Here is a 72,089-nt window from a genome sequence, read left to right as displayed (position 1 = left end):
AATAACTGAGGGTATTTTTACCAACTAGCCTCGCCATCATAATCCCAGCATGAAAACATTCCAAAATGGAGCCGATTAAAGCATGGACTGTAACCTTATCTTCAGACCACAATGCAAGATGGAGGATGGAGAGCTGTAAACAGTTGCCTTATTCAGAATAAAACATCCGCCTACCTGTACTTTATACTGCCTATTTAAAAAAAAAAATATATATATATCATGTGAAACACTACACTTATCCACCTTTTTCCTATGCCCCATGATGTTTTGCACAAATTATGGGAGTAAATTCTATTTACACTGTAAAAAATCTGCAAAAGTTTTGCTGGGTACAATAAGGTGACATTATTTTACTCACCCTTCAACCATCGATCATTAAAAAGAAATTTACTTTCAACATACCATGAAAAACTCCTAAAGATGCTCCTTCTATCTGCAGCAATAATACGGACGTGTTAAATATCATAATAGATGTCTATATTTTGTTACAATTACATTTTACAGCATCTGTGTTAAAACAAAGCTGGAAAGAGACATGAGATTTGAGAAGAAAAAATTTGAGATTCTTAGTGCATTCCAGAGAATTATTCATGGTTTATATTGTAAATTAAATCGGGAGAGCAGACCACAAATGCACAGTAGGCTATATGCTGTCTTTTTTTCATTTTCTTACAGCGGAATACAAAGAATACATGAAAATAATCATGCATTGGGCTAAAAAGAGCTATTTCACAGATATTGTTGTTATAGCACATCACATTAATATATGAAACAATTCTATTCTACTGACTTCTGAAAATGGAAAATGAATGAAAATTTACAGCCCATTCAGTCAAAAGGATGGATAAGGATCATTTGTAGTGCAATATTATGATCTGAAATGATTTGTTGCAGTCTTTTTAAATGGAACTTCCCCAAACCAGAGGTGCCTCCCATAAATTTAAAATCCAGTGGGCTCATTAAGAAAAAGGTGGATACGGCCATAACCATTTCAAAAAAGTAGTATGCTACACTATTTTGTAATACAACCTGTGATAGTGATAGGTACTTAATCAAGGTTTTTTAAATTTATTTTTTCTTTTAAAAATCTGTTGACCCCATTTAGTCTGTACATGAATCACAACATTTTGATTCAGATTAAAACCCTAAACATAAAGTTTTTGAGAGGGAAAACAGCAAAGTTTGTACAGTCTGAAACTGTAAGTTTGTACTTTGTACAAATTAAATATTAAAGATCAGATCAAAGACAAACGCAAGTGAGTTTCTGTGAGACATCTGGTGTTTGTGACTACACAGATTACTAAGAGAAAAACATGATGATTTTTTTTTTTTTGTTTTAGAAATGACAGCTGTCTGGAATATCTGAAATATCACTGAGCTGTGATGTGTGCTAGCACCATTTTGGCACAAAAAAAAATGATGAAAAATATAGACTAATCGATATAGCTGATTTTCCCCCCAGCAATGTCACTGCAATGGAAATCTGGTGGAAACAGATGAGCTAAATTGGTCCAGTAGCATGTCGATATTTATAACCAATGATGGGAGAGATGATTCTTATCCACCTGCTATATTTGTGAGTGTTCGGTATACCTTGCAGGAATGAGAAATCATTCTGACGCAATGCACTGTAAAGACAGCCTTCAACCTGCAACCTGGAACAGTAGAAGATCTATCTGCTGGACACCATGGGAGCTGGATTTGACAGCTCTCAAAAACATTCACTATCACACATCATTCTTTTGCCCTAAAAATAACTAAACCACTCTAACTAGGTAACAAAGAGAAAATACACCAGTTTCACTGTTACTGAGTTATTTGTCCCATTGGATTTCCCACAGAAAATCACTTACGTTTGTCTGCCACGAGATGAAAAAAAGAAAGAAAAGAAAAGCAAGCTGCACTCCAAAGACAGAATGCATTATACTATAAAATTATGTTATCAAAATCCATTCACTTCTGTGAGAAAAGCTAGGTTTCTCTAATAACAATTGCAAAATGTGCACGTGTTCACATGAACCCAGACTCAGACTTTAACATCAACCAAACTCTGATGTCAAACACACTGGGGTCAGTACCAAAAACTGTAGTGTAAAAGTGTCCACTCTTAACTGTTTTGTTCTGCATGTTCAGTATTAATGGAGAACTTTGTGATTTTAATTGCTTGCTTGACTGATTGTGTTTCAGAGGTTCGACCCAATGCTCTTTTCACACACCACACCTGCTGCTATTTTGAGCTGTGCGCAAATGCACATACTCACAGCTCTGTCCCTGCAGCCAGGAATATATTCTGAATGCCAAGCAATTACCTTTAGAGTATGTCATCAGACTGAGCATGAATCAGACTGATCAGGTTCTTGAATTCAACTTACTGTTTCTCACACAAAGTCTTCTGAAGTCATAAGAGAATCTTGCGTAATATTGACCACTTTTATGATGCATCATTATTGAAACTTGACTATTGAAATCACATAGAAAAATAAATAAATAAATAAATAAAATAAAACACAATTACTCCCCTAAAATTTTATCATTTACTGTCATCATTTAAACTCTCTTTAAGAGAGTTTATCATATAAACTCTCTTTAAACTTATGTTGTTCCAAACATGTGCTTACTCACTTCTGTGGAACACAAAAGTTTTTAAAATTCTTTGAAATGTCTCCTTTTGTGTTTCACAGAAGAAGGTACATACAGCTCTGGAACAACATGCGTGTAAATGATAATAGAATTGAACTTTTTTGGATGATTTATTTCTTTGAAAAAGTACAACATGATGAAGTAAACCCTGCAAGGTGTATTTCCTAATTTGCTATTATCCTAATGGCATTGCTCAAAGCTTGGAGATAAACAATGAACCATTTTGAATTTTTTCAACCCTTGACCACAACAATGAACTTTAAATGTCACCACTCATGAATCTGTGTTAATAACTAAGCCCATTTCCATGTCAACATATCAATTTTAATTAAAACCATACAAGAGTAAAGGAAAAAAGTAATAAGCCTTGAATTAACACCACAGTCTTTGCATTAATTAATGCTAACAGCTACAGTGAACTCCATGCAATCCTGTCTAGAATAAAAGCTTGTGTTCTTGATAAAAACTTGGAGCTTTTCTTTCTCTTTCTTTCTTTCTTTCTTTCTTTCTTTCTTTCTTTCTTTCTTTAAGTTATACTACTCATTTCTGTTATTTATCTGTTAAGATACTATTTGATTTGTATGCTTCCTCCCCCACCCCTAGACACAATGACACATGCACACGCACACACACACACACACACACACACACACACACCCGCACACACACACATATGCATGCACACAGACAATGCAAATACATGAGCTAATCAGAATGCACTTGTAATCAGTATGTTTGTTTGTCCAAGTGATTCTGTATTTGGCACATGTAGATATTGTCACTTCCTTTACTTAGCCTATGTTTTTTATTTATATGTTATATGTTTGGTCCATGGGATTCTGTATTTGGCACATGTAAACATTGTCACATTCTTTATTTAGCTCTGAAAGCTGAGCGATTCGATTTGTACGTGTGTTAAAGGAGAAATAAAGGCTGTTTAAAAGTGAAGGGCCATTCAAAGCCCTCTTGTGGGGTAAAGTGAGGTGGAGGCCCCATTAAAGTGCTCAAAGAGAAAGCCTAGATGTGAGTGTTCTCTACATCTTCTCATCTTTCTCCAGCCTCTATGGACATGCTGATTGATGCCGGGTTGTTTTTCTACCAAGCTGTGCTGAAGCTCAAAGGGTTCAGTATTAAATCTGGAATCCTGTCACTTGGCCCCAAAACAAAAGCCTCAAATGGTCAGACACATTAGTTTTCAAAGCATAATAAATTCAACTTGAGTTCCAAGCTTCCTCTATGTCAAGGCTGACTTAATTAACTCAGTTCAGACGGTTTGTTTTGAAGTGTCTAATTAGGCCTCCATTTAGACACAGAGTAAATAAAACATTTACATTTCTAGGGTACATTTCAGAGACACTTTTAACCAAAGCAACTTACAAATAAGAATAAGAGAGAAACATAAGCATGGTGAATTGTTCACAATAAGATCAATAACATGAATGTTTAAAACTTTAAAGTATAACAACTTTAAAGTATATCTACAGTAGGCTACGTGTGAAATTGCATGCAGTATGTACTTAAGTATAAGTGAAGTGTTCGAGTTTCTCAAGTAAATTTGTTTTATAAGATGTCTTAGTGTTAACATTCAGATATACGATTTCCTAATAGAATTTGTCATAAAATATGATCATACCTGGTAACAGGTCCATGTAAGCTCAGGTAATAACATTTTAGCTTAGCATGATGCTAATGTTTATTGACAAATATTTCTGCTACTATAGGTCTACTTAAAAATACACGTTGCACAAAAGTCGTGCATAAAACAAACTTTTGCGATTGTATGCAGATTGTTTTATTGAATTTTGCAGAAAACACTATTTTTAGATGTCTTTACAATGATAAATATAATGCTAAACATCCCTTAAACACAACTGTATACAATTCCACTGCATAAAGAACATTGATAAACCATACAGTATATTGTCGTATTGTATTTAAAATATTCACGTCATCTAAGTATTTCTAACTGTTTATAATCAACCTGTAACATCAATTAAATTAAAATATTAAATATTAACATGAAACAAACAACAACAATGAAATTCTACATAATCCTTTCTGTAATTGTTACCAACAATTTAGTTAGCCTTTTTTAAATGCACTACTCAAATATGTATTTACATGTACTCCCAAACTTGAGGGCAACACAGACTAGTAAACCTTTGCAATCAAGTAAGGTATTGCAGTAAGAAGTAAGGTAGATCTCCTGAAGCATAAAGCAGAGAGGAAACCGTATGAACAGATGTTTCCAAAGAACCTTTGTGAGTGCTGAGTTGTCCCAGTTCTCTGACTTACCTAACCAGTGAGTAAGACCCCGTTTGTATGTGTTCATCTGGCTGTTTTGAGTGTGGTAATGCCTGAAGCTGAGGGTGAATGAGTTATGACTGCCGGTTGTACGCCTCCACAGTCAGTCAGCTTCAGGTCTAGCCTTGGGCAGGAACGTGGACATCCTGTCCTATCTGTCCTCAGACGCCTATGGGAACCAGACTGATATTTGAGAGAGAGAGGGAGGGGGGGGGGGGGGGGGGGTGCAGAGAGAGAGAATAATAATAATAATGACCTCTGACTATAACATAAAGCTAGTTTTTTTCTGTGTGTGTGTGTGTTCTTGTTTTTCCTTCTTTCTTTTTATGTGATTTTTTTTTTTCATTTTGAACAAAAAAAAAAGAAGAAATCTCAAACTTCACATGCATATTTTGTGAATGAATGAAATATCATATGAATGAATGAATGAATCACTGTATTCCAAGTCTCAAGGCAGTTTGGAAGTCAATGACATCAAATTCAAAATTTAATTTTTTCGATAAATAACTTAAATTTAAGTCTATTAATTATTCAAACTGTTGTATGGATTCAGAAAACTAAATCAATTTGTGTTTACTTTTTGGAGCTTGAAAGAATGTCAATGCCACTGTATGGTATAAAATGTGCTTTAAAAATAATAATTTGTTAAGAAATAATGGCATTTAAGTTTAAAATGAAAATAATGTGAATAAAGAATGACAAATTTTTAAGTGAACTATCCCTTTAAACCATAAATTAATGAAATGGCTGAAACAGCGTTACATTTTCCACATGACAGAAGCATCAAATTAGAAGCTGCGGCTAATGGCTATGGTTGTTATCTTTGAGTGATTGCCCCAGTTAAAAAGTAAGCCGGATTGTAAAAGTCGGAAAGATAGTCCAGCGCAAGAGCTCATTTCTGCCCAGGAAGGAGACCCAGTTTGTATCATGTCACCTAACAAGCTCTCTACTTAGTGTTCTGTCAGCAGGGAAGTTATGTTGACCGTCTTAACAGCACAAATGTGTTGGATTACACACCGAAGCGAAACTAATGACCTTGTCACTGCCATATCTGATATATATAAAAAAAAAGTATAAAGAAAAGTAAACTCTTGAAAGAAATGTGTTTTGACAGCAAAGCAATTTTTTCTTATTTTTCGCAAAATCTTTTGTAATCTACACTCTAAAAAAAAAGCAATGCTATATAGCTATAAAAGTAGTTATTTGGCTCGTAATCATAGGGGAACCACATTGGTGCTGTATAGCACCACATCTTGGTTCTTCAGCAGTTCTTCACCGGTTCTTTGGCATGACTGAGTAGCACCGCTACCATATACAGAACCTGTTAAGCCCCTTTAAAGGTTCTTTGGTGCGGTTTAGCACCATTTTTGTTGAAGAAATACAATGCAATATGGCACATCTTATGGTTCTACATAGCACCATTTGACAAAGGTGCTGCATGGCACCTTTAAAGATATGGTGCTATATAGCACCAAAAGTGGTTCCCCTATGATTACAAGCCAAGAACCACTTTTAATGCTATATAGCACCAATTTTTTTTAGAGTGTACCCTTATATCAAAAACAGGTGCCATATGGAGAAACATATGAACAGAGGTCTGAACTGCGAGTGTCTAAAGAGTAGCAACAGTCATTTCTGTTCATATAAAGCTGTAACTGCAATATGCTGAGACATCTGGTTGGACTGACTAGGGATGGGCTGATTTACAGTGGTATGGTGGAGCTTTTTGAAGTTCAAATGCCAGTATGTCTATTCAACATTCTCCAGAATTACAGTCATATATTTAATAAATCTGGCTTATTATTCAGTTGGTTTGTTTCTAGTTTTGTTGGTTTGTCTCTTTCATTCAAGTGCAAATGAAATAAAGCCATTGGCTTTTATTAAGCCATCTTATTAAGCCATTTTCCCCACATTGAAACTACTTTAAAACTAGTTTTTGCAATATAGTGTTATATTAAAAACAACAATGAAGCATTTTGCCATACTACACTGCTATTTGCTGTAAAAAGTAGCTTGCTACTGGAAAGACATGTTACATTTTCCTGTAGTGTGGCAATAAGTCAGCTGTTTTAAAAATAATGAATTTGGCAGCATCTCTATTTTTAGTAAGTAACTCTCTGGCACTGAGATTCATTATGAATGTGAGCTAGCCTTAAAGATTCTTTCTCAAAATCAATTTTGTCCATCCATGCAGATTTATTGTACACCTCGATAAAGCTCCATTAACATTACTGCTGTCTTCAGTCGATTTAATTGGAATACCATTTTCTAGTTAACTAACTATACCAAGAAAAGTCAATTACAAAACCAGTCTCACACTTGAATAAGCTTTTTGTAAAATTCCCTTTGCAGTTTGTCAGATGCATTAGATTTGAGTAAATGCATTTATAACTTCAGCTGTTTGGGGCCAATTAACTGAAGTTAATTATTTTTGTTTTGAAGTGAAATGTTGTCTGTGAATCTGAATTACTTTTAGTGTATCATCTGCAGTGAACAGGGAAAAGGTGGCTTGAAACTAAGCAGCAAAGCAACACAGCCATAATGCCAAATATTTTTTTTTCAGACAGAAAAATGGCAAAGAAACCAATAATTTTCATAATTGTCTTTGTTACGTTACGTGTAAATTCTGCATAATTACATGCATCTGATCAACTAAACCAAGTTATTCCTGTTCATAACTCTATAAGTACGTTTTTAATTTATTTTAGAGTACTTAAATGTATAATTGCACTATAACTAGAACACCTTAAAATAAAAGAGTAACTAATGTTTTTATAGAATGCACTAGATCAAATCACTTAAAATGTGATAGTATCACCAGAGGGATATGTTTGAGTAAGCTTTGATTGATAGGTCAATTTAACACTCCTTAAATAAGTGCTGAACTGAAATCACCCGGAACTGGCCCTGTGGTTACATCATTTAAATTGCATTAGATCAGGGGATAGAATCAGTGTGCTCGATAGCCTTTGCTATATGGCATGTGGTCTCAGACTTCAGATCGTTTTATAATAGCAATGTTGCTTAAGTGATCTACGTGACCTTCCCTGTGAGTACAAAATGATACTGAGTCAGATTATTCAAGCAGAAAACCGACCTTGAGGCCAACAGATGCTCAGATCTTTCATGATGTGTGTATGTGTGTGTGTGTGTGTGTGTAACATACAGTACTGCAGCCAAGGAGAACACATAAAAAAGAAAACAAAAAAGCAGAAAAGAGCAAAAGCTGTGCTTCCATATTAAAATGGACTTTCACAGAAATGTAAAAATTCTGTTAAAATTGTATCATTTCTAATCTCTTCTTAATGAACGTACACTGTAAAGAATAAAAAGCTGAGAAAGCCTTAAAAGTTTAAAGCAACCAGCTTAAGCAGATTTTTGAGTTTTCTCAACTTTTTGTTGTACAAACTGATAGGTCTGATATGTACAAATTTGAAATGAAGAAAAAAAAATAGATAAAAAAATAAGTAAGTTTGGTGAATAAATAATAGAGTTGTGTGTTCCGTGTTTTATTGTCAAGTGTTCATGAGATGGATTGCCTGAGGAAAGAAACTGTTTCTGTGTCTGGTCGTTCTGGTTCTCAGAGCTCTGTAGCGTCGACCAGACGGTAACAGTTCAAAGAGGGAGTGTGCTGAATGTGAGGGGTCCAGAGTGATTTTAAAATGTCTTGACACACCGTCTGGACCTGGTGCTTTCCTTCTTTTGTTCTTTCTGAAGACCTGGCACACGTCATCTTCACTGATTTGAATTGTAGGTGTGGGGGAGAGGGGGGTTGCTGGAGTTGTTAATGGTTGTGTGGAGAGGTGTTCAGGGCGGGTGTGGGGTGATTTTTCAAACCTACAGTAAAAGACATTCAGATTGTCTGCCAGTTGTTGATTCTCCAGAGCGCTGGGGGATGGTGACTTGTAACTGGTGATGTCTTTCATACCTTTCCAAACTGAAGCAGGATCACCGGAAGAGTGATCTGGAAGAAGAACTGGTGTGTCTTACCATATTATTTTAATGTATTATCTTAATTATGAACACACTGGTTTGTAGTGCAAACAGTTTTGTTATTCTTCTCGTTATTTCCCTACAACGGCTAATGAACCAATTCTCACACATTCACAGAAAATGGCTTATTTCCGCATTAAAAAATAAGGTGGATATAACGCACATTTTAAAATTGCATACCTGTTGCTGCAATAATAAAGGCCAATTTTAAAAGTTTGTAATTTTACTCTTGTTTTTTCTTCTGTAGTAAAGCAGTGATGCAATATTATTCTTGAATCAGAAATAAAAATTTTATTTATTTGCTTATTTGTTTATTTTTTTTAAATGCACGCACATTACCACGAAACCACAACAGTTATCATACAATTCTTGGCTATGGTCAAAAATTAGGTTACATCATTTTTATGTTAGGAAAATCACTGACATTCTGGACGGCAATAAAATCAGAGACTAGGTCCTAGAAACAGGTAAATTCCAAGGGCCTGGGAATACGATTTCACCCGAGGGGGGCCAACCCCAAATGTGTAATTTTTGCTTAGTTTGGTTGAATTGTATCATCGAAGGTCAATAGCAAAGACACTGATTAATAAAATGGGATTAAATACATGAATAATATTTGTCTTATTTAAAGTCCGGGTGAACCAGAAGTTGCTGCCAGCTTTATTTTAGTGTAGTGATGTATTTCCAGCAGAAACGGAATATTGAATAGAGGGCAGGGTTTTATTTTAGCGCTCCTCCTCTCTGTCTCTCACTCATAGAAACCTAACGGTCGGAGGGGTGTGTTTAAGGATATTCTGCCCAAACCGTCAAACTGACGTCATCGAAAAAGGAATGCCATTTCAGTGTGAAAGTGAATGCTCAGATTTTGATTAAAGATTACCAAGACAAATTTTGTTTTCAGTGGATTAACTTGCATGGATCAATTGTTAACATCAAGACTTGCAATGTGCGATAGTAAAGTAAATAAAGTCCATTTTGATTTCATGCCGACTTTAACATATTTAATTATTGCAAGTTTGTATAATATTCTGAGTTTGACTGTTTATATTCATTTGGAGAAATACTGAATCTATTTTTGTGCACGTTAGACAAGTAAATACATATTTATATTTAGTCTAGAACTACAGTAAGCATCGTGTTCACACAGCGCACACAATGCCCCCCCAGGTAGCCAAAACGGTTTGGTCCGATAATGGTCCAGATCCGGTAGGCTGGAAGAAATAACTCGGCCTGGACATGGGATGAATGACACCCCAGAATCGGCCCAAATACACTGGCCTGAGTCAGGCTGCCAAAACTGCCAGCATTGGGCCACAATCACGCCGACAAGAATTGAAACACTTAGCCAGTACTGGCCCGAGTCTGGGTACTGAAACTTAATTTTTTTCAAATAGAGTTTTTTGAGCAGCAAATGATAGAGATCTGCATTTTTTCTGTCAACGGCCGCATCTAAGGCGGCAATGCATCACATTACAGGCTAACGTTAAGCTTTCATCAACATACTGGTTATAACTTTTATTGTAGCTATACGGGCTGTAGTTGGTGATTTAATTGCTGTCCGAATCCAGGACATCTGTGTTTTTCTCTCACGGGGGTGAAAATCCCCGGCCAAATTACTTACTGTTTTTTGACAAACACCAAGGTCGTGTGGTAATTTAATTGACGTCCGAATCCACATCTCTGAGTTTACGAGAAGAAACCGATTCAAAATTCAGTGTTTAAACCCTTTTTGAACACTCCCGGACACCGTACGGTAACTGTTGTACTCCGGTGTAATTTGCATACATATTTATTTCTGAAATGCTGGAAAGTATTTAAAAGAACAATACTTCATAACTGCTCCACCACAGCGAGTGAGAGCAGAAAGAGAAGAAAAGCACGTAAACATTCGAAATGGGTCTTTATTAGAGCAGCGGCAGGTATGCAATACAATTTTAAAATGTGTATTATAAACGGATATATATCACGTATAATTATACACAACTATAGCGTGTATTTTCCTATTTTTAAACAGCAGATTTAAATAATCAATTATTAAATAGGATTACTCTTGATTTCTTTCAACATGGCAACACGAGAGCTGTCAGTCAAGACATGGAAAACTAACGTTACTTATTTGAAAAAGTAACTCAGATATTTCCTTCTAAATTAAAAAGTAATGCATTACTTTACTAGTTACTTAAAAAAGTAATCTGATTACATAACTTGCATTACTTGTAATGCGTTATCCCCAACACTGCCCATTATAACAATTCTGTCTAAATACGTCTTATAGGTCTTATTTAAACTGTGTTACACACAACACAAGTTTTCCAAATTCTGTAAAAATTTTTCCAAATTTCATAGTTTTCCAAATTCTGTAAAAATTACTGAAATATCCTCCATTTAAACTAACAAATTGTAAGCAGTAGAAGGTCCTGTGGCTGTGAGCTGAAATTCTGACTGTTAATATGAGAATATTAGACTCTGATGACAGAGCAATAGTCTGTTGGAGTCAGTGATTGTTGGTATTGCAGGGGTCCCACAGCACTGCCACCGTTTCACAGTTCAACAAACAATTCTGGATCTGATGCTAAATCACAGTGGCATGTGGGGAATAGAGAGCAGAACAAAAGATAGGAAAAGAAATGGACTTTATATTGAAGAATAAATTAGAATAAATTGGATTATTTATTTGTCCTTTCATGCCTTCCTTCCTTTTCTCTGCATTATTATTAATTTGTGTATTCCACACAAAATAAGTGTACATAGATGTGCAAAAATCTGATATTATAAGTTGATATTATAACCATTCTGTCTCTGCATTCTGTCCAGATTCTCAGTGGGGCTTTGGATGCTTCAGATGACTTTTTAGTAACCACTACTTTCTATTTTATGATGTTTTATAAAGCATGCTTCAGTGAAGGCATTATTATGAATAAATCATCAAAATTATTATTATTTTTATCACCAGTAGCAATAGTGAGAGAGGTGATGGGAAACAATAGAGACAAAGAACATTAAATGGTGCGAACATGACTCAAACTCACATGCATGAGCAACAAAGCACAATGTTTGGTTCCTGTTCATGAACTAGAACGTCTTGTTTCTTTGAATGACACAAAGGCCGAATCTTCAATCCATCAAAAGTCTTCTTTATACAGTACATCACAAGAACAACCACAGGACAGAGTATGTGCTATCAAGTCATATTTCATAAAAAATGTCTGCAATGTCATTTGAACGTGTGTATAAATGTCATAAATATAGAGACCATGAATATTCTACCTCATGGAATGACTTGATGAGAGAAATGAGAGTTATTTTGATTAAACACTAACTGTTAATTTAGTCTAAGCTATAAGGTTTATATTTCTCTTGTTGGAAAATATAAAAATATACTCTGCCAGGTGTTTTTCTGATTATAGAAAATATATAGAACAAGCGATCTTGATATGTACCTCTAAACAGGTCTACATAATTTTCATCAGAGCCCTTTATAAGAACCAATTTCAATGGGATTTTAATGTATAATTGAGCACATTCTCTATGATTTGGGGAAATGTTCATCTTCTGAGACGTAAATAAAAACAATTAGTCTCTAAAGCTACATACTTCAAACCATTAACAGGTAGTTATTTGCTCATGCACACTTGTTATCTGATCAAAGTCTAGCCATCATTAGACAGCAATGGTTACCATGGATAATAATTAGGATTCCCCCACCTCTGGTTTTGGAGAGAAACCATGTTTATACCTTCAATGATAAGTTATAGAATTAGAAATATAGAATATACAGTTATCAAATATTTTACAGACTTTTTCAAGATGTGAAGCTCTGTTGAATATTCAAGCTTAATGAGAAGACACAAACTGAGGTGTTAAATGAACATAGACAAGCTGTAACAACATGGTGTGAAAATATAATCATAATTCAAAGACAACAATAATAATTTAAAGACTATAAATTCTTATAGCACATGTGTGTGTCAAACTCATTTTCAAAGCTCTCACAAACACTCTTTTTTTGTGCATGTTGATGCTGTATAAGTGTCTGTGTGAAGGTGGTAAAATGTGAGGGTGAGAGCGCAAAACAAACCAAAGATTTCAAACAGATTACTCCAGTGATGAGGATCAGTTCATATTTGTGTTGTCATTAGGTTGCTGCATGTGTCACAGCACCATGACAACTGCTAAATTGCGATCTTAACTGAAGCATTCAAAACCTTTATACACAAACTCCCACATGTACAATCAAAAAAAAAAAAAAAATACACTGGTATTATGTCTTTGTCGTTTTTACATGAGCAGCATCAATAAAGCAGCAGCACTGCACTTAATTAACCCAAATACATGAGCGGAATTCACCGAAGTGAACTTAAAGACATGACTCACATGAAGTTAATTAAAGATTCAAGATTTCTCAGTGACCCATGCATGGAGGAGATGTGGGAGAAAACAAAATATTAATTAATTCTGATTCTGTGAAATTTTCTTACAAAGCTTAATTTATAGCTTAAGATTGAAAACTGGCCACTTTATTAAAAACAACTATTTACCTGCTTATTAATGCAAATAGCTAATCAGACAATCATGTGAACATAAAGAGGAAATCTGAGCGACTTATCATTATGAAAGGATTGTTTACTATTACTGTTTACTTCATTAAATCCAAAATTTGAAGATGTCCGTTCTTTGGGGTCTAAACTTCCCAGTGAATCAGCTGATTGAGTTCACAAATTTGAATTAAACTAGTTTTTGAGTGACTCACTTGAATGACTCGCTAGAAGGAAACATTATCAGTGAATATTGACGCAATATAAGTTGCATCTACTCCAGTTACAATGTTTTATTTACGTAGCCAAAATTAGAGTATGACACACGTATCGTTATTAAAACTGTAATTTTGCTCACTAAACCTGGTCTTGATATTTTAAGAGCCACAAAGATACAGTGAAAATGATACAGTATAATAATCTCAAAGTGCATGAGACAATAATTTTGGAAAACATTTTAACATTTAATCCTCCCAAGTGAAAAATAAGGACTTGGTTTCTTCACATTGGTTATCTAAATAAATGAAACTGCACAATTCCAGAATGGCAGCCAGGGCCATATATATTTAGCTAACCATTTAATAGAGCTGCAGCCTCCTTGTTGAACCTCTTCACAGCTTTGTGTTTCCCCATAGAAACAGAGCTTGTGTTTATGTAACTAGGCTGCTAAAATGAGCACTTTTGAGGAAGAACTTGTCACTGGATTTGCTATGGTGTAAAACCTTTGAAAGGTACTCTACTTATTACTCTGCAGGGTTATGTTTGTGCAAAAAGGTTGATACTTATTACTTTTAAATGAGGGGAATCTGTGACCTCAGTGTCTGAACTTAATTTGTCTGTTATTAATTTCAGCTTAGAGTCCTGCAGATGCATTTTTTGTAGGCCAAGTTAGCATCACCTTAGTTTCACCAACAAAAAAAAAAAAAGGATTTTTATTGGCTTTTGGATTAATGCAGAAATAGGCTCTGTGACCAAGAAAAAAATAGGATTCTTACCTGTTCTGTTCATGATGATATTTAAAGGGATAGTTCACTCAAAAATATAAATTCTGTCATTAATTAATTATTCATCCGTATGTCATTCCAGACCTTCGTTCATCTTCAGAACACAAATGAAGATATTTTTTATGAAATCTGAGTGATTTCTGACCCTGCACAGCAATGCATGTTCGAGGCCCAGAAAGGTAATAAAGACACTCTTAAAATAGTCCATGTGACATCAGTGGTTCAACTGTAATGTTATGAAGCTATGAGAATACTTTTTGTGTGCAAAGAAAACAAAAACAATGACTTTAATCGACAATTTCTTCTCTTCATGTCAGTCTTCGGCACATGTTCATGAGAGTACCACAACGCATGCATGTGATGCCGACATTCTGACATAGAATTCAGATGCGCTGTGGCTTGTTTACAAGCAGAGGAAGATGCACAATTTACATAAAACAGTCTTCATAAACATGTCTGAAGATTTTGACAGAGAGGATGACTTGCAATTTTTTGTCCAGCTTTACTTATTCGAACCAGAATATGCAGATGATGAAGTCAGCAGCATCACACGCATGCGTCATGGTATTCTTGTGAAAGTGCATCGAAGACTGACATGGAAGAGAAGAAATTGTTGAATAAAGTAATTATTTTTGTTTTCTTTGTACACAAAGTATTCTCGTAGCTTCAAAAAATTAAGGTTGAACCACTGATGTCACATGGACTATTTTAATGACGTCCTTGCTACCTTTCTGGGCCGTGAATGTGTCAGTTTCATTGCTGTCTATGGAGGGTCAGAAAGCTCTCGGATTTCATCAAAAATATCTTAATTTGTGTTCCAAAGATGACCAAAGGTCTTACAGGTTTGGAATGACATGAGGGTGAGCAATTAATGACAGAATTAATTTTTTGGGTGAACTAGCCCTTTTAAATACATTTGCCAGAAGTAAAAAACATTTTACCTGAAAGTTTGAGTCAGAATAGTTTGCAAGAGGGTGATTATAAACACAAACAAGATGTGAAAGTGAACTAGTATTTAACTGCTTGTTGTGATGTTTCATGTCAACAACCTATCCTTACAAAACTTTACGACAAATAAAACTAAAAAAACATGGTTACTATAGTTAACCACAAATTTACCATGGTTTTGCTACATTAGTTTATATAGTTTAACCATAGTATTTGTAGTCAAACTGTGGTTATTCAAATTGTAATATGCCCCCAATAAACTGATAAGCACGTTAATGGATATAATTTTTTGCGTAACATTTTACTCTGTTTGTGGTAAAGCACTTTACCGGATCAGTAAATTCCTGGTTTGTATTTTACCTGGACAATATCAAGTCCTATCAAGTCAGCTGCAAAGGTCTGCCTTGTATCCACTGGTGCCTCGGGGAATGTGGTCTTGGCCACTACTCTGTCCATAACAAATCACTCGGTTCTTCCGTCATCAGATTTCATTGCTTTCTGGCAACAGCCAGCTCTGCACCATATAATTCTCTGAGAACATATCAGCCCTTCTCTCTGAGACTTCAACATTGATATCTACTCATCACCTCAAGCTAAGCCTTAACAAGACTGAGCTGCCCTTCACTGCTGTCACAACCTCCATCTCGGTTAAAGGTCAGACAGGCACTGATTCCTAATGTAGAAAGAGTCTAGTTCAACATTACCACGCTAACTCACACTAGCTGCTCTGCCTGCATCTCCCACACAATCCAGATTGAGACGCGAACGCCAAGTAATGAAAGATAATTAATGCTGATTGATTTATCCCATGCATACATCCTATAGTTAGATGTTTATTGATTCCTGAAGTGAAATTCAGGACACAAAAGTCCCAGCATTCTAAATGAGAAATACAAGAGATTTTGAGGCAATCAGGAACACATCAAGAGCTATTACACACTATTGATGAAAGTGTCAAAAAGAAAGTTGAATGTGCTTTTAGCTTTGAAGTCGCAAAGGAATTGTTTCAAATTGATCATATTAATCTACCAGCTATAAAATGCCACTGCAGTACTAAGTCAAAACAAATGAATCTGTGTGCTTTCTACACTTTAAATTGCCACATGAAAAGTCTAATGTGAGTGAACGTGGATAGATGGAGAATTACATTATTGCATATCCATGATTAATACTTAAGAGCAATGCTGCAGGTTTAGAAAGATACATTTAAACAAATGTTTGACACTGATGTAATGTGAAAACATGAATACATTCAGTATTCGCATATGACAGCCACTCTAATTTGTTTAAAATCTTCTTACTCTCTATTATGTCTATAAAATTGTCGATCAATTATTTTCTGATTAAAATTAAAATATACATGTCAGGGTTATGGACCTGTTTTGTGTTTGTTTATGCCCTTATTTGGTCATTCCTTCCTCGTTCCTGTCCTCGTTGTCTCGTTATTAGTTCCACCTGTGTCTAGCAATTACCTCGTTGAGTTCATGCATTTAATCCCCATGTTCCCTGTCTCCAGCATCCAGTGTTAGATGTCAATTATCTGTGTGCTAAGTGTGTGTTTCCCTGTTTTGGATCATTAAAGACTGTTCTTTGTTAATTCTCCTTCGTCTCCACATTCCTTTGCTCCTACGCTCCTACACACAGAGATAGGCACAAATACATCAAAATGTATTTAAAATAAAAATACAAAATACTGTGTGGGAAATGTATTTAAATACAAATACAGTATTTTGTATTTTGAAAACACACAATACATTTGAAATTGGCCATCCAGTGAAGTAACACTATTAAAGGGGTCATATGAAGTTGTTAAAAATAACATTATTTTGTGTATTTGGTGTAATGCAACGTGTGTATGTGGTTTAAGGTTCAAAAAACACATTATCCACATACAGTAACACATTTTCCACATACTGTACATTATTGTTGCTACTCTATGCCCCGCCTTTCTGAAACAGTTCGGTACGGTTGCGGTACACATATAGTGTGATCGCTAACCGCACCAGAGCATGGAACAGTTAATTTACTATTTTTGTATATTGTTATCATTATGACAGCAAAAATCTTTACTACTACTTATACACACTTTTCAATTAATTTATCGTCTTATTGATGAACAGGTAATGTAGTTTTTGTGAGTAAAGCTGTAAATTCCATCATTAACCTCAGTTGCCTCTGTAATAATCCTGTGATATCTGTCTGTTAGCGAAAGGAAAATCGCGCTTGGGCTTTAATACAGGCAACTGTGCCTAGTGTGAGTATACCCTTAGAACAATTTTTTTTTATTATTTAGATCTTTATTATTAGCATTATAGTTGTCTTTGTTTACACACTCACACACACACACACACAGAAACTTGCTTATTACTCATTTATCCATGTTTCTTTATCGCTCTGATGTGTCAATAGCTCTTGCCCACTAAAAGCTCCACAGATATATTTGCATGATGATATACAAAAGTTATATCATCGCTGATATATATATTGTCATATCGCCATAGCAAGCAGTAATGATTAAAGTTTAATGAACACATTTGACTTGCTAGTTGATAAAACCAAAATCTGACCAAAAACAAACCCTAACAAGACTGACTAGTGCTAATGCTATGTTCCCCTTGCTAGTGCTCTTTTTTTATCCGCTGGGACAGGTATGCTTTTTTTTCCCCACAAAAGCAAGACCACCTTGTTTTAATGTTAAAGTCATACACATAGTAGTGCAATAACCATTTCAAGCATTTTGTATGGTTTATACACAGCAAAACAGCATGTATTTAACTGAAAATCCAGAATAATCAACAAGCTAACTGTAAAGATAGCACTGTGAATGATGATATAGTTATCAACAAATGGGATGCTACATTGTATTCAAAATTAAATACCTTAAATATTGACGATTTTGGTTTTAATAAGATTTTCCCAGAAAACCTGGCATCCTCCACGATTCCTATTCTTTCCAACAGCAAAGCACTTGAATGTGACATGCTTTTAATCAGGACTTCTGAAATTGGAAATAGGAAATGTTGATAGCAAACAAAGGCAGTATTATTCCTGATTTCCTTACGGGAATCCAGAACATTTCATTACCCAATTCTAGATGGAGTCATACAGCTGCAGCTCACATGCATGAAAGTGGTATGTTTGAATTAGTTGATACAGGAAATCAGTAGTCTAATAAAGAGGTTGATTGGCAAAAGAGGTTGATTTTATGTATTTTGAAAATACAAAAATATTAAGATTAAATGTATTTAAATACAAAATACATTTGATTTATTTTTTCAAAGATATTTAAATAATAAAAAATTGTATTTTGTATTTCAAATATGTATTTTCAATACATGTATTTGAAATACTGCCCATCCCTGTCTACACAGTAACTCAACCCGTGACAGAACACTGGACCTTAAAAATAGTAAGTGGCACCCTTTCTCCCTGTTTTGCTCCAGTGTTGGCTCCACACTGTTGGCGCATCCGCTGGAGTTCTCGGGCTCCTATCCTCTCCCCAGAGTCCGCTTCAAAAAGCTCTCCTTCGGGTCCTGCGTCTCCTTCATCTCCGCTGATCCAAGCCAGCTCCGCTCCTCCAGATCGCCCTCCAGTGCCTGCTCTGCCTGAGCTCCCTCCAGACTCCCTCTGGGTATTTAAAGACCAGATTTTCCCCAAGAAAATGGGGGGGGGGGGGGGGGGGCATATATCTGTTGCCATAGTGGCCGGGCCGAGGGCCAAGGCCATAGAGGCTGCTCCGCCATGGCCTCTTGAGCTCCCTGCTCCACCATGGCTCCCTGAGCTCCCTGCTACGCCATGGCTCCCTGAACTGCCTGTTCCGCCATAAGTCCCTGAACTGCCTGACCTGCCCTGGAGGCCTCCCTTGTCTCCGACCTGTTTCTGCTCTGCACCAGCCTCCAGGGCGCCTGCCCCCCCTCCATGGTGGAACTGTTCTGGCGCAGGACGTGCCTTCTGGGAGGCGGGAGTAATGTCATGGTTATGGACCTGATTTGTGTTTGTTTATGCCCTTATTTGGTCATTTCTGTTCCTGTCCTCGTTGTCTCGTTATTAGTTCTGTCTTCAGCATCCAGTGTAATGTAACAAAATGTAATGATGAAACAGCAACAATACTTGCAATTTTTAAGTCATAGGAAGCCAGGTTTTGCCAGCAGGGTCATTAGAACCAAATAGAACCATAACCAAAAACTTACTTACTTTTATAATAAATATATATTATTAAATACATAATTAATATATATATATATATATATATTATTAATTATTTTTAAAAGTATCTTATATTTAAAACAAATAGCTTACTTTAAAAAAAAAAAATGACTGACAGACTGTGTGATTTTTCATTCATAGATTTAAATGTCAATGAGAGATGAAGGAGTGAGAAACCAGTGATATTATGAGAAAAAGAAGTAAGAAATGCAGAGACCCAAAGGAAGAAGCTGGATCAGCAGATGGAGGGTTAAAAACAAGCCCCCGGGGTGGGCACATCAAAGCAAAGTCATGGCAGTGAGGTGCTAAAAGGGGTTTTGAAGCCAGACTCACAGCCATGCTTCCTAAATATACCATTCAGAGTTCCTCATCAAAGACCAGAGAGCAAATCTCTAGAAGCAGACATGATAACATCATTTACCTGGAGAATCATCTTCATACTCGAGCAGGCAAGCCTTTTAACTTAGACTGAAATATCGATATCATAAAGCACTGTGGGATATGAGATACAGGCGGTACACTTGTATCACAGCAGGATTTTGATATGCCTCCAACAACATGGAGCCAGAAATGGACTATTTCACTAAGGCATCTTGTTTAGCCTCTAATCTCAACATGAATTTATTTAGTAACAAACAAATCAGTTATTTTAATACAGGATGGAAAATTTTGTTGTACAATACAGCTATGTTATTAGTAGGCTTGTATATCATATAACAATTAAGAACAACATATTCATTCTGTCAGTCTTATTAGAAGCAGCATTTAAAGTGGAAAATCACTGATGGAGGATTGTTGAATTATTAAAAATAAATGCACAGCTGTGGCGGTAATACAAGTGTTTACTGTTTATAATTTGATTTATTTCTCCATATAATATTATTGGGTCTTATTTAAAAATTCTCGAGCTGGACATTCACCCCATTTCACTTTCCATAAATATTAAAAATAACTATCTAACTCTTTGAAGAAACTGTAATGCAGTCAAGAAACCTGGAACAACTTCACAGTCGTGTATGTATAGAAAATTCAAGTGTGTCTTAATCAGTTTCCAGATAGAGTGGTCAGTACACTTGCCATGAAATCAGTCATTTCTAGAGCTGTCCTATATATAAATAAAGCGACTTACAATTGGGGAATACATCAAGCGATTCATCTTAAAGAGGCAGACACAGGAAGTGCTCATAATACCAAGTTTCAGGCACTGTTCAAATAAGCACAAACTAGAAAGGGAAGGAATAAAAATAGATAGGGGTGGGTAGATCAATAACGTAAAATACAATAATATTTTTAAATTTCAAAGTCAAAGTTTATGCCGTCATGGCCAAAAATGTCAGCACCCTTGGTAAATTTGATCAAAGAAGGCTGTGAAAATGAATCTGCATTGTTAATTAAAAAAATTCACAAAAATCTATCTTTCATTGGATGATAATAATTTAAAATGGGGGGGGGGGGATATCATTATGAAATAAATATTTTTCTCTAATACACATTGGCCACAATTAACGGCACCCTTTTATTCAAGACTGTTTGAAACCTCCATTTGCCAGTTTACTCTCAGATGTATTTTAAAGATTCAATGCCACGAACTTTAAATATTTCACATACTTTTGAAAATCCAGCATTTAGTTGACCCTGATAAGCGTTCGTCGTCACAGTTGTAAACACGACGGTATTCTTCTTTCGTGAGGGGGTTTGGCACCACGGCATCTTTGTTTCCCGGCGGACCCAAAATAAACGTGACACTCGCGTCTCCAGGAAAGCCGGTTTAATTCAACCAGTCAGATGACGACTTTGACATTCCTGAAGTGTTTCCAGAAAAGTGTGCGATATGCATCAGACGTTTAGCCAACGTTCCGTGGGTGTGACGTCTGAGGCTGAGACTAGAGAACACCTGACAAGAGATCAGAGACCATTCCTTCATCCAGAATCACTCCAGACCCTAGATTCCCAGCTCCATATTGGTGCTTCTTCTCTTCAGTTCGCCTCACTCATTTCCTACAGGGTTCAGGTCAGAGGACTGGAATGGCTATAGCAGAAGCTTGGTTTTGTGGTCAGTGACCCATTTTTGTGTTGTTTTTGAGGTTTGTGTTTATGGTATTGTACGGTTGGAAGATCCAAACATGGCCTATAATTAGATTTCTAACAGAGTCAGTCACTTATTGATTTTTTATCTGTTGATATTTGATAGAATCCATGATGCCATGTGTCTAAACAAGATGTCCAGGACCTTCAGCAGAAATATAGGCCCACAACATCAAAAATACAGCAGTATATTTCATTGTACACACAGGGTACTTTTTTTTATCCCATCTGTTCACCAAACCCATCTTGAGTGTTTGCTGCTAAAAAGCAATTTTTTTAGTTTCATAGTGACCATAGAAGCCGGTCCCATTTGAAGTTCCAGTCGTGTCTGATAACTGAATATGCTGGAGTTTGTTTTTGGATTAGCTAGGAAACATTTTCTTGAAACCCTCCCAAACAACATGTGGTGATGTAGGGGTTGTTTGACAATTTTTTTTAAGGTTTTCTGACTCCGAGCCTTAACTATTTTTTGCAATTCTCCAGCTGTGGTTCTTGGAGAGTCTTTAGCCAATCAAATTCTCCTCCTCACCTTGCATTGGGACGATATAGATACAGGTTTCGTAACATTTTCTGTTGATTGGAAATTGGTGGAAATGATGATGGAAATGGGAATTTTCACTGCTCTAGCTCTTTTCTTAAAGCCACTCCACTAATTTGTGAAGCTCATTTATCTTTTGCTGCACATCAGAAATATATTCTTTGGTTTTTCTCATTGTGATGGATGATTAAGGGAATTTGGACTTTGTTTTCCCTCCTATTCATATTTCTGTGAAACAGAAAGCCATGGCAGGATAATTTCAAGTTCATAATCACCATGGGGTGCTCAAAATTGTGAATATGAATGGGAATATACAGGTCCTTCTCAAAAAATTAGCATATTGTGATAAAGTTCATTATTTTCTGTAATGTACTGATAAACATTAGACTTTCATATATTTTAGATTCATTACAACACAACTGAAGTAGTTCAAGCCTTTTATTGTTTTAATATTGATGATTTTGGCATACAGCTCATGAAAACCCAAAATTCCTATCTCAAAAAATTAGCATATTTCATCCGACCAATAAAAGAAAAGTGTTTTAATACAAAAAAAGTCAACCTTCAAATAATTATGTTCAGTTATGCACTCAATACTTGGTCGGGAATCCTTTTGCAGAAATGACTGCTTCAATGCGGCGTGGCATAACACTGCTGAGGTGTTATGGAGGCCCAGGATGCTTCGATAGCGGCCTTAAGCTCATCCAGAGTGTCGGGTCTTGCGTCTCTCAACTTTCTCTTCACAATATCCCACAGATTCTCTATGGGGTTCAGGTCAGGAGAGTTGGCAGGCCAATTGAGCACAGTAATACCATGGTCAGTAAACCATTTACCAGTGGTTTTGGCACTGTGAGCAGGTGCCAGGTCGTGCTGAAAAATGAAATCTTCATCTCCATAAAGCTTTTCAGCAGATGGAAGCATGAAGTGCTCCAAAATCTCCTGATAGCTAGCTGCATTGACCCTGCCCTTGATAAAACACAGTGGACCAACACCAGCATCACTGACTGTGGGTACTTGACACTGGACTTCAGGCATTTTGGCATTTCCCTCTCCCCAGTCTTCCTCCAGACTCTGGCACCTTGATTTCCGACTGACATGCAAAATTTGCTTTCATCCAAAATGGGCTACAGGTGCCGCATTCCCCAGGTCAAGCCACTTTTGAACCAGAAACAGCGGCAGAAGCGCCTGACCTGGGCTACAGAGAAGCAGGACCCTTTTCTATTCTAACATGACAGTGCCTCTTTGTATAAGGCATGGTTCAAAAAGACATGATTGATTCAAAGATCATGATTGTCCTAATCCCAGCTGAACCCCTCTGGTGTGACTTTATATGCAGCCATTGAGCCAAAAACTCATCACCAAACACTAATGACTTGTACATAAGGGTACTGTCATTTTAGACACATCAAAATGTGTTGCAACAGAGATGGAAATATGAATTTTAAATACATGAATTATGTTTCCATCTTTGTTGCCCCAGTTTTATTAGTGCCTTTTTCTGTTCTAAAGAACGGGGTGTCCAAACACAAGTCATTGGTGATGAGTTTTTGGCTCAAGGTCTGCATTTAAAATCACACCAGAGGTGCTCAGCTGAGATTAGGACTTGGCTTTCTGCAGACCAGTCAAGTTCTTCCACACTGACTGAATCAGTCATGTCTTTTTGGACCGTGCCTTATACACAGAGGCACTGTCATGTTAGAATAGAAAAGGGTCCTGTCCAAACTGTTGCTATAAAATAAGAAGCACACAATTCAGTAGAATATCATTATATGCTTTAACATTAAGATTTGTACTCATAGAAATTACTAAAGTAGTCAAACATGTTCATTACAAGGGGGTGACCCAATACTTTTTGGCAATATAGTGTGTGTGTGTGTGTGTATATATATATATATATACACACACACACACTATATATGTATGTATATATAAAATATTGTATTAATATTATTTAAATGAATCAATGCCTTTACCGTCACTTTTGATCAGTTTAATGTGCCCCCCCCCCACTGCAACTCACAGATCAATACAGACCATAATGAACTATACACAGTGTACAATGAAGCTCAATTGCAATGTACTGCACACATGAGAAAGAGTAAATAAACAGAATAAAAGCAAAATGATTACAATAGCAGCAATAGCAGCTAAATTCATTAATAATACATATTGACATGTTGTATTGCATTCAGCTTCAAATCCAGCATAAGCTGAAATGCCATTTGTTTCTATCCAGCATGGCAGTTTTTGTGTTTTAGAACTCCTTCCTTCACATCCTATGGCACACTACTGGCCAAAGTCTCAACCTTTAACAGCGGGTGTAAACAGCAATGAACCTGAGCAATATTGACAGCTTTATGTAATATATATTTGTTAGACATAATAAATGTCATTCTCATGCTTTTGTCACAGTGGGAGTCTCACAGGCGTGCATTTTAATGATACACCTTACACTACACAAACACAATACACAGGATAAACGCACGCAGCGGTGGATGATGACCTTGTTCACTCCATGTGCAATTAAAATTTTGATGAGGTTTTTGTTCTCATAGGAAATAGCGCTTTATCAGTGAGATCTAACTCTCACTCTCGTGGCTCATTTACTCTCTCATTAACGTTCAAGTGAGGAAACTTCATGTTCAAGAGTGTAATTGCGAAATAATTTGTGCAACAATGCACATGTGGCATTTTTTTAAAACCCAATAAATAAAAATAAATGAATAAATAAATAAAAACAGCATATTGTTGTCTCATGTGTCATGTGTCAGGAGGGGCATTCTACGTGGCATTGATTCAACAAGGTGCTGAAAGCATTCTTTAGAAATGTTGGCCCATATTGATAGGATAGCATCTTGCAGTTGATGGAGATATGTGGGATGCACATCCAGGGCACGAAGCTCCCGTTCCACCACATCCCAAAGATGCTCTATTGGGTTGAGATCTGGTGACTGTGGGGGCCATTTTAGTACAGTGAACTCATTGTCATTGTCAAGAAACCAATTTGAAATGATTCGAGCTTTGTGACATGGTGCATTATCCTGCTGGAAGTAGCCATCAGAGGATGGGTACATGGTGGTCATAAAGGGATGGACATGGTCAGAAACAATGCTCAGGTAGGCCGTGGCATTTAAACGATGCCCAATTGGCACTAAGGGGCCTAAAGTGTGCCAAGAAAACATCCCCCACACCATTACACCACCACCACCACCAGCCTGCACAGTGGTAACAAGGCATGATGGATCCATGTTCTCATTCTGTTTACGCCAAATTCTGACTCTACCATCTGAATGTCTCAACAGAAATCGAGACTCATCAGACCAGGCAACATTTTTCCAGTCTTCAACCGTCCAATTTTGGTGAGCTCGTGCAAATTGTAGCCTCTTTTTCCTATTTGTAGTGGAGATGAGTGGTACCCGGTGGGGTCTTCTGCTGTTGTAGCCCATCCGCCTCAAGGTTGTGCGTGTTGTGGCTTCACAAATGCTTTGCTGCATACCTCGGTTGTAACGAGTGGTTATTTCAGTCAAAGTTGCTCTTCTATCAGCTTGAATCAGTCGGCCCATTCTCCTCTGACCTCTAGCATCAACAAGGCATTTTCGCCCACAGGACTGCCGCATACTGGATGTTTTTCCCTTTTCACACCATTCTTTGTAAACCCTAGAAATGGTTGTGCGTGAAAATCCCAGTAACTTAGCAGATTGTGAAATACTCAGACCGGCCCGTCTGGCACCAACAACCATGCCACGCTCAAAATTGCTTAAATCACCTTTCTTTCCCATTCTGACATTCAGTTTGGAGTTCAGGAGATTGTCTTGACCAGGACCACACCCCTAAATGCATTGAAGCAACTGCCATGTGATTGGTTGATTAGATAATTGCATTAATGAGAAATTGAACAGGTGTTCCTAATAATCCTTTAGGTGAGTGTATATATATATATATATATATATAAAATTATAAAAAAAACTACTAACTAAAAGCACATAAAAAACACAAAACAACAACTTGCTGTTGTTTTAATTAATTAATTAATTTTTATTTATTTATTTATTGGGTTTAAAAAAAGTGTCACACGTGCATTGTTGCACAAATTATTTATATATATATAATATATGTATATACAATATATATATATATATATATATATATATATATATATATTTATTTATTTATTTATTTTTTTTTTTTTTTTAAGGTTTCAACTAAAAATTAGTAGTCCATGATTAACTGGCTTTAGAATGAATGTCCTAGACTCAATGCTGTTTAATCCTGAGGAATTTTCCCACCTTCAGCATGTGGAATTCTAGTGTGAGAAACAAGATTTTAATTGCAATAGAAAATATGGTCCCACTTTATATTAGGTGGTCTTAACTGCTATGTACTTACATTAGTAATAAGTACAATGTACTTATTGTGTTCGTATTATATTGCAAACGTATGTGCTGCTACTGAGAAGGGATACAGGTAAGGTTAGGGACAGGCTTGGTGGTATTGGTAGGTTTAAGTGTGGATTAAAGTGTAAGGGATCGGTCAACAGTGTAATTATAAATGTAATTACAGAAATTCATTACAGATGTAATTACATGCAGGCATTTTAAAAAATATAATTACAATCTAAATACATGTATGTACACAATAAGTTCATTGCAGCAAATTATTAATTTAAATGTAAGTATATCATAGTTAAGGCCATCTAATATAAAGTGGGACCGAAAATATTCCAAATAAAACCACATTTCATTGTTTGGTTTGTTCTAACTCCATTTTGGCCACTCTGTGTTTTAAAGAAGGTTTAAGTAGACTGTACATAGACAGCACAGTGCTGGATCACATAGGAAAGGGTTTTAATTATTTAGATGCTCTATGGAACCAGATAACAACCCCTCCATGGAATAATCATCCATTTACTAACATGTAAACAAGCCAATATTCCTGTTGCAATTATTCGCTGAATTAATTCAAAGCAAATACTTAGAGAAGAGTAAAATAGACTACCCACTGTGGTAGAATTGCAAAGAGAAAAAGGAAGAAGAAGAAAAAAACAGGGAATAGATGAAAAAATGGAAGAGATTGTTACTGGGTAAAAAGTGAAGAAAAAAAAACACTTAACACTAACATTTGAATGATAGAGTACATTTTATAAAATAATAATGCATGAATCATCATGTATTCAAAACAGCCATAAGTTGCACATTACATTTCTTAGGCTACGATTTTGTAATGTTCCCTCACCTGGAGATTTATGAAAGTGATATATATGAATTTTGGCAGCTCTCAATTTTGTTTATTTGCTGTCTGTATTTTTTTACACACTCCTCACATAAGAAATGAGAAAGAGTTGCGTAGACTGAGACTTGTTGGTTACAAGGGTTTATTTCTGGGTCATAATTTTGTTATTTCTAACAAACAAAAAAATTCTGGGTCATAACTAGTACTGGATGTCTGCACTCTTGATTCACATTAAAATATCAAAACCAACTATCCAACTTTTTTTTTTCAAAACCTTAACAAACAACAACAATAAACTCCTTATGGAAGTTTAATAAAAGGATGTAAAGGGAAGTTGTGGCCTAATGGTTAGAGAGTCAGACTCGTAATCCAAAGGTTGCGGGTTCGAGTCTCGGGCCGGCAGGGATTGTAGGTGTGGGGAGTGAATGTCCAGCGCTCTCTCCACCCTCAATACCATGACTGAGGTGCCCTTGAGCAAGGCACCGAACCCCCAACTGCTCCCCGGGCACCGCAGCATAAATGGCTGCCCACTGCTCCGGGTGTGTGTTCACGGTGTGTGTGTGTTCAAGATTCAAGATTCAAGAGTTTTATTTGTCACATACACAATTATACAGAGTATAACCAGCAGTGAAATGTAGGTCAGGTCCGCTCCAAGGACAGTGCAATTATAAAGTATACAAATATTAAGAGAAGAAAAGTAGAAAAAAATAAGATAAAATAAAAGAATAAAATAAAAAGATAAGATAAAAAAAATATAAATATATAAATATAAATGTGCAGTGCTGTGTGTGTGCACGTTGGATGGGTTAAATGCAGAGCACGAATTCCGAGTATGGGTCACCATAATTGGCAGTATGTATGTCACTAAAGTCATATTGTGACTTTAGGTGATAATGTATTTAACAGGGCTCTATGGATGTTTGGAGTGATACAGAAAATGCAAGCAAGTGATGTTCCTACCTCATGTCATGTCACAGTTACAGATAAACAGAGAAAGTCAACACACATGAATTTCAAAGATAAACTTGTGGGTAAATTTAACTTCAGGATCAGGCCTAGAGCGATGTTTACAGATATAAATACAACATGCACTTGTTCAAGTCTGATCATCACATATTTAAACATTGAGAGTTCCTGCATGCTACGAGTCTGTCAGGAGCTTCCAAAGGCTGCTGGCTTCCTGCTCGGTTCAACCTATCATCAAACCGTCACCTCGCTCACGACTCCTACTCATCAGCATCTCACAAATTTCCCCATCCATAAATCTCTCCGTCGTCACACATAAATAATGGAAGAATGCCACACTGAGCATCAGAACATCTGATTTAAGCCTAAGAGCCTAACTATTTCTAGAACTCTCATGCATGTCATTTTATCTTCTCTGATACATTTAGACTATTCATCTCCAAATTTTCAACCTTTCAATCTTATTATTAATGCTGAATTAGCATGGTAGCAGCACTCTTGACCATGTAACATTCTGCATTTATACTACCATAAAATAATAGTAAATAAATGCATGGTCTCCTTCAAACAGGCAAGTTTTCATAATATTTCTGTCTTTTTGATTTTTTTGGTAAAAACTCTGGTAACCATGGTTACATACTTTAAGCATTTGTCTTGTATATTCGACTACCCGTCTGGTTAGAATAATGCTAGAATAATGACACCATCATCTAACTCTGGGGACACAGATAATTGGTTATATATGGATCAATCTTACCATGTTTATGATTTATAAAAATGATAAGCATAATAAAAAGTAAAATTCACTTTTCAGAAGAATGACAGAAACCACTAATTATACAAACCAAAGGCTTTAGTACAAACCATGTATCATGTACTGTATATCAAATCTGCATATCGTATCAAAACTACATAACTGTTCATTTAAATCTATCATTCTTGATCTAATCCAAACCGAGTGTCATGAATCTGGCCTATGAACTTCTGTTAGCTCACCACCAGAGGTCACTCACTCACCACAGGGACTCTTGTGGGTTCACAACTGTTGCACGCCACCTCAGACTACAATTCCCATCATCCACTGCACAATGTTTAATTACTGTATCCCTTTTTCACAATGTTCACAATACTATTGTGAATCTGATTGGGTTGTGGGCTGTTATAACCCAGAATCTTGGCAAATTGTTTTTTTGCTGCTCTCTGCACATTGTGTCATATTAATTCAATATTAAATCTAATATTTCAGCCATTTACTCTCTTCCTTGAGGCCCACATGTTGTCTGGGATCTCCTCTCTCAGCATGCACAGGTAATTAGCTTACTGGCACCTGGGAATATCAGAAGTCAATTTCCTTTGATTGTCCTAAAGAGAGCCAATCAGTCACACGAGTCCACTCTGAAACTATCTTGTACTCAAGCTCATGAAGATCATCATCGGGAGACGCAGATCAGGGCTCAGGTGCAGAAAGCCAAAGAGGTCTTTTCCTTTAATCATGGAGCAGTGATGAGAGACACAAAGGGTATAATTAAAAAAGGATGAAATCGAAATGACAGCAGGGCCTTCATACAGGATATCTGTTATTCCACCTCACTAATTAACACGTCACGTCAGTTAAAAGCGAATCAACATCAGATAATGCTTAGCCTCGGATTTACATTGCCCGCTCACATTAACAATAAGCTTGTGTCCAATTATTACCGCATCCTCAACTGACCTCAGCTCATTATTTCCATTAAACCTGCTTTATGTTGTCATCGTGACTCTGATTAGCAGAGCCTGATTCTATTCTTCCAACAATAAGAAATCAAGGACAGCAAGCAACCAACCAACTGTACAGATAAACTTATTCAAATGCAAACATTTGAAAATAAATTCATTTGAATATGAGAAAAGAGGGAAAAGACTTGATATTTAGTGGCTGTAGTTTATAATACATTTATAATATTAGTCAGCCATAACCTTTTCAAAAGCAGCAACCTGTACTGGCATTGTGAAGTAAAGAAAGGAATATGATATAGATCAATAAATATAGCAGAATTTACCTTTATCAAAAGGCCTTTATGCATAAATATATATATTATTGTCTTACATTTGCATAGAAACTCACTGAACTTTATCTGCTCCACAATAATATTAATTCAAAACCAGATAAATGTTGTAACTAATTTTGCTACAGCTGGTGATGAAAAATACTTAACAATTCATTGGTTTTAACCAAAAACTATTAATAGGATTATCAGAAAAGCCTTCCCATTAAATTTAATTGCCAGCAATTTACAATAAGATCCAATCAGTTTCAATTAAGTATCATTAACTAACAAAATAAACAACTGTTTCACAATTTATTAATCTAGATTGTTGTTAATATACAATTCTTCATAATTCATTCATGTTAAATGATAATATGTACACCTTGATTAATAACGGCTTGCAACGTTAATTCCCACAATACATTTTTTGGTCACACTTTATATTAGGTGGCCTTAACTACTATGTACTTGCATCAAAAAATAAGTACAATGTATTTATTGTGGTCATATTGTATTGCAAAACACTTTTTCTGCTATTGGGGTGGGATATGGGTAAGGTTAGGGGCAGGTTTTTGTGGTACGGGTAGGTTTAAGGGTGGGTTAAGGTGTAAGGGATGGGTCAACAGTGTAATTATGGTGGTACCCTTATAACAATTGCTAATATTTACTTTTAAAAGTACTAATGTGTACCATTTGCCAGTACCTCTAAAAATGTCTCTTTTTAAGATGGAAATGCTTCAACTAAATTCTCTGTCACTAACACAGGATGTCAGTCAAAGCTCACAGGCTGTGAATCAGCCATTATACAATCACTCACCTCATATGATGACTGGATAAGGGCATAGTGAGCCAATCACTGGATCTGATGCTGAATAATAAGCCAATAATTTACCCTTATGATAACTGGTTGTGGTTTAATTGAACAGTCAGCAAATCGCTGGATACCACATGCTCTAGTCTAATGTATAACATGCAGCTTTGAGTAATGGGTGAGAAAATTACTTATTAGCTTGTTTTAATAAGGAGCAAACTGAACTATTTTTGCATGACTAGAGTGCTGACACCTGGTGGGATAAGTATTCTACCCAATAGCCATGCAACACAGGACTGTGGGGTCTTCTTGCCATACTGATTTCAAGAAAAATATAATCCTGTTTTTCAAATATTTATTCATATAGTCAAAAAGTTGCCCAAAAAAAGTGTGAGATAAAAACTTTCCGATCTTTACCTTGTGAAGAGCAAGCTTCTGTTTTTATGCATAGAACACTGGTCATCTCACGTTTTAAAAATCATTGATCATTGCTTCATCTATAAATAAATGACTTATTAGCCTACATGTCCATGAATGTTTCATAATTTTGAGTTCAAATTTTGTAACAATTTTTTTCACTTCACAAGATGTTAACTGATGGATTGGAGTTGTATGGATTGTTGTGATGTTTTTTATCAGCAGTTTGGACGCTCATTCTGATGGTACCCATTCTCTGCAGAGGATTCATTGGTGAGCAAGTGATGCAGTGCTACATTTCTCCAACAATCTCACCTGTTGAAAAACAAACTCATCTACATCTTGAATGGCCTGAGTATATGTTTATTTTGGGGTGAACTGTCCCTTTAATGAAATCTTTATAGGTGCTTATTTTGATATATATGTATTAGCTATTTGAAATAGTTCACCATAGGATATGTCAACCCCCACGCATAAGCACTCAAAAAGAATGCGTGACTCTTTCAGAGATCCGCGAGAGGAGGCAGATGAGGAGAGCGCGCGGTAGAATGTGACGTCACCAGTCGCACTTCTTTCCTACTTGTTGGGAAAGCGCGAGCGAGAGCGGACAGCGCGCGCACGGAGAAAGAATATTCCACACGGTAAGACCGCGCACCTTTCACCGCTAGCTGTTGCTTCTTTACTTTTAAAAGTAATGTTTGCAGTTTGAAAATGAATCGGCTGCAGTTTTAGGCGTGCAGTGTTTTTATCATATGTATTTTTGTTGTTAAAGAAATTAAACTGTTATATTCTAAGTTGTGTAAATAATTCGCAGATGTGCCAAGTTTCCAAGTCAGCGTGCATTCGGTTGAATAGTCTGTTTTCTGCAGGGTTGCCAATGTTTTGTATCATACTCAGATCTCGTGATGTGCAAAGAGACAGATGAAAGACATCGACCACCTTAGACTCGTGGAGAGATCTGCAAAAGCAAGAGCGCAGCTTTATAAAGTAAAGCACTTATCCCCGGAGGCTCAGCTATCACAGAATGGAGAACATCACGAGCCCCTTCATCCCAAGCCCAACATGCAACTACAGCGTGGACTTATACTATTACAACTCTCCAAACCGGAGCGATCTGAACTGTACGCCGCAGGCTGACTACTTCTTTTACGCAGATCTGTACGTGGTTCTCCCGGTCATTTACTCCGTGATATGTGCCGTAGGTCTGACGGGAAACACGGCGGTAATATATGTGATCCTCAAAGCACCCAAAATGAAGACGGTGACCAATATGTTCATCCTGAACTTGGCGATCGCCGACGACCTCTTCACTTTAGTGCTGCCCATCAACATAGCTGAGCATCTGTTACACTACTGGCCGTTCGGCGATGTGCTGTGCAAAATCATTTTAAGCATCGACCACTACAACATCTTCTCGAGCATCTACTTTCTGACGGTTATGAGTGTGGACCGGTACCTGGTGGTGCTGTCGACCGTGCGCTCCAAGCGCATGCCGTACCGCACATACCGGGCAGCCAAGATAGTGAGTCTGTGCGTGTGGCTGCTGGTGATCCTCATCGTCGTGCCGTTTACCGTGTTCGCGGGAGTCTACATAAGTCCCGACGACACCGAGAGGAAAAGCTGCGTGCTGAGTTTCCCCAGTCCTGAAAGTTTGTGGTTCAAAGCAAGCCGGATTTACACCCTCATACTGGGCTTTGCCATTCCGGTGTCTACGATTTGCATTCTTTACACCATGATGCTGTACAAATTAAGAAACATGCGCTTGAACACCAACGGCAAAGCGCTGGACAAAGCCAAGAAGAAGGTGACTATCATGGTGTTTATCGTACTGGCCGTGTGCCTGTTCTGCTGGACGCCCTTTCACCTCAGCACCATCGTGGCGCTGACCACAGACCTGCGGACCACACCGCTTCTCATCGGCATCTCGTACTTCATTACCAGCCTGAGCTACGCCAATTCCTGTCTGAACCCGTTCCTCTACGCCTTCCTGGACGACAGCTTCAGAAAAGCCTTCAAGAAGATGTTAGAATGTAGACCTGCTTGAATGTAAAGCGCTTTTAAGGGACGCATTCAGAGTCACAGTGCGCCATTCAGAATGGAATTCCGGTGGGATTCCAGGCTTCAATTGAATATGAATTTGAATTTGAATTGAAGTAGCAAACAGAATGCAACTAAGGCGTTTAGCAATTAAATCATTTTATTAAAAGGTATATGACTGCAGTAAGCTTAGTTTTGAATTGGAACAGCAAAGTAATGACGAATTTTAAATGGAAGTTTAGAAATAAATATATTTTAATACCAATTAAAATATATTTTATAAAAATATAAAAGATCATTTAAATTATTGTCATTCCAATTCAATATCCTGTAGTTTGTCATTGCATTTAAATTCACACTCATAAACTCTCAAAGCATCCCAACTTTAGAGTTACAAATTTTCCCCAACCATGATGGAAATACAGTCACGATCATAACTGATTATTAGCAGCTCATGTACACATTTTATTAATACAATCAGTGTCATTCCAGTTCAAATTCCAGTTCAATATCCTTTAGTTTTTTTTGCCTATTAAATTAAAACTCACAATCAGTTTTATATTTTATGCCTAACCCTGATGTTATGATGAATGTGTCCACTACTTCAGACTCCCACATCCCTGTGTGTATTTCCAATAATAAAGGAACATGTTTCCCTGACACTAAATTCTAATGTAAGAGTTTGTCTCCCTCTTGTGCTCTCTGTGATGAAATAATGAAGTATTTGGAAATGTGCTTCAACGCATGTTTGACTGACAGCAGTGCCCTGGAAATTTTGATTAGGAATTACAAAATGTGATATCATTGCTGACGTAGGATGACATCCTGTCTTTCTCAAACAGCAGGGATTTGTGTGTATATATTTGTATAGACCTGCTTTTGTCACTTGAAACGTCATCACTTCCTGTCCAGCAGTATTTCATCTTAATAGCAAATTTGAGACAGTTGTTTAAATGTGCATTCCCTTTTCTTTAAATGAATAACTATAAATGTAAAACATTTTTGTTTGTGTATATCCAGAGATGTAAGTCATGCAATCAACGCAGTGAAGCATACCGTTACATGGCTTTTTAATACATGTTGTAAATAAAATGGAATAAATCAGTTGTCTTTCATTTAGTCCGATGTAGATGTCAAAAACTAATATTGCCCAGGACAACAGCAACTGCCCAAAGTTTGAAATTAAGCATCATCTAACACTCTTTTCTACCTCAGAATGTTCCTGAATATGAGAAAGTATTATGTTTTTGTGTTTGTACCTTACTAGAACTGTCTTTTAAATTCACAAGGACCCTCGCTGTACATTATACAAATGATAGGCATATAAAGCTTTGTAATAATACTATTAATATTAATAATAATGTAGTCTAAGCTGCCAGGAGTCAAGCAGAACCTGATTTTACCTGATTTTACCCTTTGACAACATCTTTATTGACCCTGGAACAACATTGTGATTAACCAATCAGATTTGAAGAACCAGTTAATAGTTTTTGTGAAGTTTAGGTTTACAATCAGCGTTTGGTGCTTGTGCATCAGTGTCATTCATCTATCATTTCCTCTGATTTTAGGGACTACTCATGGTTAAGGTTAGGTTTAGGTATGTGTAGGGATATGGTCAAGACTAAATTTTGGGATTAAAATGTTGTCACAACACATCTAACTCAGCAAAATCAGGACGTGCAGGACTCAACCCCATAATTTAACAGCCTATATGCTGTATTAAGTTCTATTACAGATTCTTTCCTTATCTATAACAGTAACTGATTCTGAATTTGTTCGCGTTCACAGATTCACATCGAGTTTGAAGACATGAGCTGTAGAACTGATCAGACTGCAAACAAGTAAACGACAACATCCAAGTCTGGTTACTGCAATCTGCAATCAGTCACCCACACAATAAAATAATAATAATAATAATAATTCATTACATTTATATAGCGCTTTTCTGCTTTTTCTAAGCACTCAAAGCGCTCTACATTGTGAGGGGTGGTGTCTCCTCGTCCACCACCAGTGTGCAGCATCCACCTGGATGATGCGACGGCAGACATAGTGCGCCAGAACGCCCACCACACACCAGCTTACTGGTGAAGAGGAGACAGAGTGATGAAGCCAATCAGTGTAAGGGGATGATTAGGAGGCCATGATGGTCAGAGACCAATGGGAAATTTGGCCAGGATGCCGAGGTCACACCTCTACTCTTTTCGAAAGACATCCTGGGATTTTTAATGACCACAGAGAGTCAGGACCTCGGTTTAACGTCTCATCCGAAAGACGAAAAATAGAATAGGACGGCTGCAATCATACATTTTAAACTAAGTATATCGTTGTAAATTCTGAATCAAACAACGCATGCAATACCATGGCAGCCATGGTGTTACTAATGGTGTCATAAAAAGAAGAAATCATAGAAAGCCTAAATAAAACTATACATTTATAAATGTTATTACTGTCATGAGGCCGGGCTGCAGGTTTTCCCTTCTCCACCAGAGGTCGCCATCTCCCTTCCTCCCGGACACCACTCAGCTGATTACACACACTCGTCTCATTGCGCACACCTGTCACACTCATTGCACCCACAGCTGTTCCCTATCTTCACGGACTATATAGTTTTCCCTCTCCCACCACTCGGCCTGGTCGCATTATTTGCATTCTGCTCATGTTCTGACTTTGTGTTTCCGTGTACTGCTAGTGTTCATGTTTTGTATCTGTTTAGTGTGCTGTGTTGGCGGTTTTTGTTATTTTCTTATATTAAAGCACCTCACCCGCATTTGGACCCTGACCTCGTCTTTTCGCGGCGCTCCTCTCAGCGATCCGTGACAGAATGCGACCAGCCATTATGGGTCCAGCAGGGAGGTTGCTCAACATTCGCCAGGGAGTCCGGAGCATGGAGGAATACGCCAGGGAGTTTATTGAATTGGCTCGGCGATCGGAGACAGAGAAGACCTGTCTCATGGTCTTTTTCAGGGGTGGTCTAGCCGAGCCCTTCAAGTCCCTGGCGCCATTCTGGGATCCTGAAGAGTCGCTGGAGGCGTATATCAACCTGGTTCTGTGGATGAGCGGCTCAACCTTCAGGGTGGAGTTAGCTGCGGTGCCCGCTCACAAGGCTCCCGAGGCGGCGGTGCCCGCTCACGACCCCCTTGAGGCGGCGGTGCCCGCTCACGACCCTCCCGAGGCGGCGGTGCCCGCTCACGACCCTCCCGAGGCGGCGGTGCCCGCTCACGACCCCCCCGAGGCGGCGGTGCCCGCTCACGACCCTCCCGAGGCGGCGGTGCCCGCTCACGACCCTCCCGAGGTGGCGGTGCCCGCTCACGACCCTCAAGAGGCGACAGTGCCCGCTCACGACCCTCCCGAGGCGGCGGTGCCCGCTCACGATTCCCCCGAGGCGGCGGTGCCCGCTCACGACCCTCCCGAGGCGGCGGTGCCCGCTCACGACCCTCCCGAGGCGGCGGTGCCCGCTCACGACCTTCCCGAGGCGACGGTGCCCGCTCACGACCCTCCCGAGGCGGCGGTGCCCGCTCACAGTTCCTCCGAGGCGGCGGTGCCCGCTCGCAGTTCTTCCGGGGCGACGGTGCTCGCTCATGATCCTCCCAAGCTCCGTGCCCTGCCGGCTCCACCCAAGCTCCGTGCCCTGCCGGCTCCACCCAAGCTCCGTGCCCTGCCGGATCCACCCTGGCATCCTGCTCGGCCTCTGTCTCCAGGCCCTCTGCCTCTACACGGGCCTGGCCCGCCATCCCTCCCCCTGTTTCACCGTTCCACCTCCCTCCGGACTGCTGGGGTTAGTGGAACGTCTGGAAGCCGTTCCTTAGAGGTGGGGTACTGTCATGAGGCCGGGCTGCAGGTTTTCCCTTCTCCACCAGAGGTCGCCATCTCCCTTCCTCCCGGACACCACTCAGCTGATTACACACACTCGTCTCATTGCGCACACCTGTCACACTCATTGCACCCACAGCTGTTCCCTATCTTCACGGACTATATAGTTTTCCCTCTCCCACCACTCGGCCTGGTCGCATTATTTGCATTCTGCTCATGTTCTGACTTTGTGTTTCCGTGTACTGCTAGTGTTCATGTTTTGTATCTGTTTAGTGTGCTGTGTTGGCGGTTTTTGTTATTTTCTTATATTAAAGCACCTCACCTGCATTTGGACCCTGACCTCGTCTTTTCGCGGCGCTCCTCTCAGCGATCCGTGACAATTACGGTACACTGTAAAAAGTGATAACAGAAAACAAATTACTGGAATATGTTTTTCTTTTCTTTAAAGTTTCAAGTTTAATTTGTTATTGTTTGTAAGATTTACTACCCATTTCTGAGTCAAAGTTGTAGTAAAATTTGAGTAAAATGAACACACACACACACACACACAAACTGCAAAATTCAGCTCAAACCTTGATCAAACACACTTGAACCAGCCAATTAAGGTCTTGTTGTTTAATCCAAAAGTTGTTTAAATGTGCATTCCCTTTTCTTTAAATGAATAACTCTAAATGTAAAACATTTTTGTTTGTGTATATCCAGAGATGTAAGTCATGCAGATAAACACAGTGAAGTACTGTTACATGGATTTTTAATACATGTTGTAAATAAAATGGAATAAATCAGTTGTTTCACTCACTCACTCTCACACACACACACACACACACGTTGGTTTTTGTGGTTTATGGGGACTCTCCATAGGCGTAATGGTTTTTATACTGAACAAACTGTGTGTGCTATTGCCCTACACCAACCCTACACCTAAACTTAGCGCTCACAGGAGACTTTGTGCATTTTTAGATTTTCAAAAAAACACCATTTAGTATGTTTTTTAAGCCTTTTGAATTACGGGGAAATAGGCAGTGTCCTCATAAACCACCTTCATATTGTAATACCTCTGTCATACCCATGTCATTATACAAATTTGTGTCCTCATAAACCACAAAAACATGCACAGACACACACACACATATGCAAAATTCAGCTCAAACCCTGATCAAACACACCTGAACCAGCCAATTAAGGTCTTCAGCAATGCTAGGTAATTACAGACAGGTGTGGTGGAGCAGGACTGGAAATGAACTGAGCCGGCGGATCTCCAGGAACTGGATTGGGCACCCCTTGTGTAGAGTAATATTAGGAACATGCCTTTATATGTAGTAGTAGTATAGTAGTATAGTAGTAATAGGCCTATATCATGTATATAATTTCTTTAGAAATATTATTATATATTTTCTTTCTCAATACGACCCCATAATAATTTATAATGCTCTAGCAGTCATACATATCATTGTAGTTGGCAGGTAGGACTGTTAGTACATTTTTGTAAAGGTACCTTATAAATCAAGTCAAAGAAAACAACACTGGACGTTTCTCCCGGTGACTGCGCGCAACACACAGCAGAGGGCAATGTGAGATCGTATTTTTCATATAATATCACAGCATTGATTTCTAAAAGTTCTGCAATGATGCATCTTAATTAATATAAACCACGTTTACAAGCGCCTTTTTTGTTCCCAAAATAAAAATATTACATTGTGGCAGTCATTTTAAAACTATATTGTTATTATAATACAGGAACTGTTATATTTGTATGCTATCTTTTGATTCTAAATAAGGGTTTAAAACAGTTACATTTATCTTAACAAATTCTATTCACACTATCTTTCCACTGACCTAAAGGAATGATATAGCTACTGCTACAAAATCAAGTTTAAGATGGTAGCTATGTTGATCATTAGCTGATTGACAATGTAAAATAAAAGAAAATAATAAAGCTTCACCAGCTGCTGGTATGACCAGCTAATAGCCAGTTAGAACCCCGTTAATATAATCCAGCAAACAGTTTCATCTGGATTTTCCAGAATACTTCTAAATAACGTCCCTAGATGGCGTTCATTTACCACTTTTCATTACTGCCCTCTATTATTTGACACCTGTGAGGATATCTAGTCCTGTTGGATGTTGGACGCTGAAAAACTGCAACACAAATTGAAATTTGTCACTGTAATTGTAAGCTTGAGCAGACGACAATCATTAGACACTGACCATGAGCGATCCTGCATCTTTATAATTTTGATGTTAGCAAGGCTCCAAAGGAAAAGCTCTGCTATTGACTGTCACGTTACATTGTGCTTGTGATTGGGTCACATTGCTGCAATTGACTTTGTGACACTCCGTTCCAAACACCAGGGCCGTCGGCCTTTGACTTGCCCATCACCTGCATCCGAGATTGAAGCCCCCGCTGTATTCTGTCTCCACAAGTCAAACACTCGAACACACAGGGGGAAACGGGTTGCAAACTTCAATTATGTCCTAGCCTCCACACCCTCACAAATCAATGACATCGACTTGCTGTTGAGGAGACGCACATCCAGTCTCGGGGAATGTAATAGGCGGTTGTCACAGAGAGTGAACTCATTGTGCTTCTCACCACTGCTGTAAGTGTGTTTGCTATAGTTATTGTTCATAAGGTTAAAAGGCAGGTGAAGGCAGTATGAGATTCAATACAGAAAGAGTGGTTCGTTTGTTACACACACTTGGTGATGAAACTTGCATTTCATCCTGATTCATCTGCCAGCTGCCTCCTACTCAGGTTTGGAGCTGTGGGTCACAATATAATGTGCTTATTCATAATACTGATAGGCTACTGGCTCAAACAGCCCAGCATGGAAAGTCTTATTGACCAATTATAAGGTCTGATTGTATTCTATATGACGAGAGACTCTTAAATAAATTCCACATCGCACTGATGTCTGGACTGACTCATGTTGCCCACATGCAGATTCGGTTTTAACAAGCTCCCAGTCTGTTTGGCTCACGTCCATTCAAGGCAATTAACATTTTTGTAATGTAGCATTGATTCAGCTGTAAACAAGGCATATTCTCCTCTAGGCGGAGGACAAAAAAATTAGATTTGCAACCCAGGTTCATTGGAAATAAGGGACTCTGGCTACATTTCTGTAAAAATGGTCCTACACTCTTAAAAATTAAGGTTATTTATTGGCATTGATGGTTCATGCAATCTTTCTATAGCTCAAAATGTTCATTATAGTGGAAAAAGGTTCTTTGGATTATTAAATGTTCTTCACACTAAAAAAAAAAAGACCTTTTAAGAACTGTTCACTGAAAGGTGAAAACAAAATTGCTCTGGCATATGAAACACCCCTTTTGAAACCTTTATTTGTAATAATGTATACCAAGGCACTTCAACAAAAATGCTTTATTTTGTGGAAAACGGTGATCAGAATTAGAGAACAGCAATGGCTTTAGCACGAAGAAAGATTACAACAAAAATTTCTGAAAGCTACAGCAGTCAAAAATTAGTAGGAAGTGTACAGGCCCATGCTTTGAATTTCTTCAACACATCAGCGGCCGCAGGACATCACTAGTTTCTCACACTCCGCTGGTGTGATCTTGGTTTACTCTTTTAACAGTCTCTTCCACAGTTCAGTGACTGTATTGGGTTTCTTAGCAATAACTTTGTCACCAGGGATTTTCCAGAGATTTTCAGTTGGGATATGCATGTAACCCTCATTCCCTGAAGGAAGGAATGGAGACGTCACTTCGGCGACTGACGAATTGGGATCTCGCTTAGAGAGACCAATCCACTTAGAGTGTAAACTAAATGAGCCAATGCACATTGGCATGCGATGATTGCATCCAGCTGCCAGTGCAATGCATACGCAGGTTTTTGCTGAATGAGAGCCGAACCAGTGACCCAGCCGCTCAGGGGTGGTACAGACGTGAAGTCTCTGTTCCCTCCTTCAGGGAACTAGGGTTACATACGTAACAGAGACGTTCCCTTTCAGTCGGTCACTCAGAGTCATGACGGTGACCGACAAATAGGAATCCCTACCAAAGCTCCATGGATGCTGCCCCTTCCAATGTCCTGTGCGAGCCTCCTGCACCCCTCTTTGGTGTAGGCCGGGGCTCGCACCAAGAAGGCCAGTTACTGTTTTCGTAGCACTACCCACTCAGTGAGATTGGATAACACTGGGAAAACATACCCATTCCACTTGGAACCAGAATGTTGTGGAAGCCCCATGCTTCCCGAAGAAGGTTTCGGAAGCACGTACACATATGAACAACCGTTCAGGTTCATATGGAAGTTTAGAGGTGATTGTAACCCTCTTGGAAAATGGCAGAAAGTCTTCAGAGGAAACATGGACTCTGAGGCTATATCATGGACTTTCAGAGATGGCAAAAGTACACACATCCTTTACTCAAGTAGAAGTATAGATACTCGTGTTTAAAAATACTCTGAGAAAAGTAGAAGTACTGACTACACTTGTTTACTCAAGTTAAAGTAAAGAAGTATGGGCTTTGACATGTACTTAAGTAAAAAGTACCCATTACTACTACCTGTTTTAGTGTCATGCTGGTAACTGGACCTCATGTCATATTGACACATTGATACAAAATAACTTACATTTAATATTTAATATTACATTTAATATTGTTAGCTAATGAATGTATCATGACTGAACAACCACCATGTAGAACAGAGCAGTACTGGGACAAAATTTCAGGCAAGGAAATCTCACACTCATCCAGGCCATCCCATACACCCACAACAAATTTTGAAACCACGGATAACCCTATTTTATTTTATTTTTTAATGCCCATCACATTAAAAAAAAAAAGGTTTAAAACCTTATGGGGCCATGCAAAATAATTAATGATTCTCTACTGAACTACACCTTCATTTCCATTTTCCTTTTCAGTCTCTTCATTTTCCATTTTATCTCTCTACATCTCACTTTTGTGTGTTTACTTTTTCACTCATTTTCTCGTACCTGTCACTTTTCCCATCAGCCATCTACTGTTATGAACAGAACTATCTCCACCTTGTTGCAAAAAAAAAACAACAACAACACCTCATTGTATTCATTATTGTATTCATGTTATTGCATTATTTGCAATAACATAACTTTATTTTAGTTCAATTTAAAGTATCACATTATGACCATGTGTTGTTGTTCTATCTCATGACTTAAATACTATAGATTTAACAAAACTATACTTTCTAAATTGCCTAAATGTCAAAATTAGTACAATAATAATTACATCATGACAATATCTTTAAAACAAAATCCTAATACTGTAATAATTGATAATTGCATTATCACAAATCATATTTTCCTCTTACCAAAATTAACCATGGTTAATTATAATATATATATATATATATATATATATATATATATATATATATATATATATATATATATATATATTTGTCAGATTGATTACAATCAGTTTTAATTCACAACCATAGTTTTACTACACATTTCATGGTTAGACTGTGGTTAGTGTAGCAAAACCATGGTTAATTTGTTGTTACCATGATTTAACTAATAACCATGGTTTTTGGTTTGAATTTTTGTAAGGGGTGTGTTGTTATCTGTCCGAGCTTCCTCTAAATGTATTATAAAACGATGTTTTATAACATTTGTCTGCCAAATTACTATTGTAACTTTACAGTAGTAATAATGATGTTCTCTATCATACGGTGAGTGATGATAGTAATTTAGCTTGGTTTACAGTAGACTATTATTAATCATCTGGCTGCTATTGCTAAGAGTTGCTAGCTGTTTAATTCTTAACTAAGTAAACAAACACAAAACTACAGCCTATTTACAGATGAAACTAACCTGTCTATTCACCTGCACTTGAAGTAATGAACAGGTCAGTAGTTTTGCCTCTCTGATCCACTCCCTTCACGTCTCTTGCATTGATTACTCTGATAGAAACCTATAGAAACCTCTAGGCGGAGATCGAGTTGCAGTCAAGACTAACCGATTCATGATTTATTATAGATTTGTTGTCGAATGGTGATCCACCAAAACTAAAGTAACGAGCCTGGTTTGAAAATGTAAAAAGTAGAAAGTACAGATATTTGTGTAAAAATGTAAGGAGTAAAAGTAAAAAGTAGTCAGAAAAATAAATAGTGAAGTAAAGTACAGATACCAGAAAAATCTACTTAAGTACAGTAACGAAGTATTTGTTTTTCGTTACTTCCCATCTCTGTGGACTTTACACATATGGGATCCACTTAGGTCTCTACCGGTTTGCAGTCCAGCCCTCTACCGGTTCTCACGGATTCATCGAGTGAGGGCCTGGCACTGGATGTTCCAAGACGTCTGGCTGCCGAAGGGATGGAGGAGCTTGACAGACATTTTCCAAAGAAAATGGCGCCGCTGTGTTCGGACGCCGTCCAGGCCGCTCCGCTTAGATTTTGCTTTAAGTTACTTTTTTACTTACTTTTACTTTCTCTTTTTACACATTTCACGTCGGCACTGATCACCTATAACATAGAAACACTTGTGGACATTGGGAACCACTACACTAACCTGTTCCAGGACACTTTAGCCACGAATCCAGCATGGCCTCTGGAGATTCTTCAGAACACGGAGATAAACAATAACCCCCCGAGGCGAAGGATCAAGAAACACCGCGGGAAACGCACTGGGATTCGAGATAGACTCAGGAAAAGGGCTCAAAGTCCTCCTCTTCCGAGCATTCTGCTCGCAAATGTCCAATCCTTGGAGAATAAGATGGACGATCTTAGAGCCATGATTAGTTTCCAACGGGACATAAGGGACTATAATATCCTTCAGAAACGTGGCTTTCGTCCTCGGTCTCGGACACTGCTGTTATGCCAAGTGATAACTTCTCTGTTTTTTGGACGGACAGAACAGCAGAGGCCGGTAAATCCAGGGGTGGAGGAGTGTGTTTCATGATCAACAAGAAATGGTGTGATCCCAAGAATATCTCCATTCTGTCGCATTCCTGCTCGCCTCATCTGGAACATCTTTCCATTATTTGCCACCCATTTTATCTGCCCCGGGAGTTTTCATCGATCATTGTTACTGCTGTGTACATTCCACCACAGGCAGACACCGGCTTGGCTTTGTCTAAGCTTCACGATGTGCTCAGCGGCTACATTAACAAACATCCTGACGCTGCCTTTATCATTGCGGGAGACTTTAACAAAGCTAACCTCAGGCAGGTCATGCCGAACTTTTATCCTGTCCAACTAGAGGACCAAACACACTGGATCATTGCTACACTCAGTTCAAGAATGCCTACAAAGCCCGCGCACTACCGGCTTTTGGCAAATCGGACCATGCCGCCATTTTCCTCACACCGGAATATAAACAAAGGCTCGTTCAGGATCCTCCGGTGCAGAGAGTAGTGACGCATTGGTCCTCCCACTCAGAGGCTATGCTGCAGGCGGCTCTTGATGACGTCGACTGGGACACGTTCCAGGCGAGTTCTTCTGACGTCAGCGAGTTCGCGGATGTAGCATTAAGCTTTGTAAACACGCTAACCGAGCAAGCTACAGAAACAATAACTGTAAGGACCTTCTCTAATCAGAAACTGTGGGTGGACAGAACAATCCGTGCTGCGGTTAACACACGCACTGCCGCTTACAATGAGGCTCTTCTGACCGGGAATATGAGCGAATACAAAGCATCGTGCGATGCTCTCCGACGCGCAGTAAGAGCCGCTAAACACAGATACAGAGAGAGAATTGAGTCTCATTTTCAGCTCAATGACTCTCGACGGATGTGGCAGGGACTGAGGACCATCTGTGCCTTCGGAAACAAATTCTCCGCGGAGGTGAGAGCAGATCCGTTGCTGGCCGACGAGTTAAACATCTTCTATGGCCGCTTCGATTGCAATGGCAGCAGCGCGTCTCTGCCGTCCAGCGCGTCAGGAAGCAGCAGGCAGAGCAGCGATGATCCTGTAATCACCGTGTCGGAGGATGAGGTTCGGAGGGCGCTAAAGAAAGTGAACGTCAGGAAAGCAGCTGGACCTGATGGGATAACGGCCTTGTTCTGAGGTCCTGCGCCGATCAGCTCGCTGGTTTGTTCACTTCCATCTTTAATGAGTCCCTTGCTACCTCCGTGGTTCCCACCACTTCTAAACTCACAGACCTCGGCCTAAACTCCTCACTCTGTGACTGGATTCAAGACTTCCTCATCGGCAGACCTCAAGTGGTGAAAGTTGGCCAGTTCACCTCAAACTCCATCACTCTGAACATAGGAGCCCCACAGGGCTGTGTCCTGAGTCCCCTGCTCTACTCTCTCTACACGCATGACTGTGTGCCCTCTCACAGCTCCACATCTATTATCAAATTCGCTGATGATACTGTGGTTCTGGGCTTCATCTCCAACAATGATGAGACCGCATACTTGGATGAGATAGAGAGACTCACATCATGGTGCCAGGACAACTGTCTCTCTCTGAATGTGAGCAAAACTAAAGAGCTGATCATGGACTTTAAGAAGAGACAGCAGCAGCCCCACACTCCTCTTATGATCAGTGGGACCCCTGTGGAGAGGGTGAGTAGCTTCAAGTACCTCGGTGTAAATATCTCAGAGAACCTGACTTGGACTACACACATCCAAACACAGGTTAAGAAAGCCAGGCAAAGACTGTACCATCTGCGACAGCTGAGGAAATTCAGGGTCTCACCAGCAATCCTGAAAACTTTCTATTCAGGGAGCATAGAAAGTTTATTGACTCAGTGCATCTCAGTGTGGTATGGAAACAGCGCCAATCAGGACTGCAAAGCACTACAGAGAGTTGTGCGCTTAGCTGAGCGCATCTCAGGGTCTGCTCTCCCCTCTCTGCAGGACATCTACCTCAAACGCTGCAAAAATAGAGCTGTCAAAATCATCAAGGACTCAAATCACCCTGGTAACCGTCTATTCATTTTGCTTCCATCTGGTAAGCGCTTCCGTAGCCTGATGGCAAAAACTGAGAGACTTAGGAGGAGCTTCTTCCCCGAGGCCATCAGGCTCCTAAACTCTAACTCTGTGTCATAACATCACTTGACTCCATGTAAATATCACCATATCAATAAGCTATTCATAATTTTTCTGTACCTCATATTGCTGCTATTTAAATACCCTGTACCACTTTTTTGCACATTCTTTTGCACATTCCTCTTTATTACTATTTAAGTCAACAACATACTGACCTGCACATTTATATTTATATTTTTTATCTTTTATTTTATTTTATTCTTTTATTTTTCTCTACTTTTCTTTTTCTTAATATTTGTATTCTGTATAATTGCACTGTCCTTGGAGCGGACCTGACCTACATTTCACTGCTGGTTATACTCTGTATAATTGTGTATGTGACAAATAAAAATCTTGAATCTTGAATCTTGACAGGGTCTACAGTACGGACACTTTGGAGCAGTTTTAGTAAGCCGACGCTAACCGGGGCCTCTCAGTGCTTCTACCCGTTTGAGGTGAGAACACAGGAGGATACCTGCTATAGAATCTAGCAAACGTGTTGGGGGTCGCCCAGCCTGCAGCTCTACAAATATCTGTCAGTGAGGCGCCATGAGCCAGGGCCCAGGAGGGTGCAACACTTCTAGTAGAGTGAGCTCGCAACCTGAACGGGCAGGGCACACTATCCAGTGGGCCATCCTCTGCATGGAGACGACCTTCCCCTTCTGCCGCCCTCCATAACAGACAAAGAGCTGATCTGAGGTCCTGAAGCTTTGTGTCTGCTTTACATACCATTTCAAGGCTTGGATGGGGCAAAGCAAAGCTAGGGCTGGATCTGCCTCCTCTGGGGGCAGCACCTGCAGGATCATCACCTGATCCCTCAAGGAAGTAATGGGAACCTTGGGCACATAGCCGGGCCCTCAGGATTACCTGGGAGTCAGCCGGCCCAAACTCTAGGCGCGAATCGTCAACCAAAAATGCGTGCAAGTCCCCTACCCTCTTGATGGAGGCCAGTTTACAAGCAGGAGCAGAGATTTCATTGATAGAAACTTCAGTTCTACTGACTGCAAAGGCTCAAATGGGCCCTGCTGTAGTGCTTTGAGCACTAGAGTCAGGTCTCAAGAGGGTATAGAGGGGTGCCCAGGAGGATTTAACCTTCTCGTCCCCTAAGGAACCTGGTGAGCAGGTCATGCTTCCCTACTGACTTCCCTTCAACGAGGTCGTGGTTAGCAGCAATCACAGCAACATAGACTTTAAGGGTGGAGGGAGACAGCCTTCACTCCAACCCCTGCTGCAAAAAGGACAGCACGACTCTGATCATCTGGTTTGTTAATAAAGCATCTTTGGGGGTCTTCTTGATGAGAAGAACACCATTCAATGAACAGGTTCCACTTCAAGGTGTAAGGCGTGTCTCATGGGCGGTGCTCTCGTCAAAGTGATGGTGTCAACTACCTCCTGGGGTAGGTCACCTAGAACCTTGTGCCACAGGGTGCCCCGTATCTGAGTCAGTAGATCCTTCCTCAGAGGAATCTGCCAGGCAGAGGCTGCCACACGGAGCTTTAGTTCTGGGAACCAGGTCCGAGTGGGCCAGTAAGGCACCACAAGCAGGACCTGCTCCTCATCCTCCCTAATCTCGCACAGCGTCTGTGCGAGAAGGCTCACTGGGGGAAACACATACTTGCAAAGGCCCCACGGCCAGCTGTGTGCCAGTGCGTCCATGCCGAATGTTGCCTCGGTCAGGGAGTAAAACAACTGGCAGTGGAAGGTCTCTGGAGACGCAAACAGGTCTACCTGAGCGGCTCCGAAATGCCTCCAAATCAGTTGGACCGTCTAGAGATGGAGTCTCCATTCCCCGGGGAGTGCAGATCATGACAGCTCGTTGGCTGTACGGTGGTGCAGACCCGGAATGTGAATAGCACGAAATGACCTCAGATGCTTCTGACTCCAGAGGAGGTGGTGGCCGGCGAGTTGTGTAATACACCATTGTGTATTCACAATTTCAATTTTGTTATTAATATTTATTTATTAATGTATTTATTTATGTGAAGAAGAGTTTATTGTGAAAACAGTCATCTATCAATTATCACCACTAAAGACTGAGTTTGAATCAATAGAGTTCTAGCCAACAGAGAAAGCACGTGCTGTGGTTTACCATGGTGATGCACATTGTGTTTACCTCAGACGCTACCAAGCTGCGTCTGGGGAAAGAAACTGAAGTTTGCATGTGCTTTTGTTTCTTCTTATAATTCAGATATGTTCTCATAAAAAACGTGAAAGTGTGTTATAATGAATGTAAAAATCATGCGAGTACACATTTCCTATGTGTTTGAAAGCGAGCAGCTTGTTTGGTTAATTAGTTATTGGTTATTTGGTTAATTGGTTATTCAATTAACCACTTTGGTTAAGTGGTCAATTGAATAGAGTCATCCAGATGAAAGTACCGGTAAAATGAAAAATCACAGTTGGTCTGTATTGCATTTGTTACAATCGAAACTCCGCTGCAGCTGCCATATGCCCTTGGAGCCTCTGAAACCATTTCAGTGGGACCACCGTCCTGCTCTTGAACATATTCAGGCAGTTCAGCACCGACTGAGCACATTCTTGTGTGAGGCGTGCTGTCTGTTCGACCGAATCCAACTCCATACTGAGAAAAGTGATAGTTTGCATCGGGGAGAGTTTGCGCTTTTCCCAGTTGACCGAAGGCCGAACCGGCTGAGGTATGAGAGCACCAAGTCCCTGTGTTCGCACAACTGATCCTGAGACTGAGCTAGTATGAGCCAGTCGTCGAGGTAGTTGAATGTGAATGCCCTGCTCTCTCAGGGGAACAAGGGCTGCCTCCGCAACTTTGAAGACACGGGGCAACAGGGACAGCACGAAGGGCCGGACCTTGTACTGATATGCTCGTCCTTCTAACGCGAACCGCAGGAATGGCCTGTGGTGCGGAAGGATTGAAACATGAAAGTACGTGTCCTTCAGGTCGATCGCTGCAAACCAGTCTCGGGTACAAAGGATGCACCTGAAGGACCCGAAGATGCGCTTCTGCGTCAGCATCTTTAACGGTAGCTTCTGAAGGACTCGCTTCAAGAAATGCAGGTCCAAGATTGGTCAATTTTTGAAAGGTTTCAAGGAACTCAATATATTAACACGTCATGCTTGTAATTTTAAAGGCTCAGACCTTTCTCATCTGCTGGTGTAACATTTGCTTCTGTCTTCTGTCTATTGATCTGGGAAGACTTATTAAAAAACAAAATTGATCATGAACTTACAAACTGTTCAATGTCTAGGTAGTTTGCCCTTATCCAGAGAAGACAAATGAGCCTGCTGATAGGTCTATAATGCATCTGGATTACAGTGTTTCCATGGAACCCAAATCACTTATGAACTTCTGGGAAACCTTAAATGACTTCATGTCTACATACTCTACAGTTCTGTGGCATAGAATAATTATATTTAGGTCTATAATATTTCAAGAAAGCTATAAGCCTTCACGATCCTCTCAATGGTTTACATGATTTTAAATCTGCCATCTTTGCTTATAGAAACACTCAGTTTGCTTTTTAGACAATTGACTAAGTTGTAAATGCCATGTGACTACATAATCAGGAACCACAGGATCAACAGTAATATTGTTAAAGGAACAGTTTTATATTTTAAATTAATTTATTTCTGTGATGCAAAGCTTTGCACATGATGCAAAGTCATGTGAATTGCACTCAATTGCACTGCAATTTTAATATGCTAAATTGAAGATTAAGAAATATAGTATCAATGTTGAAAACCATTTTTGTGCCATTTTTGTGACTTTTTCATCAATCTTTGTTTAATGAAAATGAACATTTATTTTAAATAAAATTGATCAATTCAGTACATCCATTCTGAATAAAATGACTGATTTCTTAACTAAATAAATAAAATAAAATAATAATCATCATCATCATCATCATCATCATCATCACATATAGTGTGTACAGTCAAAAACAGCAAACAGTGGAAAAAATATATAAGGCTATACATACTCTATTTGTCCCCAAACTATCAGACACAAGCAAAATATCTAATAATATCATATTAGTATAATATAATATAACATAATAATATATAAGCAATATCACACTCGTAGATGTGAGATATGACTGTATATCAGCAGATTACAGCATACCGATATTGAGCCATTTCTCACGTCTATGAGTGTGATATTGCATTTATACAGCAGTTCGACAGCACGAGTGTGTAAATAAATAAGAAACAACAATCAAGTGTCTTTAAAAGCCCTCTTTTGTGCAGAACTACTTCCTTCCACCGCAGATTCAAATCTAAAGTTCAAATCTAAGCCCAAGTCTCCGTTACTAATTTGAAAATGTCACTTCAGAACTAGTAATAAAGGAATGTTGAGTTGTTTCATTGCAAGCTAATTGTATTACTATATTAAAAGGTGTGTATTATGTGGAGTACAGTATTATGAGAGAGAGATTGACTGAGTGAGTGTGATTACCATGAGTCTGATACACCACTCATTCTTCAGCTCAGTCTCATATTCACAATAAAACATTAGTTTGAATGTCCAATAGGCTCATACTATCCTTTCATCTGTTAAGAGTGATTTCCGATGACAGTGCTGCTCAGAGAATTTGTTGGCTGTGAACCAGCTGTTGTTGAAAATAAAAATAAATTCCTTGTTCAAAACTAACACACACACACACAGTTTCCCAATACCAAATACTAATGTATATAAAATATTTTTTTATTGAATAATGTTTAAGAAACAACAACAGCCATCATAAATGTTGCTAGGCAATTCAGTCAAAAGTACAAAGGCTAAGTTACATAAAATAAGGTGATGAGATTGTGTCCTCAGCCAAAATTATTTGCTCTGGAACAAATAAAGCCACGGTCACACCAGACTTTAAGCATGCAAAATTCCCTCAGATTCTGCAACGGTTGTGATATGACATCATGATTTGTAGCGTCTTAAATTCAACACATAAATACATCTAAAATGTAAAAACAATCTACTACACTTTCCTGCAGAGACATTAGAGCCAGCGACAAATTTCAGAAGATTTGGCTGAGCTGAGACGATCTTGGCGGGTTTATGAGAACTAAACGGCCGCTGACGTCCTGGAGATCACGTCTCCGAAAACGTTGAAGCAAATTTTAAAATTGACTATCTTTATTAACAAACCACCTATTTGAAGTCCAAACAAGTACATTATCACCTTAAAAAAAAAAAAACCTCTTAAAACTACATTCCGTTACACAAAAACAATACTATTTTTAAATTATAGTGGATTTGGGCATCCGCCATGACACTCACTGTGAGAAATGGTTGGAGGAGCTCTGTTATCACTCTAATATCACACTCTTATCAGCCAATCAGATTCGAGGACCAGAAATAACTGTTGTACTATATATAAAATAGTATATGGAAGCAGACTCAGAGGATTGGAATTCAACAGGTACATTTTATTAAAACAGAGTCAACGGGATGCTGGTGAGAGTGAGTATTCAGTTCAAATATGTAGTTCAATGGAATGATGAGGTTAATAATGAAGGTAATCTTGATATCACAGGAACTCGTGACGGATGGAGCGCACACCTCACAATGACGGATGATTGTAGACACTAGAAGGAACAGACTTTGGGGTGGCACAGAGGAGAACACTCTGGAGATAGGTATATGGCTAATACACTGGCGTAACATAGAGCGTTCTCTTTGTATGAACAAGACTGGACACTGGAGTGGTGTGAGGTGTGTGCTAAAGTAGGCAGCTTAATGAGAGTGGTCATGAGGTGCAGGTGTGTGCAATTAATAATCAGGTGAGGGTGTGCGCTGTGATTTGAAGATGAGAGAGCCTGGCCGATCTGTGATAATAATATAATATAACATAATATAATATAATATATGTTTTTTTGCCAAATATTTTGTTTTGTCACAAATCATAGCAAATTTTAAATGGCTACCAATTGAGAAAAATGCTTTTTGCATCCCGCTATGGCATCTCTCAGCTTGGGCTACACAGACTATTTTAACCTAACAAAAAACTTGACCCCTTGAATTAAAGGGCTAAAAATTATTTTGATTTATACACAACACATAATCTTCTCAGCCATTTCCCATGAGCACTTATCTGCCATTCTGTTCTTAGGAAAATAACAGTTCAGATAACAGATAGATATCTCATCTAAAACTTAAGTGGAAAACTGCATCACATAAAGGTGTTAACCCCACTTTATTCGTAAGGTTTTTCTTCAGTGTCATAAATCAATCCTCTGGGATTTGCGGGAAGCAGAATGAGGTGAATTTGAACACATCAATTCACTCCCACAGCCCTCCTGACCTGTGTGTGGACCCCAGACACAGCTAATACCTCCACAGCACACAGAAGAAATATGCCTCCCTGCTGACCGCTGAATTATGGGGGTTGTATCCCTCCATTTTTCCTTGGGACATGGAGGTGTGTACGTGTGCATGAGTGAAGCCACATAAGCATTGGTCTTCTGCGTTTTTTTATTACCCCACACGTCTTCTCGCTGTCACTGTACTGCCGATACTAAGACATCTGGCTGGATTCACTGTGACACACATACACACAACACAAACACACACAAGTTGATTTACATCAAACAATCCATCTATCCGTGGCCCGTCATTGCTTGACGGTGTTCAAGCCTCCACAACTTCATCCCTTGGTCAATACTGAGCACATACCAAATCATAAGTCACAAACGGTAGTATTATAACCCGGTTAGGGGGACTGGGTTGCGAAATGACAAGGTGGAAAGATGGAGAGGGAGCCATGCTTTTCACCAAATGGTAGCCTGCGCTAATTGAGAGGAGAAGAGAGTGCTGGTGCACTAATGAAATGGCCTTAAGTGACAGCAGAGGGTGGCACTAGAATAAAATATCTCCCGGTTGGAGGATATGAAACCTTTCTTCAATCTGTTAATCTGTGACAATCTCTGTGGGTTGTGCATATCAAGCAGGGATGTAGCTTTGTATTATTGATGTGTCACTCTTCAGACAGGTGAATAAATCTTTTAAGATCAAAACAAAATTATTATTATTATTGTGAAAGCATATAATAGACACAGTTGTTCTCAGTTGTTTTTACATCAGGACCCAACAGGGTACCAACTATGTTAGTCAATATATATATATATATATATGTCAAATGATTAATCGTGATTAATCACATCCAAAATAATAGACGAGATCGGACCATGACTGATGCTGAGGTGTGTGCTTTTGTGGCGTGGCTGATGAATGAAACTGATGATGTGCAGGTGTGCTCAATGATTGGCTAGGTGGTAACAGGTGCGTGAGTGCAACGTGACAGACAGATCCGTGACATATAGACAGACCACACATATACTATGCAAACAAAAACTTTAATTTTGGATGCGATTAATCGCAATTAATCGTTTGACAGCACTAATATACATGCATACATATATATATATATATATATATATATATATATATATATATATAGTGACGAGTTGGCTGCGTCCCCCTTATTATCATCACCACCCCGTCCCTTATTCGCCGCCCTTTACCAGGCTCCCGACGGGAGTGGGTGCATGAGAGGAGGGGCGCTGAAAACAGCTAGGGCTGGCGGCGTGTCATGAGGCGCACCTGCAGTCCTTTGTAGCTTGTCCTTGCCCAGAATATATACACATTATTCAGACTACAAAAGGCCTTGATGTTGTGTGCTTGGTCTGACAGGCATTGATGAATGCACACCATGCATTTAATCCTCCAAATATATGAATTTATGTTGTTTCATATACTTTTGAAAGGAGCTCCAGGCAAATGTTGTGACAAGTTCATCACATTTTATTCTTTCTTTAAAATAAACCCTTTCCTTGATCTGTAGCGATGAAGCAGGTTCAAAAGCACCTCGATTTGCTTCGGATGCGATGATTACATCTATCTGTTTTTGAATGCATGATGTTTTAGTCTCTGTGCTAATTCCAGTGCTAAAGTGCTGCGATTTCATCCGTTCCAGATGATGGAAGTCTAAAATGCATGCAGGGCTCAATGTAAGGAGCCACTCTAGAGCCTCCTCTGTCAAAATCAAAATTCATCCAATCTAATATTCAGTGTAATGCTATTTACATGTTTCCCTTAGGAATCTTATTGAAGGGATTAAATTCATGGATTACTCTTGGTGCCTTATGTGAGATTGATCACTATTCATAACTAAATTTGCTCTGAAAAGAGAGAAAATACATTCACAGGTTTTGTGTATTAATTCAGTGAAGAACAAAGCAATGTTTTATGGTCTATGCCAGTCATTCTGTTCTCTACCTTACACTGTTTTCCATAATCCTCTATTTCAATGTTATCAAAATGAACACTGAATGAGTCTTCTGAAAGAATTTGCAGAGAAATCCACACAAAGACACTGAATTGCACAGCATGTAACAAGTGACATCCTTCCAGCGCTCTGTTGTTCGTTCTTTAATGAAACAAAAAAAAACATGCCAACGACACTAATACAGCAATTTATATACTAATGCTGCATTACTTTAAAATAGTAATCTCATTTGCTAAGAATCTCAAAAGCAACAGCAAAGTCGTTTTTCATTTTATATTACAATTCACTCAGTTTACCTTTCACCAAGATAGATACTAGACAGTCAGACAATACCATGTTTAATTCAGTTCCACAATACAGTCAATGGGATGAAAAGCTTATCAAGGTCAAGTATGAAGCAAAACCAGTCACTGTTTTGATACCAACCCTACGAATATCAGCTAATTAAAGTAATTATTGATTTTTATTGCTCTGGTCCTGCCTTTAGAAGTCATTCTTGTTTTGGAAAGAATCTCAGAAACAGCCCAATGTCTCTCTCAAGGACAAAATTTAATTCAGCAACAGCAAAACCTCAGCCTTCAGGCCTTCAAAGCAAAGTCTTCCTCAGATCTACTAACCTGGCAACCTTGCTGCAGTTATATAAGCTGTCTATCTGTGCATTGCTGAACAATGTAAAACAGGCATTGTTGCACTGACTCTTGAAGGCTTCTGCAGAAGATCTGCACGTCTTCAGGATAGATTCATACTTGAAGGACACACTGAGTGAATGATTCGATGCAAATTGGTTTGAATCATTTTATTTACTTCCTGTTTCTCAGAACATGTGCAGATTAGTGTCCGGTTGTGTTTCTGTGCATACATGAATTTTGTTGTATTTACTGTAAAGGAGATAAGTAATTAGTCAAAAGGAAATAATGACGCTTTTATTCTTATAGATACATGCTAATACCCTGATTATACTGATTATATTGTCTTTAATTAGCAGGGTTTTCAGATGACCATGTCTGTAATCATTATATTAATCAGCTCCCTGTAATCTTCTGATAGGAGGTGAAATAAAATGAGAACAGTCAGCAATATGTCCAAAAAAGCTTTATGGCCAATCTTTTTTTTTTCAAGATTAATGACTATAATAACATATAAACATAGAGCCACAAACTATGAATTATTAGTCAAGCAAAGCATCACTGTGTGAGACTGTAATACAATTCTGTATAAAATAAATAATAATAATAAAACTCATAAATGTTTCCTACAGTAACCCAAAAACTATTCATTCTACCTTACTGATGAAATATGGAAATGTGAAAAACTTTATTTTAGAGAATGTCAGCAAAAACACATGAAAATAAAGAAGACATACAGTCTCTTCACTTATAGGGACTCTAATGACGCAGAGGATTAGATAAAGTAATAAATATTTTCCAATAAGTAACTGGTCACATACAAAAACAAACAAACAAACAAAATAAAAATAATAAAACACAAGAACTTTGAACTTTAGTCCTGTTTATAAATACAAAAAGGTTAAATGAGTTATATTTATAGTAACCTTTTCTCAGTCAGCTCACAAAACAATAATTAAGTACAAATAATAAAAATCATAAAATAATATTAACAACATTATAATAATTAAATAATAATAATAATAATTATTATTATTATTATTAAAGATGAGAAGGATCTGGGGAAAAATAAAAGAGTTGCCAGACTACATAGCAGGTGTTGATAACAGGTGGAGATTTCCTCTCACACCTCAGAGAGAGGATCAGAACAGAATAAGTGGGGCATGAAGAAAAAAAAAAAAAACATGACAAAGTTGCTGAAAAGCTTTGGAAAGTTCCAGCAGCTCGACTGGGAAGAAGGGGGAGGATAACAAAGCAATCACAATGCTGTGGACATGTAGGGCTGCAGCAAATCAGCAGACTAGTCAGCACTTTTATTCATCCCTTCTTTTTTGCTCGGATTCATGCTGCGCTTTTATTATAGGAGGTAGATATCAAGTATCCGCTGGCTATTGGCCCTTCTTCACACGCTGAGCTCGATTCTGGAATGGAAAAAGCACTGCTTTATCCTGACCTGGGAATACAAAGCCTTCTTCAGTCTCAATCGATAAGGTTCTGGCTCTGATAGAGAATAGGGCACAAGATCCTCCCCTTGGTAATAGAGTTGACATCTAGTGCTTTTCCCAAGCAGAAACTGCTCTGATGCCTTCATCAAAACACAATGGGTTGATAAAGTTTATTAAAACAGGTATCACAGAAGAACTATCAAAACAACCTATTGTGGGCCAATGGCAAACATTAGAAACACACCAAAAAAAAAAAAAAAAACAAACAAACAAACAAATTAACAAAGTTTAAGACTTTCGGAAAATCAAAAGCTATATACTTATATTATTATTTATTATATTATTTTTTGTATGTACAATATATGGTCTTATTCAAGCTTAATATGAAACAACTATAAATAATATATGTAGGATGGAGCCACACAAAAATGTAAACTTCTCAACTACAAGAGGATATTAACAACAATGGTAATTATTATATAATGGCATAATAATTATTAATGGCAACACAAGGACACACATGCTCCCAAATGCTTCATTAGTGAGTACCCGAGATGTTACATCAAAGGAAGCAGACAGAAAAAAAAAGAAAATCAATTTCATGCTTGAATAAATACATAAGTAAATAAACAATCAAGTAAACATGAATGTAAATTAATAGATCAAGTAAATAAGTAAATAACAAATAAGTAAATGAATAAAGAATCAATTCAATATTTAAATAAATGAACACATGAATAAATAAATGTAAATTAAATTTAAATGTAAGAAATTAAGTCTTTATTTACTTGCTTTGATTTATTTACTTCATTGATTTCATTATTTGCTTCTTAATTTACTTTTATTTATTGAACTAATTAGTTGTCAGGCTTTACAGAATTATTTACCTCTTTGTTTACTTGTTTTAAGTAAATAATCAAGTGGATAAGTAACAAAATAAATAAAAGTAAATCTAAATAAATGAAGGAATCAAGTAAATAAGTTAATAAATAGATGAAAGTAAAAATAAACATGCAATGAAAAATTAAGTAAATATTAAATAAATATAACGTAAATAAATAAATACCATAACAATGAAATATCAGACATATATGTTGTAAATAAAAATAAATAAACAAACAAACAGATTGTACAGCAACTTTTGAACAAGTACTGTATTTGTAGAGAAACATAGAGATTCTTAGTGCATTCCAGTGAATTATATTGTAAATAGAATAGTGAGAGCAGAGCACAAATGCACAGTACATATCATCTTTTTCATATTGTACAGCACATACAAAGGAAAAGAGAAAATGATCAGGAGGAGATAATGTAGTGACTGAAAAGAACTCTTGCCATAGATATTCTTGTTGTACCATGTCACAGTAAAATACCAAGCATTACATCATTATTCATCTGAAAATAGAACATGAAGGAAAATTTACAGCTCATTCTATTATTTGTAGCGCAACTTCATGGTTTTAAGTGATTTTTTCAGTCTTTTGAAGTGGAACATCCCCAAACTGGAAGTGTCTCTAAAACGCAGTAGGTTTGCTATAGGAAAAAGGTAGATATAGCACAACCAATGTGACTATGAGGATATCTGTTTGTCCAAATAATGGGTGACTGCTTGATTTTTATTTTTTTTGCTCCATTCTTGCCAGTTGGTTATGCTAGTGGTGCAGACATTACACACTTACATTAAAAAAAGACAGCAGAAGCAGAACAAATATTGTTGATTTGGCACAGGAACATTCTGTAAATCAAAATTTTAGCAAAATCATTACTGAACTATTGAGCAATCATGAGTGCTATGAATGTACTCTGTCCTGTATATGAGCAGATAAGAATGTCAGCCTGGCATCAAGGTCTTCAAAGCGAGACTACAGTGTACACACATACACACAATGCCAGCTAAGGGCTATTCCTACTCACTTCAAACAGAAACTTTAATAACAAGCACCCAATGAATCACTTCTCCTTTATTATTCATTTCTGTGTGTGTCTGTGCTGCAGTGCGGAGGCTGTGTCTGCAGCAATCCCTACAGCTCTCTCCATCATACCCCATCAAACCCTGCAACACACTGCACTACTGTACATGATAGCAAGCAACATGCTGTGGGATTTTCCAGAAACTTGATTTATTTAGAGGGGCTGGACATTATAAATCTCATTGGAGGAATCCATTGGGGCAAAAATGGAGGAAAACTGTATTCTAGCAGATATGTGGGTTTCGTTCAAACAATCTTATTTTGCAGGACTTTGGATTTACGTCACCTGTACAAAGGGACTGTAGACAGTGATATTAGAGCAAAGAGACCGATATCTTGTATCACGCAATTGGCTGTTTGCACAGTGTGAACAACCAATGGCCCCAGTCATTGAGTTATTAACTGAATCAGACACTGTAATTGAATAAAGCAGTATCCACGGTCCTCTAAACCAGCTCATTCAACAGCAGGTGTGTTTCTTTGTTACGCATTCAACATTCTTAATTTAATTTAATTTTAGTATTTTATTTTAAAGCATCATTGTCCAAAAGAGAATGATGGTAAGTCTGAGTAATGTTACAATACAAGTGCAAGCAAGCAACTAAATAAATAAATTGTCAAATAATCTGTAACGATTACGGTCTGTGGCCTTCTACCCAATAGCCACCAGAGGTCGCCCTTCCATCGAATTCACTCTTGCACTACATTACTGTTGCACGTCACCCACGGACTACAATTCCCATCATCTATTGCACTGACGACACACACACAGCTGACTGCACTAATCACACGCTCACCTGAGAACTAAAAACACATTCAGTTCCTGATTTAGTTGCCGAGTATTGTTCTGCGTATAGCACTCCCCTAGTGTTAGCTGCCTTACCGAGCCATTCTGTGTTTCTGTTCATTTCCAGTATTGTTCTGCATTTATTACTCTCCTAGTTTTAGCTGCAATACAGAACCCACTTAGTTGTCTTTGTCTCGCCTTGTCTGTTTTCTCGTGTTTTGATTCTTGCCCATGTTTCCTGGATTTACCCTTCGTCTTTCCGTTTGGACTCTGTTTACCCCTGCTTGGACTATTACTCGTGTTCTCGGATTACCCCTCTTGTCTAAACCCTGTTGTTTGCCTATCGACGACCCACGCATGCCTTCAGAATACTCTTGTGTCTTGTCCTCAACATATCTGTTAACTGATGTTTAACCCTGCCTGTGTTTTGACTACGTCTCTGTTTAATAAAAGCTTGCACATGGATACGTACGCATCACATCTCGTTGGCTCCGTTACATAAACACTAAAACTCAAAAGTCTTCATGAAAAAAGGGTAAGATAGAAGTTTGCTTTAGATTATTTTGGAAGGTTTATTTAGATTATTTATATTAAAAAGTACATATTGTAATAATAATAATAATAATAATAATAATAAATAATATGATCTTTTACAAATATTATTATTATTATTATTATCATAAAGCCAAAAAATTTATATTTAGGTATAAAAATGATGTAATGATTTTACTGAAACAAATTATCTGGTGAATTATTGTTTTCTCTTTTCTCTTGATAAAAGTCATACTTAGCAGTTAAAAATGGGGAAAAATGATCGATCCGTTTTTAAGTCTTTTATTAAGGAAAACACTTATGATACTTAAACACTGCTTCAGGAGCCTCTTAATAGGTTTGAAGACAAATAAGTGAATCAGTGTAAGTGTGTGCTTTAATGATTCATAACACACAAAAAGACACCTATCTCTACTTAGATTTGAGTCACAGGGGTCAATCAAAATCCTTGGCACAAGACCATACTTGGAGTTGTTTTGCTGGGGAGAAAAAAAAAATGGAAAAAGAGAAAGTATTGAAACACACACACACACACGTTTGTTTTTGTGAAAAGTGGGGACATCCCATAGGCGTAATGGTTTTTATACTGTACAAACTGTATGTGCTATTGCCCTACACTAACCCTACACCTAAACTTAGCCCTCACAGGAAACTGTGCATTTCTACTTTCTCAAAAAAAAAAGACTCACTCTGTATAATTTATAAGCGTTTTGAAAAGTGGGGACATGGGGCAATGTCCTCATAAGTCACCTTGTCCTTGTAATACCTGTCATGCCCATGTCATTATACAAATGTATGTCCTCATTTGTCACAAAAACGCACACACACACACTTCATATCTACTTCCGATAAAATGTAATAATAAGTTTTATAGTTGACTACATTTTTACTACAGAGAAGAAAAAAAAGAAAAAGCCCTGTGGTTCAGTAGCTGCACTCACACTCAGTTGTTTAAATATTTCAGTGACACGTCCAGCCTTAATGTCAAACACAGAGCTCTTCTGTAGAGAGTCTCTGCTGTGCTGCTCCAGTCACTCACAGAGCAGCTCTTAAAAGCACACCTTTACAAGCCTCCTAACTGGAAACTCTGGAGACCCACACATGGCCAAGCCTCATTTGTCTTGCTGAAAACCTGCTTGTTCGGCCCAAAAGAGAGGAAAGTGGGATTAATTTCCTTCCCATCCCAGTCCTATTCAATCAGCTCTCATTGACTGGCTACTTCCCCTCGCAGACAGCACAGATGAGATCCGGACACTGCTTAATGTCACTGTCTGTTGTGCAGTTGTGCTAATGAAAACGATAGCTGCCTGCAGATGACAGGAAGCAGCTTTGAGAGGGGAAGGGTGTGTTATACCAGTGACTCCGGGGACACCTAAATGTAATATAGATAGATAGCAGTAGCAGTGGCACCAGAAAGTTCAGAGAAGAACTGAAATAAATAATAATAATAATAATTATAATTATTATTATTATTATCATCATTAGGTTGCAGAAACAAAATCACAGAAAAATATAAAATATTAAAAACAAACAAACAAATAAATAATCTATCAAAAATAAAATATATTGATGTACCAAATTATGAGGTTAATGACATAACTTACAATTATTTTAATTATTGATAGCTATGGTTTTTGTTTCTCATTAGGTTTATACATCTAGGTACAAAATATGCAGTGTATTATAATTTTAAAAGTAAATACTTTCTAATTAAGAAATACTTTTTAAAGTAAATATTTTCTAGATAATACGTAAACACATTAACCATTAAAGTTTTACATTTAATGTAATTTAATAAGTAATGGTACTTTTTAAATAAATAAATGTAATTATCAAATAAAATAAATTAATATGCACCAAATTATGAGGTTAATGACATCAATCACAATTATTTTAGTTACTGATAGCTATGATATTGTTTATCATTAGGTTTATACATCTAGGTACAATAAATAAATAAATAAATGTATATATATATATATATATATATATATATATATATATATATATATATATATATATATATATATTTAATAGTAAATATGTTCTAATAAAAAAGTACTTTATAAATGACAAATTTTCCAAATAATTTTTCATTAAACATTAAAGTATTTTAATAATTAATGCAACTTTTAAAATATATATGAAGTTACAATGTAAAAATAAGTAGCAACCATTCTTCTTTATCCTTGGGTGCATTTACAATAAGAGAATTCACAATAAGTTTAGAACACTTAGGGTGCATTTCCATTTCACACCAACTTAAAATTAGCTGCCTCTGAAGTAAGGAGGTCCCTATCAAGGGGAACATCATATTTGTGGGTATGTGCCATCAAAAACCCTACATGGGTACATCTACTGATTCTGAACCGACTGCCCTGCAAAAGAATGGCACAGCAGGAGTGTCGTGGCACAGACCTGTAAAACACGCACAGAGCGGGGGATGAGATGTGATGTGAGTTATATGTCACACTAATGCCACTTGCAGACTTATTAAGCTCTTCACCATGGTGACGATGAGTCATTCACCAGCTCCAGACCCTTGCCATTGTCACTGTCAGACAGCTTCGAAGAGAAAATAAATAAATAAATAAATTCAATGTTTTTAAAGCACATCTAACGCTTCTACATTACGTCCACGTGTCCAGTTCTTTTATTACTTCCTCCAACAGTTTTACTCGGCCCATGTGGTGGTCTAACCCATTCATTTTTTTACTCATTGTTTAAACAGGACATCAGATAACATGAGTGTTTAGTGACTGACCAAATGTTAGTAATTATGGCTAATACCAACAAATGTTTATCAAGGACTGTAATTATTTCCATCACATGTGAATGTGGCTGACAGGCTATTTTCACGAGCTGCATGATGCACTGTCAATGTTGATATAACTCACATGTCATGCATTTTACCTCGATGCACAGTAATGACTGCCTTTCACGCGGCATGGGTCACAGAGTGCCGATATGTCATTCACACCACCTCTACTACGAGACTGTCAGGATTTATAGCATCATATCTTGGCATTCCCCAGAATTCATGTCATTACCCAACATTCATCACACATTGTTCACAAGGTCCATTCGCATAATTACCTCTCAAACTCAGCTGAAAGAGGTTTTCATATGCATGCAAATAACTGCTCTTTATTGCAGTTTGTCATATTATTGCTCTTTATCATATTAAAGTCAGTGTTAAGCAAGCTCCACCAAACATACTTACTGTAAATATGAATATTTTTATTAATCAAGGACACATTGCATATAAATAAGAAAGCTCATTATAATGTTACAAAAGATTTCTATTTCAAATAAATGCTGTTCTTTTAAACATTCTGTTAATCAAATCCTGAAAATGTACCATGGTTTCCACAAAAATATTAATCAGTAAATAACTATTAGTAGTATATAACAATTTTTAATAATAATAATAAATGTTTCTTGAACAGCAAATCAGCGTGTAACACTGAAGACTGGAGTAATGATGCTGACAATTCAGTTTCATCATCACAGGGATAAATTACAGTTTGCCGTTTTCCAAAAAAAAAAAAATCAATCAAATAAATGCATCTAATAAAAGACTTCTTTCAAAAATAAATAAATAAAGTAAAAATAAATCTTACTGACCACAAATACTGAATGATAGTGTACATGACAACTTTTTAAATTTAATTTAATTTAACTACTTGGATCAGATAGTTGTATTGTATATTTCAAGCAGTGTGTAACAAAGCTGTATGTGAATGCAAATGATCTGCAAAGTTGTATAGGCGAAAGTGCATGATAAATGTGACCCTGGACCACAAAACCAGTCATAAGTAGCACCGGTATATTTGTAGAAATAGTCAACAATAGGTTGTATGGGTCAAAATGATCTATTTGTCTTTTATGCCAAAAATCATTAGGATATTAAGTAAAGATCATGTTCCATGAAGATATTTTGTAAATTTCCTACCGTAAATATATGAAAACTTTTGATTAGTAATATTGATAAGGACTTTGTTTGGACAACTTTAAAGGCAATTTTCACAATATTTAGTTCCTCTTCAGGAACTCGAGCTGCGTCCGAAGACGCTTTGGGGAACGCCTTCAGCGTAACCGGCTCTGAATACGAGTGAAATATGTCCAATTGATGGGCGAGACGTCACGGGCGAGGTACAAAAGCATGTGCAGTGAAATTATAAATTTAAATTTCAAAAAAATATTTAATTTTTCTGAAACCAATTGAGAGTTTCCTTGGCTGTGTTTGGGATCATTGACTTGCTGAAATGTCCACCCTCGTTTTTTTTTTTCATCATCCTGGTAAGTGTTGGGACTGAACAGCTAATATTAATTTCCAATTACAAGGGGCAGGATTGCTTTCTAATTACTGATAGATTTCAGCTGGTGTCTTGGCTTTCCATGCCTTTTCGCACCTCCCTTTCTTCATGTGTTCAATACTTTTTACCCTGTGTCGTTCCAATTTTATTATACATAGCTTAATATCTGAACTTATTTGTTTTGTTTTCTTTATATGTATGGATTACTTGGGTTGTTACCGACATCTGGTGAACATTTCATGTCAACAGCACCTTTAGAAATGTATACTTACGGAGAAAATGGTGACGTGTTCAATACTTATTTTACTCGCTGTAAATAGTAACGGTTCCAAATCATTGGCCAACTGAGAAATGTAGCTAAACTAATAGCTTTGCTCCTTGTAGCGACACAACTGCCCAACACTGATGCGCGGTATTTCCTTCAGCTTCCATTTCTGACACACTCAGGAGCACAGCCATAATCTCCTCTGTAACAGCAGGTGATAAGCTAAGTCATTGGGGTAAGAAAGGATATGATCTCAACTACTACCTGGATGCTTTTCTTAAGACTCCGAGCCAATCTATTCAATTCCTTGTTAAGAGTTTGAACTGAGCAATATTCCCTGCTGGGTTTATGAGAAAAACACATCTGAACATGCAGGAGACAACCACAGATATCTGAGGTGTAACTTCCCACTATTGCATTTTAAGAGGCCACAATTATGCAGGTATGCTAATTACAAATGCACAAGCCGTTTCCATCTAATGAAAATTAATTTATCCCTGCCAGGAAAAAGATATCATCCACTTTGGCATGGGTTATAAGGATCCCAGACAAAGCAAAAAGCAATTTATTCATGCCTGACATATCTGTCCACATCTGCAGAGGTCAAGCAAATAAAATTGCAAATTGATTCCCTCTCTATAATTGGGAAGCACTGTGTGTGGAGGAGAACCAGATGCACGATCTCTGAAGACTGCCAGTTTCAATAAGTGTCAAGGAGGACTTTCTTGCATCCACGTCAGCAGAAGACACTTCTGGGTCCTGAAGAAGCCCCTTCAGATGGTCACTGACAAAAAATATGAATCTATACATACATCCAGAGGATCAAGGAAGAGAAGAGCTGTAGAAGTTGAGTGCTTCTAAAGGGATTAGACTTTACAGGTGTGTGTTTGTGTGTGTACCTGGTATTAACGTACAGTTTTTTAGGTCCCCATGAGGAAACAACCTTATAAATCATACAGAATGAAGTGTTTTGAAAATCTGAATTAGCAGAACATTTTCTGTAAGGGGTAGATTTAGGTGTTGGGTTAGGGTAAGTGGGTTATAAAATACAGTCTGTACTATATAAAACCATTACATCTAAGGAATGCCTCCATAAAAAATGGAAACCAGTATGTATCAGTTTTGCAGTCTTTTTAAGGACTCAATTTACCCTCAGACTCTATGATGATTTTAATGAACAAAGGTCATTTTTTTCATTTATGAGGTAAAATTAGCCCAGCGTTTAGTCAATATGAGATGACATTGGATTAACGTGTGCAACTCAATCTGCCTGGTTAAAATGTGTAACTTTACTTGCTGGGTTACTATATGTTGGGTTACTAAGCCAACATGTTCTGTACAATATGGACCCAGCGCTGGGTTTCCAATTTGGTTATTTTTAATCTAAATATTATAGAGTGCAACGATGGAAAAACCTGAAAAACCTAACATTGTCTAAACCAACCCAACAAGAAAAGCAGCATATTCACCATTCAAAATTAATAATTTCATTACATATTTGACTGTAAAAAAAGGCAAAAGCTGCATCCAAATATTCCTACTGTCCAACTATATACTATGCAAAAACAGTACACCAAAAGAGCAGCATGTCCGTATACATATTCAAAAAACAGTAGGCAACTTCTGCTGAGATTCGTAATAATGCCTCTGATGGACAATATACATTGAGGCCACTGAAGAGTAGTTATAAATGGCAGTGGAAAGATGCAACTTGAGTCACATGATTCAATTCAATTCAATTCAGGTTTATTTGTATAGCGCTTTTTACGATACAAATTGTTGCAAAGCAGCTCTACAGGAATTTAAGTTTCCACAATATATTTATATATTGCAGAACCTTAATATATTTAACTTATGGCAAAATTTGGTAATTCTGTATGTTGTCTGAGCATTGGCATCCTCTGAGGTCCTCTGAGGTGTTAGCATTATCTTTTCTCAGGTGTTCCGTCATCTCAGATCATTTAAGGGTTGGATCCAGACTGAAGCTTCTGTAATTCCTAGTTACCACGGGATGCAGAAAGAGAGAAAAAAATAGAGACATAATTAGCGTAGCTGCTGTTCCATCTAAGCAAAAATGATTTGTTCAACCCAAGCTAAAGAATAATAATAATGTACATTTGATCAGATATAACTGCAGTACAAGGTTATAAAATGCATTATGTGAATGCTTGGCTAAAGAGATGTGTCTTTAATCTAGATTTAAATAGATAGAGTGTGTCTGAACCCCGAACGTTATCAGGAAGGCTATTCCAGAGTTTGGGAGCCAAATGTGAAAAAGCTCTACCTCATTTAGTGGACTTTGCTCTCCTAGGTACTACCAAAAGTCCAGAGTTTTGCGACCTTAGGGAGCGGGTTGGATTATAATGTGGTAGAAGACAAGTTAGGTACGCAGGAGCTAAACCATTTAGGGCCTTATAGGCAAGTAATAATATTTTGTAAATGATACGGAACTGAATAGGTGTCAGTCCTTTTCTTGTTTCCCCCTCCTCTCGTGCCCTTATTTGGTAGTTCCTGTTCTGGTTTAGTTGATTAGTAATCATCGTTTAGTCCTGTCACCTGTTCCGTATTAATTATCTAGTTTAGTCTCCACTTTATGAGTCCTGTGTTTCCCTCCCTCTGTGTCCAGTCTGACCGTCATTGATGTTGCCACATTCCCTGTGATGCCTGTGTTTATTGATTAAAAGTTCACGTTAAAGAGAAGTTCCTCGCCTCTGCCTTTCCCTACTCCCAGAGTGAGTGTGACAGAAGACTGGACCTAACAATAAGGATGAACTGGGCCGAGAAATTTCTCTTCTCCCTCCAACAAGAGGAACGGCCGTTGGAGCAGTACATGAAGGAATTCCTGAGCGTGTTACATCTGGTGAGCTGGAGCGATTCTATGATTAACGCTACCTTCCGGATGGGACTACGAGAGGATAGTTTATTGTTTTATTACTCCTGATGACTGCCGCAGGCCCGTAGCGGATTTTCTAAATTATGTTCTTAAGTTGCGGAATTCCAAGTTTTTTGTTGATGTGGAGGATCCTTATCCTCCTCCCATCCGGAAGCATGCGGACGCTCCAGCTCGCCACAAGCCAGAGCCCTCCACCTGCTGCACCAATGAGTTTGCTTCCTCCGTTCCCCTCGACCTTCCTCCACGAGTCCTAAGCTCCACGATCATCCTCGGCCCAGTAACATCGTCCGCGGCGCTCCCGTGCCCGCCGCCGTCCGCGGCCAACCCGAGCCCGCTGCAAGATCGCCCTCAAGTGTCCGCGCTGCAAGAGCGCCCTCCTGTGTCTCTGCTGGTCCCGTCCAGCTCTCCTTCGTCTCCTCTGGTCCTGTCCAGCTCCGCGCCTCCCGTGCGCCCTCTAATGTCCGCACTGCAAGAGCACCCCTCTGAAGCCGCGCTGCAAAAGCGCCTTCCCGTGCCTACTCCCCGCAGGTGCCCTCCCAGACCCCGCTGGTCCCGTCCAGCCCTCCTGCGTCTCCGCTGGTCCAGTCCAGCTCTCCAGAGCCCCTGCTGGTTCCGTCCAGCTCTCCAGAGCCCCTGCTGGTCCAGTCCAGCTCTCCTGCGTCTCCGCTGGTTCCGCCCAGCTCTCCTTCATCTCCTCTGGCTCCGTCCAGCTCCGCGCCTCCCGAGCGCCCTCAAGTGTCCGCGCTGCCAGAGTGCCCTCCTGCGTCTCCGCTGGTTCTGTCCAGCTCCGCGCCTCCAGAGCGCCCTCAAGGGTCCACGCTGCAAGAGCGCCCCCCAGAGCCCGCGCTTCCAGAGCGCCCCAGCGAATTTGTGCTTCAAGAGCGCCCTCCTGTGCCTGCTCCTCGCAGGTGGACTCCTGCCTCTCCGCTGGTGCAGCCCAGCTCTCCTGCGTCTCCACTGGTGCCGCCCAGCTCTCCTGCGTCTCCGCTGGTCCCGTCCAGCTCAGCTCCTCCAGAGCGCCCCCAAGTGGCTGCGCTTCAAGAGCGCCCCCAAGTGTCTGCGCTTCAAGAGCGCCCCCAGGTGTCTGCGCCCCGCACGTGCCCTCCAGTGCCGGCCCCTCGCACGTGCCCTCCTGCGTCTCCGCTGGTTCCATCCAGCTCCGCGCTGCAAGAGCGCCCGACAGAGTCCGCTCCTCAGTGGCTCCCAGGGGGAGCTTCCTCAAGAAAATTTGGGGGGGGGGGGGGGGGGGGTAAGAGGGTCACAACCTGTGTGGCCGGGCCAAGGGCCAAGCATGTAGATCTAAACTATGCTACAATTTTCAAATTTTAAGGTATTTTTCAGAGAAAAACTGAATCCTGTACACTTCTTTTGCGGGATTGATCCTATGCTGAGAAAAGCCCCGGTGGTAAATCACTGATGATGCATCTTTTTCTCATGCCGATAATTTCCTTCCCCTCCATTAGGTCTCCACCTCCCTTCGAAACATTTATTGCAAGCTGGAGAACGATTTGATGGAGCCCACAGTACTATCCATAAAGATTAACATTTCCCATTTTCAGACCAAGACCCTTCCATGTTTTATTCATAGAAAAGCTTGAGCTGTGTGGTCCAGAATTCTAGGAGATTTTGGTGGTGTACCAGTCGATTTGATGTGCCCTCCTACTCTTTTATTCATGAGCGTCTCTCTCTCTCTTCTTCAATGTTTGAGGAGGTAAATTAGTGGCTACTCCAGTTCTGGTGACTATGACTCTGCCACACCGAGGGCTGAATGACACCAATTTGTCTTTGCAGGAGCAAACATAATCATTGAAGAGTAGACAGCGGCATACGTGCTCAAACACTCAACCTTGCACAAACACAAAATACATACACATACAAACATGAACCATAAGCAGACATATACAGGTGACTGCAAACACAAAGAACAAAACAATCTGGTAATGACATCTGCTAATCAGTTGACAGAAAACAGAGGAAAGAGCTGGGCAGCCATCTAATCAAAGGATTAGCATAACACTGACTACACACAGATAAAAATATTTCCAGAAAATGTCAGCAATAGTTCAAAGGTTTGACATGACCAATTGTTATGAATGATTTCATCCCTCTGGCAACTCTCAAGGTTATGTGCATGAATGGTTTGAAAAGCAAATTTCTTGGCTTGTGTTGCAGATGCTATTGGTTCCTCTTCAGGAACTCGATCTGCGTCAGGAGACGCTTTGGGGAACGCCTTCAACGTGACCGGCTCTGAATACCAATGAAATCTGTCCAATGGATGGGAGGGACGTCACGGGCGAGGTGACGTAATGACCAGCTGGTATAAGCCAGCTGCGTTTCTTATGTCTTCCTTCGAGGAGGTTTACATGGGAAGCGTCGAGCTTGTTGCACCCCCGCTGTCACCCCAATATGAGGAGCTTGAGGAGGTGATCACTCGTGCTGCAGCCAAGTCGAGTCTCGACTGGCCGGCCGAGTGTTCGGTCGAACCGTGGGAAGGCAAGTTAGATGAGCGTTTTCTGCGGTTTCAGACTTCACCTCCACATCGGAGCCTGCCTTTTTTACCCGACCTCCACACTGAGGTGTCGAGGTCGTGGGGAAAACCTTTCTCGGCCCGCCTCTTCATCCCCTCATCTGATTACTATGGTAATGTGATGGGGACGAGTGAGCGCGGTTACAGAGCGATGCCGTGTGTGGAACAGACACTTGCGGGCTATCTGTCTCCTGACGCGGCGTCGTCTCTGAAGGCTCCGATCCTGCCCACCAAGCCGCTGCGCACATCATCAGTGCTGGTGGGCAAGGGGTACGTGGCAGCGGGTCAGGCTGGCTCATGTCTGCACACCATGGCGGTGCTGCGGGTATGCCAGACTGACCTGCTCAAGAGTTGGATGAGGGCGAGGGATTTTATGCAGAGGACATTTGTGAACTCCGCAGAACCGCTGATTTGTCTCTCCGCGCCACCAAGGAGACCGCCCGTGCCATTGGGCGGTCTATGGCAGCCCTGGTGGTGGCGGAGAGGCATCTTGGTTGACCCTGTCGGGTATTAAAGACCGCAACAGGGTCTTCCTTTTGGATGCCCCGCTGTCGCCTTCCGGCCTTTTCGGTGACGCTGTTGACTCTGTTGTCGGCGGGCGCCAGGAGGCCGGGAGGCAGGCGGCGGCGTTTCCAGCGGTTTCTCCCTCGCCGCTCTCTAGCTCACGGGGCTGCTAGGCGAGAGCAGCCCCTGCCACGTGCTGGCTCCTTACATAGGGAGGCGCAGTAAGAGAGCGTTGCCGCCCGTGCGCCTCCGCGAAGCGGGGTGGTAAGAAGGGTGCGCGGTTGAAGACCTCCCAGGCTAAGCAGGATCTGCGGACCGTGCTTCAGGTGAAGAGGTCTTCGGCCAACAAGCCCTGATGGTCGTGGACCAGGGCTTATGAGGGCAGCCCCCGCTGGGGTAGAGCGACTATCGCCGCAGTGTACGGTGCTCGTCCTCCCCCAGTGCCCTCAGGAGATCGATCTGCTAACCCTGCCACATATGGTGTTCCAGGGCGCAGAGGTCTCCAGCGAGCGCATATCTCGGTCTCTTCCGCCCGGAAACGTAGCAGAGCCGAGATGCTCGGGTCTCTGGAGCCGCTCCGGTTACACCAGAGGCCAGTCTCGAGAGACTGGTTCCCTTAGTAGACTATTTCGCAGCGTGGAAACTACTGCCAAATGTGTCTCGGTGGGTAGAGAGAGGCTACAGAATCCAGTTCGGTTCTCGTCCGCCTCAATTCAACGGGGTAAATACCACATTAGTGGGCCCCGAGCAGGCCCTGGTAATGGAACAAGAGGTAGACACTCTCTTAAGGAAGGAAGCCATCGAGGTGGTTCCTCCTCACGAAAGAGAGTCCGGGTTCTACAGCCGGTACTTCATAGTTCCAAAGAAGGATGGAGGGTTGTGTCCCATTTTAGATCTGAGGCAGCTGAACCGCTCAGTCACCAGACTGAAGTTCAAGATGCTTACTCTCAAGCAGGTCACACCTCAAATCAGGTCCGAGGACTGGTTTGTCGCGATCGATCTAAGGGACGCATACTTCCACGTCTCCATCCTTCCCTCTCACAGGAGGTTCCTGAGGTTTGCTTTCGGGGGCAAAGCTTACCAATATCGGGTACTTTCTTTCGGCCTAGCACTCTCACCCCGCACTTTGACGAAGTGTGTGGACTCCGCGTTAGCTCCGCTGCGGCTACGGGCGTACGCATACTCAATTACATCGACGATTGGTTGATTCTCGCTCAATCAGAGCAGAGAGCGGCTCAACATCGAGATGTTGTTCTCGCCCATATGAAAGTGTTGGGGTTAAGACTGAACGCCAAGAAGAGTGTTCTTTCTCCATTACAGAGAACCACTTATCTTGTTGTGGTGTGGGATTCGACCACGATGCAGGCACGTATGTCCCCTGCTCGGATCGAGTCGATCCTCACGGAGGTCGG

General features: G+C 39.1%; 1 protein-coding gene across 1 annotated transcript; it reads left to right on the top strand.

Annotated features, from left to right (window-relative positions):
* Positions 1–32,304: 32,304 nt before the first annotated feature.
* LOC306859193 (neuropeptides B/W receptor type 2-like) lies at positions 32,305–33,750 on the top strand (the record flags this gene model as incomplete). Its single annotated transcript, XM_079400099.1, has 2 exons — positions 32,305–32,347; positions 32,576–33,750. The coding sequence occupies exon 2, from the start codon at positions 32,731–32,733 to the stop codon at positions 33,748–33,750; it is 1,020 nt and encodes a 339-aa protein (XP_079256225.1). The 5' UTR covers positions 32,305–32,347; positions 32,576–32,730.
* Positions 33,751–72,089: the final 38,339 nt, after the last annotated feature.

This window comes from Barbus barbus (assembly GCF_936440315.1).
Source record: "Barbus barbus genome assembly, chromosome: 40".
In the NCBI taxonomy this organism is placed as follows: domain Eukaryota; kingdom Metazoa; phylum Chordata; class Actinopteri; order Cypriniformes; family Cyprinidae; genus Barbus; species Barbus barbus.
Note: the sequence above shows the minus strand (reverse complement) of the source record. Positions and strands in the feature narration are given on the sequence as shown.